At 38.3% G+C, this 72089-nt stretch overlaps 1 protein-coding gene across 1 annotated transcript; it reads right to left on the bottom strand.

The window, feature by feature from the left end:
- Nucleotides 1–12127: 12127 nt before the first annotated feature.
- CHIC2 (cysteine rich hydrophobic domain 2) lies at nucleotides 12128–58157 on the bottom strand (the record flags this gene model as incomplete). Its single annotated transcript, XM_080697507.1, has 6 exons — nucleotides 58025–58157; nucleotides 37315–37369; nucleotides 36763–36918; nucleotides 15707–15763; nucleotides 15481–15540; nucleotides 12128–12178 (listed from the first exon to the last, which is right to left on the bottom strand). The coding sequence occupies exons 1-6, from the start codon at nucleotides 58141–58143 to the stop codon at nucleotides 12128–12130; spliced, it is 498 nt and encodes a 165-aa protein (XP_080553633.1). The 5' UTR covers nucleotides 58144–58157.
- Nucleotides 58158–72089: the final 13932 nt, after the last annotated feature.

Here is a 72089-nt window from a genome sequence, read left to right as displayed (position 1 = left end):
CAACATTTGGGAGGCTGAGACATGAGGATCGGGGTTCATGGCCAGCCTCAGCTACTTAGTGAGGCCCTCTGCAATTCAGTGAGACCCCGTTTCAAAATAAAGAATAAAAAATAGAGCTGGAGGTGTTGCTTGGAGATAGAATGCCCCTGGGTTCCATCCCCAGTACTGCAAAAAAATAAAAAAATAAAAGGGTAAGATGTCTTAATATAATTGAAAAATATTCATAAAATACATGCTCTCTTCTCTTTTCCAAATTATAATGGAGAGGGAAAGGAATAGACATGTGTATTTATTTATCTATTTATTTATTTACTGGTACTGAAGATGAAACCCAGGGGCATTCTACCTCCAAGCTATACCCCCAGCCCTATTTTTTATTCTTTAATTTGAAACAGGGTCTCAGAGGGCCTCACTAAGTAGCTGAGGCTGGCCCTGAACCCGGATCCTCCTGTCTCAGCCTCCCAAATGCTGGGATTATAAGCATGTGCTACCACGCCCAGCATAGACATGTGTATTTAAAAACAAAAACTTCCCAATTGGTCCTTTTCTTGTGGCCCAGTTGGTTCTAATGTATGTATCTACTAAATACCTCTGGGGTTTCCCCCAGCTCTGAGATTCCACCTTTTTAAAAAGTAAATGGGGGCTATGGTTAAAAGACCCAAGCAGAAGTCAAGAAGAAGATAACCCCCCCCTCCATACTTTCTTTGAAGTTCCTTCCTGGCCCAGCCTAATAAGTGTTGATGATTTTGAGATTTGAAACTATGTAGTGCTTTTATTTATGGATAACCTAACTTTGTTTTCCCCCTAAGTAGCATAATAGGGTTTGGATCTTAAGTGTTGCCCAAAGGGATGTGTGTTAAAGGCTCGCTCCTCGGTATGGTGCTGTTGGGAGGTGGTGGGCCATTTAAGAGGTTAGGGTTGGTTGGAGTTAGGTCACTGTTGGTGTGTCACTGAAGAGGACTGTGGGACTTGGCCTTTTCCCTTCTCTCTTCTTAGCTTTCCAACCATGAAGCGGGAAGCTTTACTTTACCGTATGTACCCACGGTGATGTGATTTTCCCCACAGGCCCAAAGCAACAGGAGTAAATGACCATGGTCTGAAACATCCACAACTGTACCCACAATGAACTTTTCCTCTCTAGAGGGTGTTTGTTATGGGGACACAAAGCCAACACACAGCATACAGAGAAAACCGTTCTCAGTCAGAGCAGCTGGTTCCTTATTCTGATCTTACATCCTCACAAAATCACCATCCAGCATATGTGGGGCCCTGGGTGGCTCCTCTCCCCACCAACACACACACAACCTACCATACAGCATTACCAACACATAAAAGCTCTGCGTAGCCCACAGTCTTAGGATATCTCTGGTAAATTCTACCTAAGTCTGGGAAATAATTTAATGAGGTTTTTGTTATATATTTGATGCTTAGAAATCAGGCTCTCCCGCCGGGCGTGGTGGCGCACGCTTGTAATCCCCGCGCTTGGGAGGCAGAGACAGGAGGATCGCGCAGGTTCGAAGCCAGCCGCGCGCGCTGGCTTAGGAGACCCTGTTTCCAAATATAAAATGTAAAAGAGGTCTGGGAGTGTAGCCCGGAGGTAGAAGGGCTTCCAGGAACCCCAGTACCACCAAAAAAAAAAAAAAAAAAAAAAGAAATCAGGCTCTCCCAAGCATAAGAATTTTAAAGCTTAAAGTAATTTAAGTCAGTTTCAATTCATTAATTCCAACTTAAAATTGTCTTACCCTATATAATATCTTCTCATTACCTATAATTAATTAATTCTTAGCTCTTTTCCATTCTTAGAATTCTTAACTTTGGCATTTGCAATAGATTGATACCAATATAGTAGTTCTGACAGCTAGAACTACCAAACCGAAAACATAAATTCTTCCCTGCACTGTTCAACTTTAGTGTTTAGGCTGGAGTTAATTAATTTTAAAAGCTTTAAAAATACTACATGAAAAAAACCCAGAAGAATAAGTAAATTAAGATTTTGTGATAGATAGAAGACAAAAATTGTTACATTTTATCTGGATATTGAGAGTCTATTAGTTTGAAGCACAGTAGCTGACAGTTATCTTTGGAGGAAAAATCTGCTAAATAAAAAGATTTTAAATACAGAAAACTAAGGGTTTTCTTTTTCAGTGTTTTTAATAATTTCTCATTTCCCAGTGGTAGCAGAATATTTCTAATTTATTCATCTCACCAAGATCATTTAACATTGATAGTTTGCATTATTTTGCTAAAACAATTCAAATTGTTTCTATATAGTTAATTTTCACCTACAAATAATACAGTAAACACTTGAGATGCTCGTGATCACTTTTTAATTTCCTCAGACTTCTGCAGCAACTTTACATGTTTTTTTTTTTTTGTTGTTGTTTTGTGGTACTTCAGGATGGAACCCAGGGGCATTCTACCTCCAAGCTACACCCCATCCCTATTTTTTATTCTTTATTTTGAAACAGGGTCTAAGTTGCAAAGGGACTCACTAAGTAGCCGAGGCTGTCTGTGAACCCGGATCCTCCTGTCTCAGCCTCCCAAATGGTGGGATTACAAGCATGTGTCAGCAACACCCGGCTGTATTATTTTTGACATTTTTCATTTAATATATCTAAAAGTTATTTTGATAGGTTCACTATCTGTGCTTTGATTTTAAAAACCATGTTCATACTATGCTCTCTGAACAATGTGGGCCACTAAAGGGGCCTGAGTGTGCCACAGTAGGCTTGAGCACCTTCGTGTGCTGCATTGGTTAAAGACAGCTCACCTTCGTGTGCTGCATTGGTTAAAGACAGCTGGTCTCCCTACTCACACACCATCTGGGTTTTATAGTAAGGAGTCTCTGGCATCTAGAATGCGATACAAAGTCAGTGAGAATATGTATCACTAAAATTAATGTGATTTAGTTAACATCTATGAAATGTGTCAGTTCTCAAAACCCAAAATGGTTCATTTATAGGACTTCTTTGAAAGACAATTTAAGGTCAGAAGGTTTTTAGGAAGTCTGACTTAAGTCATGATCTAAGAAAGACTCAAAAAGAGTGAAAAAAGCAAAAACCATCTCTTACCTCCTCGGAAGGGTGTCTCACTTCTTACATGGCCTATAGTAGTCAGTGAGGTAATCTATGTGCCAGCCTTGGTTTCAAGAGTGGGTGGTCTCTGTAGAGGGAGGTGCTCATCACTCTACCTCTGGCCAGAGCCAGTTCCTGCAGCTGGACGGAGGGCAGCCCACAGACTGCACTAGGCACATTTCTTCATTTCTCACTTGAGTGCCCTTCTTTAGTTCCCTTTCAACTGCCCACTTTATATCGGCTTCATTACACCACCGCTCCATTTGTAATGTAAATTGGGAAACTCGGGGAAGTTTTTCTTTTGGCCTTGTCTACGGAAGAATACCAAGAGGTATTCAAAACGTATTAACACAAATCAATGGCACCAATAAAAGCAAAATCTCCTTAGCAACATAATCTTGATTGCAAAAGGAGAACTGAGAGCATTTAGCAGAACAGTGGCCCACATGGAATACGCATTTGTCTGGAAGAATCCAGCACAAAGCCTAAAAGAGAGATTTTGAAAAAATCCAAAATTAACTCACAGGGAACAGTTACTCTTTTTTTCAAAAGTACACAATTGGCTACATTAAATCCATCGTGTGCTTTTGGCTCAGCAACATTGTATCACACAGCTTTGCAAACTGAAATTACAACACCCTGCATGCTTCACATGAGTTACAGGGTGTTTTTTGTTTGTTTTGTTTTTTGAGGGTTTTTTCTTGGTTGATTTCTTTAGTAAAGCAAACAAAAAAGTCTCAAGAAATATTCATCTCACACACAATACAAAGAAAATTGAATGGCTATCTAACAATGTATAAGACTATAGGTACAAAGGGTTGGGCTATCTTTTACACTTTCTGTGATGGATTCTAAGACAGTCTGTAAGCAGTAATGGCATTTTTCCTGAAGTCTCCATTTGTGAAAAAAGAAACAATACATTTCTGAGAATGGTCACATTTTTGCTAGAGTAAAAAATGTGAATAAAAGAATGAAAATTCAAAAAATAAGGAATAAATTCTTTAAAACTACAATATTGAGATGGTCCAATATAAAAATTAACCAAATACAGTTTTCTTAGTTTTTAAATCTCATACAGAATCAATCATTTGAATTTTAACTAAATACATTACCTGTATTTAAAGCAATACAGGTAATGAAGGTAATGTCTTCATGAGCTGAGTCACAGTTCATTTACCTTAGAATTACATCTCTAAATATGTTTAAGATATGTATATGGAACTATTTTATAAAAACTTATACTGGAATCTGGATCAATCAAATAAAAGATTGTATGACAGTCACTTGATACAATGCAATACACAAACTTTAGTAAATATTGCTAACGTATATTTACAGGGATAATGCTTAGGATTATTTGTCTTCACCTGAAAGCTTAAAAACCTAAACAGGATAATTGATAATCCTATCTAAGTACTCCATTTTAAAATTTAGAGACAAGTAAAATAAAATTTTTGAAGAAAATGGGATAATACATAAGCTGTGCTTTTTCTCCTATTCTTTTGGCTTGATCTTTATTAATAATGAAAGAAAAATACAACACATACCTTTGAGATTCATTTTTTTTTTTTTAGTTGTATGTGTGCGTGTTACTTAAGATTGAAACCAGGGGTATTCAACCTCTGAGCTACATATCTCCATCCAGCCCTTGTATTTATTTTTATTTTGAAATAGGGTCTCATTAAGTTATAGAGGGCCTCACTAAGTTCCAGAGACTGGCTATTAACCTGCAATCCTCCTGTCTCAGCATCCCAAGCACTGGGATTACAGGCCTGTGTGTTACTGGACTTACCCAAATGTTATTAGAATTACCTGAAAGCATACCTAAAAGGACCCTGGCTCTAGGTTTTACATAACTGGTTACCTATCAGAAATTTCTGATTATAAAACAGGTGTGGTGGCGCATGCTTAGAATCCCATTACTTGGGAGGCTGAAACAGGATTGTAGGTTCATGACCAGCTTCAGCAAGTTAGTGAGGCCCTCCGCAACTTAGTGAGACCCTGTTTCAAAGTAAGAAGTAAAATACGGATGGGGGTATAGCTCGGAGGTAATAATGTTACTGGATTCAACCACTAGCACGCGTGCGCGCGCACACACACATACACACACACACACAAATTCTGATATTATTTTATATTATTTGAAACTATTTCATACTTATTTACATACATAGGAACAAATTCCTATAATCTTTTATTTAGTAGTTTTTTCTAAAAATTGACACATTTGAATTATAAAACACTTTTTCTTTAAGGTATCCTCTTCTCAAAGGACATGACAGTAGAGGAAAACTATCTAAAACATTATTTTTCACTAAAAATAATTTCCCTTGTAATTATGTATAAGAATGTATAAAAGAAAGCATAACAGTGTATGGTGATTCATGACCACTGCCTAATTATCACCTTGATAAGCCAGGACAGACAGGATAACAATGGAGTTATTTCTCCCAATCAGTAGGTTTAAACATCTTGCCTTCCAAAGATGTGTAACTTGCTTCTACTGTCATGACTAAGTTTCAAAGTACTAAACTCTTCTAAAAGGGAACAATGCTAGTAGCTTCAACAAATACAAATTTAAAAGGGCTTTGATAACTAGAGAACTTAAAAGGGCTTTGATAGCCGGGCGTGGTGGCGCACGCTTGGGAGGCTGAGGCAGGAGGATCACACAGGTTCAAAGCCAGCCTCAGCTACTTAGTGAGGTTCTCAGCAACTTAGTGAGACCCTGTTTCCAAATAAAAAGTATAAAATAGGTCTGGGAGGATAGCTTGGAGGTAGAAAAGGCCCTGGGTTCTACCTCCAGTACCACCAAAAAATAAAAATAAATAAATAAATAAATAAATAAATAAATAAAAGGGCTTTGATAACCTGAGTGAAGACAAACTCCTGTTCATGAAGACTTTATAACAATGTAATAAAATTGTCTAAGTGGGCAATAAATTTCTTGAGGGAATAGAAGACTTTTCTTCTAGATCTTAAGTGTATAAAGTAGCAGGGCTTAGTGGTACATGCCTGTAATCCTAGTACTTGGGAGGCTGAGACAGGAGGATCATAGGTTCATGGCCAGTGTCAGCAATTTGTGAGGCTCTCCCCAACTTTAGTGAGACTCTGTTTCAAAATAAAGAATGAAATAGGATGCAGTTTTGAGGTAGAATGTCCCTAGGTTCCATCCCCAGTACCATAAATAAAAAAAAAAATAAGTAAATAAAATGTACAAAGTATTCATGTCAAGAGAACTGGAACTAGTTTTACAAAATTAAGAACCAGTAGGAGATGTAATGGGGAAGAAACTTAAGTTGAGGACACACTGTGTCTCAAAATAGGAGCATATAAAACACTGACCTATTCACCTATCTTTTCTTGAAAGATGATTGGTACTATGTTTTTTTAAAAAACATGAAATAATAAAGCAATAGCTAAGTTTATTTGCCCCCAAATTAAGAATGCCTGCTGTGGTCAGTTCACTGAAATATTTCTGAGAGAAAAAGCTAGAAAAGCAATATACTATCTATTTTTCATAAAAAAGTGGTTAACTCTCAAAAGCACCATATTTATGAAATAGAGAGGATATACTTTTTAAAAATCTTAACTTAAAAAATTATTGGAAAGAAACTTTCCTCAAGTATTATAGTGTTTTTCTGATTTTAAAATGCACAAGGCATTATAAGTACATATAGGGATTACCTAGCCTCTCTAATTTTAAATGCAAAATTTTCCGGGCATGATGGCGCATGTTTGTAAACTCAGTACTTAGGAGGCTGAGACAGGAGGATCACAGTTTGCATCCAGCCTCAGCTACTTAAATGCAAAATTTGACAATAACTCAAATATATACTGAAATGAAATAAGTCAAAGAAGCTACTCAATCATTACTATTAAACATCTAGGTGCTTATTTTCATATAGGACTTAACAGAAAACAAATGATTAAAATTACTGTTTAATAAGGTAATACCATGAGGTCGTCATCACATTTTCCTGTGTCAGAAATGAAAATAAATGCAAGGAGGCCAAGTAATTTCATGATCGTATAGAATATAAGAAATAATTCAAAATCAGGGTCAGCATCATAAATGTTTTCGGTATCATCTACTAAGATAATACTGACTACTTTGTTGGTCCAATTTGGCTTGTTATTGAATTATGGCTAGATATATAAATAATATTTAATTTCTCTGAAACTATCTAAAAATTTTTGGAAATGTGCAGAACAAGGTAACTCAAAAAGATATCCTTCAAATTTCTTTATTTTTTGTTTTGTTTTGTGATACTTGGGATTGAATCAAGGAACATTCTACCTCTGAGCTACAACCCCAGCTCTATTTTACTTTTTTATTTGAAATAGTGTTTCACTGTATTGCTGAGGGCCTCACTAAGTTGCTGAGGCTGACCATTAACCTGTGAGCCTCCTGTCTCAACCCAAAGTACTGGGATTACAAGCATGTACCACCATACTGGCTTTAAATTTCAACCTCTATAAAAGTACATTACCCAACAATATAAAGGTGGCTATTATATCAATGAAAAATAAAAGTTAATGTCTTTTAATCCTTTTAAAAGAGTTAAATACAAACTACTGTGTAATAATTGGTATTATTCTTCCCTACCAAAAATTAGATATAAATCAGTTTCCTTCAGAAACTGGTTTGAGAATCAACAGCCCTAGGTCCAATCATCCTATTATTCTCTATCTTTCTCTGGAAATTCTAGACAGATATGATCTGCAGAGAAGGAAAACACCAATTGCACCAATTAAAACACTTCATATTAAAAAAAAATGCAAGTACCACCTTTGTAGGATTAAGGGTGTCGGCCATTCATCACTTACTGTGACTCACTTTAATTTGTCTTTTAAATAGTTAAGAATACAAATGAATTAACATTCTCACTGGGAGCTTTGAGAAAGATAAAAAGGCAATTTTTAAATTTTTTTATTTTTGTGGTATTGGTGATTGAAATCAAGGGGTATTATGCCTCTGAGCAACAACCCCTAGTCCTATTTATTTTTATTTTGAAACAGGATCTCACTAGGTTGATGAGAATATCACTACTTGCTGAGGCTATTCTCAAACCTGAGATCCTCCTGTCTCAGCCTCCCAAATACTGGGATTACAGACATGTGCCACCACACCTGGCTTAAAAAGGCAATTTCTGAGCTCTATTCAGGTCTGGATGAAAATTCTGGACCCTTAAGAGGACAGCACAACAATCTATGGTGTGTCTGAAGGATAGAAGGAAAGAGGGTCCAGGACCAGATGCTGGAGTTTGATCAGAGTTTTAAATAGTTGTACTTTTTTTTTTTTTTTTTTTGCAGTACTGGGGATGGGCATTCTACCTCCAAGCTACACCCCCAGCCCTATTTTTTTTTTAATTATTCTTTATTTTTAAACAGGGTCTCACTGAGTTGCAAAGGGCCTTACTAAGTAGCTAAGGCTGGCCGTGAACCACAGTTCCCCTGTCTCAGGCTCCCAAATGCTGGAATTACAAGTGCGCTCCACCATGCCGGCTCACGTTGTACTTTTGATTTAGTACACTTGGCCAACAGCAAGCCATCGCAGCAAATATTCAAACATCAGGTACACAGCTAAAGGGTATAACTGTGAAGCCAAATACAGGAAAGTTTAAACAGTCTGACTATACACATGGTATATAAAACTAGTTTGAACTCATGCATCTGTAGACCAACTGTACATATTACTATTTAATACTATTAAGCAACCAATGATTAAAATGAAATGTTGTTTCAGATGGCTGGTTAATAGAAACTTAAAGGTAAAACAGAAAACACAAATGAAGAAATTATTCTTCCTCATTTAAAATGATTCAACTAGAAACTAATTTATCTAGTAAGGAAAATATTGTTACCACTTAAGGTTTGGTCAATTTATCTTGTGTGTTTTAGGCTAAATTACAGGTTTGTAATTACTAAAATCTACACACTAGAGCCTAAGCATCTGATGATCACTACAGAAAGACAAGGCGACCGCTTAGAAGGGGCAATGTCCACCTCAGAAGTGAAATGCACCGCTTCAGTTTTACTAGTCATTAGGCTATGGAGTGTCTATTTTAACCCATATATCCAGTCATGTATTAAAATGCAATAAGGTTTGCAAAGTGTATATAAAAAGAATGTCCTATACAGGAAAGGTGACCACCTGTAAAAGTGCCAGTAATGGATTTAAAAAGAGCCTAAGTCAGGCATGATGGCGCACGCTTGTAATCCCAGTATTCAGGAGGCTGAGACCAGAGGATCGTGGTTCGCAGACAGCCTCAGCTATACTTAGCGAGGCCCTCTGCAACTCAGTGAGACCCTGTTTCAAAAATAAAAAGACTAAAAAATAGGGCTGAGGGGTGTAGCTCGGAGGTACAATGCCCCTGGGTTCCATCCCCAGTACTGCAAAGAAGAAAAAAAGAGCCTAAGTTATTCATTTAATCTATATAAAATCTATACATAGGATTTCCTGGCATTATCATTTTTTCTTGCTCTGTTTAAAAAGTACGTATGAAGCTGGGTGTGGTGGCGCATGCTTGTAATCCCCGCGCTTGGGAGGCGGAGACAGGATTGCGCAGGTCCGAAGCCAGCCGCGCTGGCGTAAGAGACCCTGTTTCAAAAATATAAAACAGGTCTGGGAGTGTAGCCCGGAGGTAGAAGGGCTTCCAGGAACCCCAGTACCACAAAAATAAAAAATAAAAAAATAAAAAATAAATAAAAATAAAAAGTACGTATGATTTGAATTCTATACACTTTAAATCAGAAAACATGAACTGAAGAGCAATCATCACTTTAAATATTTTCTTGGAGTGGTGTTCACATAACATGGGTATCTTGCACATAGCGAATTTCCAGTAACACGGGCACTAAAAATTAATGATTCAAGACAGGGTAATACACTGAAGGCTACTAATGAAAACCTAAGCGTGAAATTCTAACTGCTCAAGGCATACGTGGCTTATGGTAATGCCACATACTAAGCATTCATGGTTCTTTTCTATATACATTGAAAGTTTAAGTGCACATTTCTAGGGAATCTTTTAAAAGCAAATGACATATCTCTTAATAAAATTAGAAAATCTTTAAAAAATTCTATACCTAACCCATCAACTATGAAAATTATGTTACAAAATTATTCTTACAGGGATATAATTTTTATAAGACTAATAGGAGAAAAATTATTTGTAAATAGGTATGCTACTTTTATAAGTTGATTCCTACCATGCTATAGATTTATGTAATTTTACACAGATCATACTGCGCTGCATAGTCTACATAGTCATATTTTTCTGCTCTTTCTGAATCCTTAGGCAGAGTTAGCATTATATGGAGATACAGTATTTTATACACTAAAACCAGAGGAATGCTGGAGTTTGTGAATAGTATTATTTTTAATTGCACTACTTTTAGATGGTAGGACACACTTTATACACAAGTTAAATAAACGAAGTATTTTAATTCTTTGTACTTTAAGCTCTTCACAGAAATAGTGTTCTAAAAATTCAAGTTATTTGGGGGAGAACGGAAACAAATAATTCTCAGGCAAATTGTTTTTTAAAATCCTAGTTTTTAAAATAGTTCCTAATGTCCAATATAGGATATAGGATGTAAGATACTGGCATTTAACTATTCAGATTTATAGAGAAGTACAGTACTTTTGAGAAGTACAAAGAAATACTTTTTGAAAAATACAGGTATATAAATTAATGAAACTGGTATTTAAAAATTTAATACAAGAAAAAAGGTCTAGTGGTACCAATTCTTAATACAAGTCATTAAGCACAGTTTATATAATTTCAAAAGTTATTCACATTATTGCTTGATACCACAGTTGTATGGAACAAGTTCTTGACGCACATTAAGATTTGTATAACTTCAGGCTATTATAAAAACAAAAATTTACACATAGGGTATTCAAAAATCTAAAGTTTTTAAATGCATGGAGAAATGTACAACCAAGAGGACAAAAACATATATGTATGCATATATGTATGTACTTAAAAGTAAGAAGATAATCTGATTCAAACTTACATGTCACAATCATGTAACTGAACTGAAAGTGAATGGTTGATAGAAACAGTACTAAGTATGTCCTCAATTTCTTAGTAATTACCTCTTCTATATATCGATACAGTATTAAACAGCAGCTTACTTTTAGTTTTTAAAACTTCTGATTTTGTTCCCAAATTCTTCAGAAACATATATACATTCTAGGCTTATACTAAATTGGGAGAAATGCTTTTTCTTAGATATTGTTAAAAGGAGTACTGCTATACTTTTGAACATAAGATATGGTAAACAATTAAAAAATCCAAGTAAGGCCATTATTAATATCATCTTGATAAAAAAGATTCATAGATTGTGATGCTACTATGTCCTGTGATCCTGAGCTCTAGTAACCATTAGATACATGTATACCATTTGTTGATTGGGCTTTTCTAATAAAAATAACTTAATCTTGCTTTACTACCTTTGAAGACAGAAATATTTTCAAAACTTTCTGATAGTTCTCCATAATGCTAACAGATATACCACTTGTAAAAAGAAAATAAGCAATTGTTGGGGAAAGAGCATATTAGATTCGAAAAGGCTATTAAAATGTACTATTTTAAAATAATTACTATGTTAAACTTGAAAAGGAAGAAAAATAATACAGCGTGTGCATTCTAGAATAGATAAGTAGTCCCTTACAGATGTGTTTTTCTATGTCAAGGAGTTTATAAAAGATTGTGTATACCTTGATGATAAAACAAAAAAGGCTGGCCACATTTTATGCTAAGTTCAAATGTATTTTTTTTGAGAATACAAAAAAGTAATCCTTGAAAACCAGAATACATAACAGAAGAGAGCACAATAACTTAAGTATTAAACATCTATATGAAATAACTTGCAAAGTCTGACAAATATGCACACATAGAACATGCGGTTATTTAAAAAACAACAACAACAAAAAAACCACACGATTCTGTAGAACCAATGCTACGTCACCACCAGGAGAGCACCAAGCAAGGCACCATTGGAAAGACAACATACTTGGAAAGTCTCTATAAGTAAAGTCATTGCTAATCTGGTCGAAAAATCGGTGTCTTTGGTAAAAATTCTATGAGGATAACCTGTAAACAAAGAAAAAAAGGTATTTAATAAAGATTTAAACAAATTTTTATTTTAAAACTTCAGTTCCATTACTTAAAATTTAAAAAAAATCTATGCACATTTCAAAAACTACAACTTTGCATTCTTAAATTGGACACTGATCTGCTATCACAAAACCTTATCATTGAGAATTTTTCTTTTTATTTCTAGACCTTTACCAAAGATGTGAAATTCCCCAGCTCTATGAAGAAGACAAGAAAGTAAAATAATCAAAGCTTCCAAGAAGGTAAAAGTGGTTGAGATGAACGGGACCCCTTAACACCCTGGAAAAGCACACACATTCATGCATGAACTAGAAGAGGGGGCTGGCAGGTACCGAGAACTCACAGCACATCAGGTGTTTTATACTGTGTGGATCTATTTAACCCCAACAATGCAGAAGGCAAGTGTTATTATCCTCACTGTACAGATGAGAAAACTGATCATCCCAGAAGTCAAATCACCATGGACTGCAGAGCCAGAACTTGAACAGACTGTCATAACTCCAGAGCCTTGCCTTTTCTACTGTACTGTGACTGTAGCTGACCCAGTATTTTTCTTCAGTCTTCATCCTCCATCTCTACTTTTTTTCATTCTGCAATGCTGGAGATGAAGGCAGAACCTTGCACATTCTAGGTGAGCACTCTACCACTGAGCTATATCCACAGCCCTGGCCTTTTCCCTTTTTTCAACCTAACTCCTCTCTAAGTTCTAGAGTTGCTCCCATTTTACCACACCCAGACACGTGAATGATAGATAGATAGATAGATAGATAGATAGATAGATAGATAGATAAGGGAGGGGCTGGCTGGGGATGGAACCTGGATCCTCCTGTTTCAGCCTCCCAAATGCTGGATTACAAGCATGCACCACCAATATCCAGCAAGAGTGTTGGTATTTTTATCTTCCTTTTTTTTTGAAGAACTTCCTTTTTAGGGTTAGTGAAATTATAATTAAAATTTGTTCCAAAAGAACTTTTATAGCGGGTGCAGTGGCACAAGCCCGTAATTCCAGCACTCAGGAGGCTGAGATAGGAGGACCACAGATTCATTGCCAGCCAGAGCAACTTAGCCAAAGCCCTCCCCAACTTAATGAGACCCTCTGTTTGTTGTTGTTGTTGTTGTTTGGGGGGGTCCTGGGAGTGGAACCCAGAGGCTTTCTACCTCTGGGCTATAGTCCCAGACCTTTTTATATATTTTTTTGGAAACAGGGTCTCACTAAGTTGCTGAGAGCCTCACTAAGTAGCTGAGGCTGGCTTCGAACCTGTGTGATTCTCCTGTCTCAGCCTCCCAAGCGCGGGGATTACAAGCGTGCGCCACCATGCCTGGCTGAGACCCTGTTTTAAAAATATAAAATAAGCTGGGTGTGGCAGTGTACACTTGATAATCCCAGTACTAGGTACACTTATTTTTTATATAAAAATTTGAGGCAAATTAAATGAAACTATAACAAAGAATATAATTCAGAATGTCTTAGGAAAATACTATTTAATTTTTAGAGAATGCTATTAAATAAAATAATAAGTATTTTTAAAAATTTATTTATTTATTTGCAGTGCTGGGAATTGAACCCAGGAGCATTCTATTTCTGAGCTATATCCTCAGCCCTATTTTTTATTCTTTGTTTTGAAACAGGGTCTCACTAAGTTGCAGATAACCTAACTAAGTAGCTAAAGCTGGCTATGAAACTGTGATCCTCCTGTCTCAGCCTCTCAAGTACTGAGATTTCAAGCATGTGCCACCATAGTTTTAAGTTCAGTGTATGGGTTTATAAATGTAGCAAATACTTTTACACAAACTCCTTTAAATCTAAGTATTTATCCCCCCCCTCAAAATACATATATCTTCTTACTATCTATGATGAAAATATAAGACTAGTATTTCACAGGTCAATCTCAAATCAAGTTACTCAAATGTGTTATGATTATAATGAAGTATCAGGTATCGTTCTCATCATCATAAATTAACATGTTTCATATAATAAAGATAAGATCTACATTATTCAGTTAACTGAATAGATCTAGTTTAAGACACACACACACACACACACACACACACACACACACACACACACACACACAAATATCTTTTAATGCCAGGCGTGGTGGCATAGGCTTGTTATCCCAGCATTTGGGAGGCTAAGACCGGAGGATCGCAGTTCAAGGACAGCCTTGGCTACTTACTGAGGACCTTTGCAACTCAGTGAGACCTTGTTTCAAAATAAAGAATAAAAAATAGGGCAGGGGTATAGCTCAGAGGTAGAATGCCCCTTTGTCCCATCCCCAGTCTACAAAAACAAAACTATATATCTTTTATGTCCAAGGCTAGAAATAGGATTTGACTGATAATGAAAGAACTGAAAAATGCTTACAAAAAATGATTTTGTGATAATTTCCAACTATTTAAATACTGTTTAATGACTCTTTTATACACATACACATGTACAATCTATGACAGCTATACTGTTTCAAAGAGCAGAAAAAATTCACCAAAAATTTTATAGCACGTACTTTCACAAAGCCTATGATTTTACTCTTCAACAACTAACTCTTACTTCGATCTTTTTAATAGAATAGCCTTTCCACATTTTAAAATAAAACACACTGAATTTCAGGGGAGAATAAATAAAAATTCATAATTTTCTATTCTGAACTTTTCAAAAGGAGAATGATTGTTCAAGTGAACCAAGGAGCCAGCAAGTTAAGTTTTAAAGTTTATTATCTATATATTTAAAACTAGGTATCTTTTAAAAGATAAACAAAGGATGATCGGCATCTCCTTACTTTTCACAAGGCAATATTCTAATAACAATTTGAAAGATTCTCTAAAGACCACTGAGGTATACGGGCAGTTAAAGTCTATAAAGGCTAAAGGTTTCTTAAGCTCCAATGGCTTGACTGAAAGGTTTTCTTCCATACTTGGAAACTTGATTAGCATTATATAAAAAAGCCATATCTGACTTGCTGCGTAACCAAAGTTGTGGTTATTCTTTATATAGCATCTAAAATTTCACACTCCATCAACACATGTTCAGGCTATTTTATCTTGGCAATTAATTTATTATTTTTCAGAACACAGTGAAGCCTTGTTTTCAAGTCATTCATAACTTTATAAATCAGTCTTGCACATGAAACCCATGCATCTGTGAAGCGTAGAAAATCCTTGCACTCAGGAGATTAAGCTCCTGACACCTTTGCTGATTAATAATCATGGAAAGAATAAGATCAGAAGCAAAATAAATGATCATTTAATAGAGAAACTCACAAAACAGCCCTTTAACTTACATATTCCATCATGTTATTCGTTTCACATTTCCTTTTGCTCAGTCTCCAGTGCAAGCACAGCTAGACAAGTGGGAGAGTAAAAGAAGAAAAATGAGCTCCATTTTATTGCAGCACACAGACTAACCCATTTGTCCACCTTTCATATTTTTAGTTCAACAAAAGCATCTGTTTCCATACTGTGCAATTCAGACCCCAACAGTACGAAGCTGCTCCCTGTGGTACTCACCTTGTGGTATAACCTATTGTTTTCCCATTCTAATAACTTCTCAATCGATCTTCGTGTCTAGAAGACAAATGAGGAAAAAGTTTACTCTTGACTGGTTTTAGAAAAACTTTGTTTTGCAGCTGCTTTTTTGTGTGAAAAGGGGAGAACTATAAGAAAGTGACTGAGTATGCGGTGGTCTGGATCTGTATCAATGTTTTAGCACTAAATAGTAACCTGAACAAAAATAGTATTCTCTTTAATAAGCATATGGCTTGGTTTTTATGCATATGTATCTTTTAACTGTTTCAAATATCTAGCCTCTGATTTAAAATGATCAAAGTAGGCTGATGGCAGCCACCAAATGATATAATTTAAGTCCCTACTTCTTTCAATAATTCTTTTTCAATATTAAATAGTAATGAAAGCTCTTTAATAAGTATCTTTAAACAGTAACTTAAATATTAGTTAACAAATGCAAACGCTCTTTTGGATCAACCCCAAAACAAGTGAACATTAATAAAGAAAAAACTCCCATGTACTATGAAGATCAAAAATATTTTAAAATCCATACGTAAATACAATGCCCACATTTAAGAGTCAATTCATCGATTATTTTCATAAAAGTGGTGCCTGATAGACAAATCAAATTCTTAGTCCAAAAGTACTGTTATAGGAATCAACTGAGAAATTTACTTCACTTGACTGTTGCAATATATACTAGACATCATGAAGTGCTTCTTGGTTGGGAGGATGAATAAGGAGAGGATAATTCATAGTGCCAGGTGTTAGGATGAGACTGATACAGCTGCAGGTGCACAAGTGACAGTGCTGCCACAAGATCAACTGCAACTTGGTACAGCTGCAGCTTTCTTGAGAGGGGAGTAAAAAGCATCTACTGCTATTAATGTGACACAACTGTACGAAGTATAATAATCGGATATGAAAATCTTAATGCCAAGCAAGGACATGCTAGGTGAAAAGCTGTTTTGGTCTTAAGTTTAATGTTACATAATAAAACAGTATTTATTTAAAGTATCTACTGTAACCTATAGTTCTAATATTGCCTCTTAGCATACTGACCATACTAAAGACACACCAAAGTCACATAGTGCCGATTATAACTCATAGCTGCCAACAGATTACCACCACTAGCTTAAATTTTCCAAACTTATACCATAAAAATCAGAAAATCAACTACCTCTCTTGGTAATAATATGCCAATGACTAATTTATTACATTACTTTTTCTGAGCAGCCTTTTTGGCAAGAATTTTAAAGGAAAAAAAAGTGCCCTTGTTAACAATGATCAGCAGACCTCACTTGTTTCTTTGTAAAGATAGCCTTTTAGAGGCAGCTCTCCTTTTAAATGAAAATAGGGCAGCAGTTATGGTCACACTTTTTGTTAATTTAGTTGCCAGTCAGCCCCAAATCAAAAGAAAATAAGGCTGCAGAGTGTAATTAACATTCAGTTCAGTCGTTTTGTCCCTTGTCTAGCCCCCAAGCTTTGTTAAAATTGCCATCTGAATGCTGAAGGCTGTAGGGAAATCGATTTGATTCTAATCGCACCATGAAAAGAACATGATCTAACTGCTTTCAGCCCTCCGTAAATCTGTACTAGGTCTTTAGCACAATGCAACTTCCAATTTAAAAAGCACTGAATGTCTCGTCAATGACTTTGTGAAGAAAAAAGAACAAGGAGCAGACATAAAAATTCCAATAGTTGTTTAAGCATTAAAGTTCATTTGCATCACAGCGAACCTGAAAAGGGCTGACCTCTCAAACCGCCTCTCAGGTCTATGAAGTTGTAGCCTTGACAAGCTCACATTGACAGAGCTCATTGACTCTGAAAGGCTACTCTATCAATGGTGAAAAATGGCAATAGGTTCTACTATGAGCAGGCATCTGCCTGCCCACCCGCTGCTAAACCAATGGTAAAACTGATTCAAAACCTGAATCTACCTTGTAATCTTCCTTTCTAGGACCTTTTAATAATAGATTAAGATTACTATACAATTTGAGGTTTTACTTTTACTGATGGTTTAAAGGGGAGAGGGGATAAAAGAACTAGGGTAGGGAGACCCAGCTTTCCAAGTCCACTGTTTTATATTAATAAGTTAAAACAGAACTCAAAAGCTTAACACTACATTTTGCAAATATTTATTACTCCAAAAACTAATGTTGCTACCACCATCATCATTTCATCTGAATTTTAAACCCATGCTACATTATAATGAATGGCTCATTATGATATAGACACGCATGCAAACACAATGAACTAAAAAACTTAAAAAATTTAAATACCTTAAATCAACTACAAGTATCTGAATAAAATATAGTGACAAAGCATAAACCTAAAACTTTCAAAATATACTTATGGTGGCATTCTGAGTTTATTCTTTGCCTCTAATTGGGAGTTTAATGATAGAGTTTGGTTGAATAATTGTATCTTACAATATTTAAGAATTCTAAGCCAAACAAACCCTGCTATGCTACATTCTGAATAAGCATCTAAATATACAATATTTCTACACACTTGACAGTCTGAAGTAACTGAAGTAAAAGCGGTGAATTAGCACCATCTAATCTTACTATACGACATCTTTCCTGCTTGACAGGTGAAAAAAAAAAGGCACTTGCACGTGCAGCTTAATTAATCATTGCACTTGACATCTCAATGATTTACAGTGAGGAGCAGGTGAGAACATACAAAACCAGAAAGGAACCCTTGGTTTGAGTGGAACATTTCTAGCACACTAAGGTGACAAGTATATAGATTCTAGCAAGTGATTTAAAAAGGGGGGGGGGCTGTGCCACAAATTATTTGTTAGTAGCAACAAAAGCTCAGATTAAATGGAAAACAAAAAGCTGTAACTACTGAGAATGTTTAATATTCTGCAGTTATTTTTAGTTAACAAAATCAATATATATTTTCAAGATTAAATACAATAACAATTTGGCAGATCATAAAAAAGGTATGACACTTCAGCATTTACAAAAGCAATTCCAAAGCTTTTAAACTTCAATGAAAAGAAAGCACATTATAACTGCTGTCACCTAGAAATAAAAGTTAAGAGTCTATGTCCACAGAGCTATCAGTATGTCTAATGAAATATAAGGTTCACCATTGCCAAACACTGCACTTACTAACTGGACAAGCAAACCTAATCATATAAAAACCTGTCCGGGAATTTTAATTATTTATATTGGCCTTCAAAATCAAAATAAGTTGAGGCAAATTAATATGCATCCAAAAATATGTATAAGATTTGCCAACACAAAACACAAATAAAACATTTTCCTAGATCAGCTTTTAAAAATAAGTCATCTTGATTTTCTTAAAAGAATTTAGTGCTTGTGAAAAGCACTGGATTGACAATCATGGGAACTAAAAATCTTCTATTTAGCTGAAAGAACGGGAAAGGGCAGTGTGGGCTTCAGCACAAGCTTCCCTACAGAGGGCCTTAATCCTTTTCAGTGCTCACACCCTGGGGTGAGAGGACAGGTTAGTGGTTTTTTGCCAATGAATCCTAAATCTTTTTGCCTAAGATGGTCAACAAGAAATCTAATTTTATCACAGATTCCTTAATTAAAAGGACCAAAACCAATTTACATCATGTAAGCAAAACAATTTTTTGTGAGAATGATGTCATCACTAACTGGTTTGAAAAAGGACAGTACCAAGAAACTGGACTCCCACCACCTACCTCCCTTGAGAGTTTACTCTGAATGATTTGTTTTAAAAATGCATTTCTTCATTTCAACACCTTGGTGGTTATATTTTCACTGGAGAACTAATTCTAATAGTCTCTTAAAATGAAAAGAGATTCAGAAACATCTTTTCAATTACTAAGTAAATATTAAATAATTCTAAGTTAAGCAATAAGTAGTAGTAACATAAGAACAGACATAGTGGCTTCTATTTTAATTGTGCTTGGTTCTTTTGAAATTTTAGGTGGAACTGTGGAAATAAGCCAAAACATAAAAACTCCAAAAGAAGTAAAAGGATCTGATTAATTCATAAATGGCTAATTCAATGATTAACCAGCAACAAATACCAGATATAATATACTCCTATGACTTCCAAAGAAGAATCTAAAGTAAACTTACAATAATAAAATATATGTAAAACACCACAAAAAGCTAAATTACTGAAATGGAAAATGGCGATTTCCTAAAAATTCAAATGTGATTACAAAGTATTTTTGTAATTTTTCCTAAGTACCCTAATTTCCGAAGGAATAAATTACTACTCCCTATAGATAAATTAGGTGCTTAAAGACATAAATAAGTCTTTCAAGGCAGCCAGGACCCATTTAGAAATCTGAAATGCATTACTTTCCTATTGCCACTATTACTTAATAGTACATATTCATTACCAATTGTTAATTTATCCACAATTAGTTAAAAACAGTGTTTCAAACTTTTATAACCATTTAGAAAATTTCATCTAATCTACGACTAAAATTTATTTCAATTTGATTTATTCACAACATCATAGAATGTCAAAACAAAATTTCATGTTCACTTTCTTATTTTAAAAAAATTGAATTTTAATCCCCTAAATTATAATGCAGTAATTATGCTTTAACTAGAATAATACTTTGAATATATTCATAATCTCATTTCAAGTATCTTTCAAAAAATTATACATATATTTAGATACTTATGCAAACTGAAATTGTTAAATAAGTGAAAAATATTTTAGTTATAAGTTATTAGAAGGAAACCACATATCATTTAGAATGAATTATTTTAATTTAGGAGAAAAAGGGAAATTATTTTATTTGCTTCTGTTTGTTCTGTATGCATGTTAAATCTTAATTCCAATGATGTGCAGAAAATTAAATGGCATATCTTAATATTATATGAAAAATCTGAATTACTAACAAGATAAAACTAGAATATGAATGGATTCCTCCAAGGAATTTTTAACCAAATTTTCTTCTTCTCTGTAAGTTTCTTTTAAAATTTGTATGTCAACATTACCTTTCAAATAATCTAAATATACTATTACGGTTGAGTAAAGTATCATTAGAACAAGGATTTAGTAACGTTTGTTAAAAAGTGCTATTGGTGGGTCGGGAACATAGCTCGAGCACTGGCTATACGTAGCACGTGGTAATATCTGTGAGACCCTGGTTACACCCCAGTGCTGCCAAAAGAAGAAGGGGAAAAAGTCCTGTTGTTAGAGATATGCTAAACAAATGCTAACATCCTTTGCTTCGTGCACCAAAATTATTCTTTTGCCTGGGCAAGGTAATCTTGTAAACCCAGTACTTGAGAGTCTGAGACAGGAAGAACACAGGTTCTCAGTCAGCATGCAATAATTTAGTAAGATTATCTTTCCGTTTCAAAATAAAAAATAAAATAGGCCTGGGAGTATAGCTCAGAGGTAGAACATCCCTGGGTTCAATAACCACTAACACACACATTCATTCATTCATTTTCTCTCTTTCTCCTCTCCTCTCCTCTCCTCTCCTCTCTTCTCTTCTCTTCTCTTCTCTCTCTCTCTCTCTCTCCACACACACCCCCCCCAATGCAGATCTTAACTGATCTCCTCTCCTCTCCTCTCCTCTCCTCTCCTCTCCTCTCCTCTCCTCTCCTCTCCTCTCCTCTCCTCTCCTCTCCTCTCTCTCTCTCTCTCTCTCTCTCTCTCTCTCTCTCTCTCTCTCTCTCTCTCTCTCTCTCTCTCTCTCTCCACACACACACCCCCCCCAATGCAGATCTTAACTGATTTTAGGTGCTGATCTTAAGGAACCTATGACCAACAGATGATTCAAGAGCTCTGAGCTGGGCTAGCAAGTAGCTCTTAACTCTTCCAAGGTTACACTGACTACTTTGTGTATGATGAAAATTACATTCTTTCTCCAGAAAAAAATGTCATGCCACATATGCACTGTCATGAAACATTGCACACTAAGGAAGTTACCTACTCAACTCATATAACACTTGAGAAAATACTGATAACATGTCAGAGAGCTAAAATTGAGTTTTCATTGACATAAATTTTTAAAAAAACTATTCATAAGACAAAGTTCAGTAAAATAAAAAATACTATTATCAGTTTTTTTTTGCAAAACTATAGTTATAAAAGAATCAGTGCTTATGATTAGCAGGTAGAAATGGAGTTTTTAACAAAATCATACCTGATGGATTATAATAGAGAAACAAGCCAGGTGTGGTAGTGCACACTTGTAATCCCAGTACTTGGGAGGCTGAGACAGGAGAATCGCAGGTTCGAGGACAGTCTCAGCAAGCAGTGAGACTCACCAACCTAGTGAGATCCTGCTTCCAAATAATAAAAAGTTGGGCTGAGGGTGTAGTTCAAAGGTAGAATGCCCCTGTGTTCAACCCCCAGCATCACAAGAAAAAAACAATAGACAAGAATATATAAGGAATTAGCATTGGTGGATCCTGACTTTGGGTCTGACCCCATCCAACAGATTTCTTCCTTTTCTTAACCTATTTAACCTCCATAACAAAGCCGATAAAGCAGCTTATATTACTTTCTTTTTACATATAAAAGCCAAACCTTACAGAGAGATCAAGAAACTTGAAGCTACATCAGGAAAAGTGAAGCTAGGATTTGACTTAAGAGTTGTATGGCCTTTAAGCTCATGTTCTGTTCATCACACTACAGTGCAATGAATTTTGTAAAGAAGAATTTATCTATTTGAAAAGATTATCCTTAAACAAATGACTTGCCTATGACATGAAAATTATCTAAGCCACCAAACAAATTATAAACCAACTTGCTCTAAAACTATGATCAATATATTCAAGAAAACAGGAGGCAAAAGTGAATCAAAAGAGATAATTTCAAAAGGGAATTGAAATCTATAAAAACATGAAATGGACATGCTAGAATTGGAAAATATATTCGATAATAAAAACTCACTGGGTGGTTAACAGCAGACCAGACAACTATTTCTACAAACGACTACATCAACAATACTATGTTCTACACCTTCAGAGAGGACTGTATGTCATCCAGCTCTGGGCAACACACATTTTCTAAGAATTTTAATACATCTTTAAAGTCTCACTGCCACCTCTGCACATTTAAGGCTCAAAATGTATACTTTTATTAGTATTCTTTTTATGACAAGAATTTAGTAATGTGTTTTAATTAAAAAGTCAGTGCCATTCACATTAATGCCTCAATTTATATAAGAACCAGTTTTCTAGACTTTAAGGCCAAAACATTCTTTAAAATGAAATAGTAGCACCGGGTGTGGTGGTGCACGCTTGTAATCCCCGCACTTGAGAGACTGAGACAGGAGGATGGCATAGGTTCGAAGCCAGCCTCAGCTACTTAGTGAGGCTCTCAGCAACTTAGTGAGACTCTGTTTCCAAATAAAATATAAAATAGGTCTGGGAACATGACCCGGAGGTAGAAAGCCTCTGGGTTCCACTCCCAGTACCACCAATCAATCAATCAATCAGTCAGTCAATGAAATAGTAGCAAATGGATCCCTCCAAATATGAGAAATTGTATATATGAAAACCCTTTGCAAAGTGACTGAAATAAGATTTCAAAAAGGTTAAGCCTATTTTTTATCCTGCAGGTTATAAGGGAAGAGAGTGAAGAAGAGGCAAAGAAACCAAACTGAACACCTCGATGAAGAAACCCAATTCTTTCTAGTTTCATAAGTCTGCATTAACTTGTTACATGGCATTATCAATCATTCTACAAGTAATACACAAGTTTCAAAAAAGAATGTAATATTAGGGGGAAAAGAACAACTTAATAAGACCCTGTTTCCAAATAAAATATGAAATAGGTTTGGGGGTGGAGCCTGGAAGTAGGAGGCCCCTGGGTTCCATCTCCAATACCACATGCATGTACACACACACACACACACACACACACACACACACACACACACACACTAATGTTTGTTGTGAGAAAAGGTTTAACTAAGCTGCTGAGGCTGGCTACAAACCTGCGATCCTGTCTCAGTCCTGGGATTACAAGCTTCCGCCACCATGCCCGATTTACAAAGATTAGGTGTCTGAGAAACTTCCTTAATAGCATGTGAAAGTCAACAAAAGAAAGGTAATGAAGATTAGGATCATTGGATTAAATGAAAGCCGTTATAAATATGTTATCTTTACTGAAATAAAGCAAATTGGACAGCAGGTATTGTGCTTTTCTTTGTTCCATTCCCTGCAGTATGCTAGAAGCATTTTTCTTTACCTAATTCTTCATCAAAGTTCAAGGCCTCTCTTGTTTATGATTCAGTTACTTATCACAAAGGCTCAAATCCCAAACACAGAGTTCTCGATAACTCTAAGTCAGTGTAACTGTCTACATTTCAAATGCCTCCTATACACAAATACACTTAACTTTCTGCTTGCTTTTAAGGCTGCATGCCACCTGCCCCCACCCCCTAAAAAAATCACTACTTATCTTTCCCATTTAATTGTTTAATTCTTTTTCTTTCACTTACTTTTTTATTGTATTTTTACTCCTGGGGCTCAGGATCAAACTCCATGTTTTCCAGCCTACCTCTCCATTTAGATTCTCAACACCTACAATACACTAACCAGAGTAACTCACAATTATTGGGTAACTACATTTGAGGTTGAGGAAGAAAAGAAATGTTCAGAATTAAACCTAAGTATATTAGAACTTCAAATACAAGAAATACAGTTAAACTGGATTACTATTAATTTCTACATATATAAAACACCTCTTTTTTTTTTTTTTAGTACTGGAGTACTGGGGATTAAAGCAGAGGCAGTCTATCTTGAAGTCACATTCCTAGCCTTTTTAATTTTTATTTTGCTCAGGGTTTCACTAAGTTGCTAAGTCTGGTCTCAAACCCGTGATCTTCCTGTCTTAGCTTCTCAAAGTACTGGAATTACAGACGTGGGCCACCTAGACCCCGCTGCACTCAAAACACTTTAAAAGTAAAAATACAAGTGGGGTTTGGTAGTGCTTGCCTATAACCCCAGTTAAACAAGAGGATCACAGGTTTAAGACCAACCTCAGCAACCAAGCAAGATTCTATTTCAAAAAAATAAAAAGGAAGCCAGGTGTGGTGGCACAGCTTGTAAGTCCAGTACTTAGGAGGCAGAGACAGGAGGATATCATAGGTTCAAAGCCAGTCTCAGCTACTTACTAAGGCTCTCAGCAACTCAGTGAGACCCTATTTTCAATTGAAGAATTAAAAATAGGGCTGGGGGTGTATCTCGGAGGTAGAATGCCCCTGGGTTCCATCCCCAGTACTGCAAATAACAATAATGATAATAATAATAATAAGAAGAAGAAGAAGAAGAAGAAGAGGAGGAGGAAGAGGAGGAGGAGGAGGAGGAGGAGGAGGAGGAGGAGGAGGAGGAGGAGGAGGAGGAAGAAGAAGAAGAAGAAGAAGAAGAAGAAGAAGAAGACGACGACGACGACGACGACGACGACGACGACGACGACGACGAAGAAGAAGAAGAAGAAGAAGAAGAAGAAGAAGAAATTTTTTAAAAAAAGGAGACAGGAGGAGAATCACAGTTCACAGCCAGCCCCAGCTACTCAATGAGGTTCACGGCCAGCCCCAGTTACTTAGTTCTCCACAACTTAGTGAGACCCTGTTTCAGAATGAAGGATAAAAATAGGGCTGAGGTGTAGCTCAGAGGTAGAATGACTCCGAGTTCTATCCCCAGTACCACAAAAAATAAAAAATAAAATATAAATAAATAAATAGGGCTGGGTATGTAGTTAAAAGGTAGAACACACAGGTCCTTTTTAGTCAGTGTTTTAAGAACTAAAATTTCACAAAAGAAAAAACCCTATATAAAAATATGCACTGAAGTGTTCATTCTTTAGATTTCAAATAAAAATCAATACTGAAAACTTTTTTTCATTTGTTTTTGGTAGTGGGGTTTGAACCCAGGGGCAATTCTATCTCTGAGCTACCCTTCCAGACTTTATTTATTTATTTATTTATTTATTTATTTATGGTTTCACCAAGTTGCTGAAGTTGACCTCAAACCTGCATTTCTCTTGTCTCAGCCTCCCAAGTATGAGGATTACAGGTACATGCCACCATGCTTGGCTGAGAACTTCTTTTAGTAGCTTGGAAATAGGGATGGTTTGTAAATCTATACAGCTCAATTTTAAAACGGGGAGAATCTCTCCTCAGACTAAGTAGTTTTAAGTAACTCTCTCAACGTCACCAAGCTTCAAACACTGGCTTACTGCCTTTTATATTTTACCAGTTCTCCAACAGAAAAATGTCTACTTATTCTAAAAGGTAAGCTGCTCTTATTTACCAAGAAATCTTTTTTGACTAATCAAGGACTATATTTTCTAAAATCTTACCTTTTTTTTTTTTTCTTTTGCGGTACTGGGGTTCCTGAAAGCCCTTCTATCTCCGGGCTATACTCCCCGACCTATTTTATATTTTTTTATTTGGAAACAGCATCTCTTAAGCCAGCGAGGCTGGCTCCGAACCATCGCGATCCTCGGGTCTCCACCTCCCAAGCGCAGGGATTACAAGCGTGTGCCACCACGCCAAGCAAAAAAATCTTACCATTTTATTAACTAAAATTTTTAGAAGTCAGAAGAATACATTCATTTAGCAGATATTTATTATCTGTTAAACACCAAGTAGATGCCAGGTTCTGTGAGAGATAATGGGGATGTGTAGTTAATAAGACACTGGGAAGAATAATAATGATAATAAGAGTAACTCCCATTAATAAAGTACTTAATATGCACGAAGCTCACCATATGAAGTATTCTACATGAACTTGCTCTAATTCTTAAACAATACAAGGAAGGAATTATCTAAGGTAACAGCTAAGGTGTAAAGGGAGTAGCTTAGGCCATGAACAGTGGTGCACACCTGCAATTCCCGCTACCCAGGATACTGAAGCGAGATGATCGAGTTAAGTTTGAGGCCAGCCTGGGCACCGCAGCAAGATCCTGTCTCAAAATAAAAAATTGTAAAAGGGCTAGGAAGTAGTTCAGGAGTAAAGACCCGAGTTCAATCCCCAGTGTGGGGTGGAAGGGGGGTGGGGTGGCTTCTCAATGTCACATTCCAAACCATTAGGTTCTAGCACTAAAGTGCAAATCCTGGCTGCTGTGTGCTGCAGGCCACTTCCCTATTCAGAGGTGAATGATTCCTTAGTACAGAAATAAACTTAAATAACAGCACAAAAGGCAAAGAAATACAATATTTACCACAAACCCATATAAAGAGCAGTATTAGAAAGTCACACAATTCTGGTCATCACATGTAAGAAGAATAAAATATTTATATTTTGGTAATACTGGGGATGGAATACAGGGGCATTATATCTCTGAGCAATACCTCTAGTCCTATTTTACTCTTTTATTTGGAAATAGGGTCTCTCTAACCTGTGATTCTCCTGTCTCAGCCTCTCAAGTACTGGGATTACAAGTATGCACCACCATGCCTGGCATAAAACACTTTTTAGAAGAAAAAAAGACAACAAAAGTTAAGTTGGTTTATAAATAGCCTAAAACTTTCAGTTTTTTATTTAGAAAGAATAAGGGTTAAGAGCATATATAAACAGTCTAGAAAGTCAGGACATGATAAATAACTTAGGAAACCGAGTTACCTAGAATGGAAAATACACTAAAACAACAAAAACACTACAACAAACAATAAAATTATGAAAATAGCTTCTTATAAAAAGTGAGCCAACTGGGTGCTATGGCCTACATCTATAATCCCAGTACTTGGGAGGCTAAGACAGGAAGATTGCAGATTTGAGGACAGCCTCAGCAAGTAGTGAATCTCATCATCCTAATAAGACCCTGATTCAAATTAACAATAAAATAAGGCTGGGGGCATAACTCAGAGGCAGAATATCCCTGGTTTCAATCCCAAGTACCACACACACACACACACACAAAGCGAGCCAGGTAGAAAGCACATACAGATCTACATAGATGTTCTAAGATATAATACTGTAAATCAGGCACAGTGAAGAAGCAAAGTATAATTTAAAAAAAAAAAAAAGCTATTGTGTGTGTGTGGGGAGGGGGGAGTTTGGCCACAGCTTGTAATCCCAGTATTTGGTAGGTGGAGACAGGAGGATCACAGTCTGATGACAGTCTTAGCTACTTAGTGAGGCCCTTTGCAATTCAGTGAGACCCTTTCAAAACAAAAAATATAAAAAGCCAGGTATGGTGGTGCACGGTTGTAATCCTAGCATTCGGGAGGCAGAGACTAGAGGATCAAGGTTCACAGACTGCCTCAGCTACTTATTGAGGCACTTCGCAACTCAGTGAGACCCAAAAATAAAAAAGACTAAAAAAAAAAAAAAAAAAAAAAAAGCTGTGTGAAAGAAGGTAAATGTCATAAAAATCTAATAAAGCTGAACTGAAGCATTACATTCATTTGTAAGCTCCTCAGGCTCTTACAAAGAACATGTTGAAAAGCTGAGATTCCCTGTGTTTTTTTAAATCAATTAATTTATTTATTTATTTTGGTGGTACTGGGGGTGGAACCCAGAGGCTTGCTACTTCTGGGCTATACTCCAAGACCTATTTTATATTTTATTTGGAAACAGGGTCTCACTAAGTTGCTGAGAGCCTAAGTAGCTGAGGCTGGCTTTGAACCTGTGTGATCTTCCTGTCTCAGCCTCCCAAGTGCGGGGACTACAAGCGTGCTCCACCACGTCCGACAAGAGATTCCCTGTTTTATTGTATTCTAAGCACTGAATACTATTTGAAATTATCTTGCATTTATTTTCTTGCCTTTTGTCTACCTTTTAGGTCTACAAGAACTACATAAACACAGCATAAAAAACAGTAGCAGACCCACAGTGCTTCTTCAGAAGTATTCACTCAATTAGTGAATAAATAAAATCCAAGTGGCATGGACTGTAGTTCAGTGGTAAAGTACTTGCCTAGCATGTGCAAGGCCCAGGATTCAAATCCTCAGAAAAAAAAAAAAAAAAAAAAACACCTATAGAGACTGGCATGTCCATACTGGCAGCATAAAGAAATGGCAATCAACTTACCAATTGTATAGGACAAATGCTTATTTCCTATATTATCAACCTCACTCAACAAAATTCATTTTAAATCTTCTTTTAAAACATATATATAAAGCCAGGTATGGTGGCACATGCCTATAATCCCATTACTTGAGAGGCTGAGACAGGAGAATCACAGGTTTGAGGGCAGTCTCACCATGTAGTGAGATTCTCATCAACCTAGTTAGACCCTGTTCCAAAATTTAAAAAAAAAAAAAAAAAAAATAGGGCTGGGGGTTTAGCTCAGAGACAGAATGCCATTGGGTTCAATACTCAGAAAAAAAATTAAACATAAATGTATATACTATGTAATAGAATATAATATTCAAAAGAATGTTTGAAATGTAACACAAATTTCCAGATATACTTTGTGATGTAGTTACTTCATATTTCTAGATCCCAAAGACACATATTTATTGTCCTTTGTTATTAGAGCCTCTTCATGAAAAGTAAAAAAAAGTACTACTATCTCTGCATTCACCTAACCAATTTTTTAAAATTAACTACATGCTCTTTGAGGAAAGCATCATAAGTCCTTCCAGCCCTAGCACCATAGTAGTTATAGAATACTTCTATAAAAAGATGTTCAGATTTTTGTTTTCAAAGATGCAGCACTTGAAAAATTGCCAGAAACAACAAAATAAAAAAGATACAACATATGAAATAATTTTCAAGAAAATGGCCAACATATAACAAAACAAACAAATGTGATAAAACCTTACAATTTCTCAAGCTTACTGACTTAAGAGAGCTTCCAGGCTATCGTGAATAGGAGAAAACAGGCAAAGCCCAGGGATTCTCTGAGTTAGAGAAAGAACCGAGAGTCTGCGGAGACTAGAGCAGCTGGAAGTCACAAGACAGGGTATAGTACTTCCTAGAGAATGGACTCCAGAGATCTACAACCTTTATTGAATACCAAGCTGAGTACTAACAATGCGTGTGAATAAGAACTACCAGAGGACGAGCAAAGAACTAACTAGAAAGGATTGTGGGTAACAGAGCCCAAGGCTCATAAAGACACAGCACAGTGCCTCTTTCTAGCAGTCAGACTTGAAAGCTTCCCAATTCATAGGCCACTGGGTAGAGAACCCAGAAGGGTTTTGCTTCACTTGGGAAAATAGCCTAAATCTGTTTCATTTCTCAAGAAGTGAAACAAATTACCACATCACCCCATACTACTAGGTATATCACAAAAGAACTGAAAACAGGTATTTAAACAAAATAAATGCACACCCATGGTCAAGGTAGCACTAGCCATTTATTGGGTCCAAAAGTCTAAATGTCCATTAATGTAAAGGTAGATAAACTGTGGCATTACATATAGTATACATACACACATAAATATACAATTGAATTATTGTTTAACAATAAAAACAATGAAGTACTGATATATACTACACTGTGGATGAACAATGGGGAGTTAAGTCTCAAGTACAAAAAAGGGAGGGAAGCCGGGAGTGGTGGCGCACACTTGTAATCTCAGCATTCGGGAGGCTAAGACCGGAGGATCACGGTTCACGGACAGCCTCAGCTACTTAGTGAGGCCCTCTGCCACTCAGTGAGACCCAGTTTCAAAACAAAGAATGAAAAATAGGGCAGCAGTGTAGCTTAGAAGTCGAATGCCTCTGGGTTCCATCCCTAGACCCGCAAAAAGAGGGGGGCACTAAGTTGGGGATGAGTTTCAATGGCAAGGCAGAAATTTAATCATCCCAATTAGTAACGAATGTCAGTTAAATGAAAATGCAAAACTGAAGTTAAAGGATGCTTTTGAGCTTGATCTGTATTGGAGTCTAAGACTTAAATCATAACTTTATAAATCATATATTTTAAAGTTTTAATATTTTGTTAACTATATATATTTGGGTGGAGTGCAGTCAGTATTAAATCTCTGGGCTACATCTACTGACCTTTTTATCTTGAAACAGAGACTTGCTTAGTTGCTGAAGCTAGTCTTAAATCGGCGATCCTCCTGTCTCAGCCTTCCAAGTACTAGGATTAGAATGAGTCACCATGCCCAGCTGACAACTGTTTTATATAATAGTTTTCATTTGTGATCCTATGTATTTTACCTTGTACCTTTAAAATACCTTAAATACCTGGGGTGTGGTGGTGCATGCTGGTAATCCCAGCATTTGGGAGGTTGAGACAGGAAGATCATAGTTCTCGGACAGCCTCAGCTATTTAGTGAGGCCCTTTGTAACTCAGTGAGACCCTGTTTCAAAATAAATAATAGCCAGGCATGGTGGCGCACACTTATAATCCCAGTGCTTGGGAGGCTGAGATAGGAGGATCGCACAGGTTCGAAGCCAGCCTCAGCTACTGAGTGACGCTCTCAGCAACTTAGTGAGACCCTGTTTCCAAATAAAGTATAAAATAAGTTTGGGAGTATAGCCTGGAGGTAGAAAAGCCCCTGGGTTCCACCCCCAGTACCACAAAAAATAAAATAAGACTTAAAAATAGAACTGGGGGTGTAGCTCAGAGGTAGAATGCCCCTGAGTTCCATCCCCAGTACCACAAAAAAATACCTTAAATGATTTACAGTATGCATAAAATATTATCCTGATAGTATTCATAGGCCTCCCTAGATTACCAAAGTGGTCCATGACGGCTAAAATGTTAGCAGCCCTTGCTCTAAATTACTCTGTCCTCATCTTAACAAAGCTCCTCTTTCTCTGAGGCCTCTAATACCCTTCAGACATCCATGAATTGTCACCTCCAAGAAAGGAAAATGCACACCTTTCTTTTTATGTCCATATGATAGTAAGTCCATATAAAATAAAACACATTGATGTCCCATCTAGTCAGATAGTAACCTTAAATTCAACACTATAGAGTTAAATGAAATGTACTTTCTGAAACCACAGATAGAACTAGTCCCTGCCCCCCCAAAAAAAGAATTTAAGGAAAGTTATCTCAAAAAAGATGTTAAGTTGGTAAGATGTGTTAGGAGGTACAAGATGTTTGCCTTTGTTTTCTGAATATAGTGTACATACATCGCAGCATCTTTTGTTGTTCATTTAATTACTTAATTGATTAAGTTACTAGGGGTTTAACTCAGGGGCATTCTACCACTGAGCTATACCTCCAACCTTTTTGTGTTTTTTAATATTTTAAAACAGGACCTTGTTAAGTTGCCAAGGATCTCACTAAGTTGCTGAGGCTAGCCTCAAAGCTATAATCCTCTTGTCTCAGCCCCCCAAGTACTGAGATTACTGGCATGTACTTATTTAAAAAGTAAAAACCAGAAGATCTTAAAAGCAATAAAGCTAGATCTCAGAGGTTTCTACAATAATTAAGGCCTCTGGCTGGGTTACCAAATGAGACACACAGTCATTTAAATCATAGAAACATCTATATACTAGAGGGTAGTGATAGGATCTAAACCAAAAGAGCGGCAAATTCAACTGTGAATAAAGACGACCAGAAATAAAAAAGAAAAGAAAAAGACTTTTATGATCTAGTGAGTATTTTGAAAAAAAGGAACTATTCATACAGAAAGTAAATATTGTAGAGTAAATGCCACAAAAATACTTTTAGACATTTCCTTCTCACTAATGTACTAATTTAAAAATTTTTAGCCAGGCGTGGTGGCGCACGCCTTTCCCCGCGCTTGGGAGGCAGAGACAGGAGGATTGTGTAGGTTCGAAGCCAGCCTCTCTGGCTTTAGAGACCCTGTTTCCAAATAAAAATATAAAAATAGGTCTGGGAGTGTAGCCGGAAGTAGAAGGGCTTCCAGGAACCCCAGTACCACACACACACACACACACACACACACACACACACACACACACAAATTAGAACTGTATTTTATAACAGAAATCAAGAGACAAATAGAATTTCTTCACACACACACACACACACACACACACACACACACACACACACACACACTTTTGTCTTGTAGTACTGGGGATTGGATCCAGAGGTGCTCACATACCACTTAGCTATACCTCCAATTCTTTTAATTTTTTGAGACTCTCTAAATTGCCCAGCCTGGCCTCAAACTTGTGATCCTCCTGCTTCAGCCACCCAAGGTTCTGGGATTATGTGTGCACCATTGCCCCCAGCAGCCTTTCCATTCTTCCTTACCACTATCTGATATCCAAATGAAATGCTGCAGTATGGAATGATTCAATTTCAACTCTACAATATTTCATTTATATCATTTTATCATATATACTTATATATATATTTGCCATATATATATCATTTTAAAAACATAGAGTGCATTCAAGCCATAATAATTTGGCATACCTTGACCAACATCTTGGGAACTTTTCATTAAAAGCAGTCAAAATTAAAACGCTACCAATTATTTTTCTGATTGCAAAGTTACTATGTACTCAGTATAAAAAAAACTGGTACATGGAAGACTTCCGGGAAGATGGCGACCGAGGAAAGCGGGGCTTAAGAGCCCCGCTAACAACCGATCTCCATTACCACAAAATCAGCACATTTCATAGCCAGAAAACACCATCACCAGAGAAACAAAAAAAATCACCAGGCTCCAGAGAGAAAGCAGACTGAGAACAGAGCTCAGAGCCACAAAGGAGATACACCGGCCTCACGCCCGAGGACGCAGCAGCAGCGCCATACTGCCGGCAGCAGCGGCGAGTTCACCGGACGGCTATAGCAAGCCAAGGTGAGCCGCTGCGGAACAGCCAGGCAGGATCTTTCGGCGCAGGGAGCATCTAAAGCTTCCAGTGGCTGAGCTCAGCACACGCTGCAGGGACTCAGAGTGGAACTCAAAACCAAGAAGAAATACGCCAGCTTCACGGCCGAGGGCATATCAGCGGCGCCATATTGCCACCGGCGGCAGCAGCAGCGAATTCACCAAGTCCAGTACAGCTACATCTGCATACTCAAGAACAGTGAGTCAAATTGCGGGCCACAGAGGAGAAATCCCAGTACTGTACTCCCTGGGACTTGACCCAGTGGGGGAGTGGCAGTGGCAGAGATATCACACCATAGGAGAACGTACAACCTGGCACCCCCCACAGTCTAAAGCAGCCTCTATCGACTCTCTGGGTCGGAGACTCTGTGATACAACCCAGTAAAGGAGTAGTGGGGTCAGAGATACTACTAACTCGAGATCCAGAACACCCTACATGAAGTCATAGTGACCCAAGGGAAGAACCCAGAGAAGGCACAAACTTCCGAAATCATGGGAAAGAGGAATAATACTGGAGCAATGAATGCCCACAACCCCACAACATCAGAACCTCATAAAACAGAAAATCAGAGATTTCTAGAAGATCAAATCAGGAAAATAACTGTAGAAATAATAGAGGTGCTTCGAAAAGAACTCAGAGAGAGCCAAAAAGAGATAAAGGATGCAATTAATGAAGTAAAGGCCTCAATTCAAAGCACAAACAACCGATTAGACCACATGGAGAACAGAATCTCGCTCTTAGAAGATGATCATTCCAAAAATGAACGCATAGTTTCTAATCTAGGAAAAAAATATCCGACAGCAGGAATCTGATACTGAAGAAATATGGGCCCATTTTAAGAAAGCTAACCTAAGAATAATTGGAATAGAGGAGGGAAAAGAAAGTGAAACCAAAGGGATCAACAATCTCTTCAAGGAAGTAATAGCAGAAAATTTTCCAAACATAGAGCAAGAGGTCGATACACAGGTCCAGGAAACTTATAGAACTCCTGTTAGAGAGGATCAGAGAAGAGGATCCCCATGCCACATAATTGTCAAAATGACCAATGTGGAAGCCAAGCAGAGAATCTTAAAGGCAACAAAAGCAAAGGGCCAAGTGACATTCAGAGGCAAACCAATTAGAATCACTCCAGACTTCCCAAACCAAGTCATGAGAACCAGAAGGGCTTGGAGTAACATATTCCAAACTCTGAAAGAAAACAACTTCCAGCCAAAAATTTCCTACCCAGCAAAACTTTCTATCAAATTAGATGGAGAAATAAGAAGCTTCCACAACAAACAGAAACTGAAGGAATGTATATCTTCAAAACCAGCACTAGAGAAAATACTCAAAGAGATTAACTACAAAGAATAAATAGGTAACACACACCAGAACCAGAGAAACAAGATTTTCCATCCAACAGACAACTAAGATCGGTTATCTGTGGAGATTCATTATTTATGTTAGTTTTTACCTATCTCTAAATGGTACTGTTTGCCTTTATTGTTGTTAATTTTTAGGATTTCTAGTTGGAATATTAATATACCTTCAGATATAGCATTTGGAAATATTTTATCCCATTCTATCAGTAACTTTTAACTCTCTTTACATTGTCTTTGGATATACAATATTTTTTTTTATTTTTTAGGGAGTTTGTATACTCTTCTGTTGCCTGTGCCATTGAAATCATATCCAAGAAATCACTGCCAATTTCAATGTTGTGAGGTTTTATGACCCAGATTTTCTCCTAAAAGTTTATAGTATTAAGATTTATATTTAAGTCTTTTATCTACTTTGAGTTAATATTTGTATATGGGAGTAGGTAAGGGTCCAATTTTATTCTTTTCCATGTAATTATTATTTTTCAACAATATTTAGTTAAAAGATGATTATTTCCACCACCAAATGTTCATGGAAACCTTGTCAAAAATAACTTGACAATATAGGGAAGAATTTAGCTTTAGGCTTTTATTTAACTCCAATGGTTTATATATCTGCCTTTAGAATAGTACTACACTGTTTCAATTATTGTAGCTTTATATGGTTTGAAATCAGAAAATATATATCTTCTAGCTTTGTTCTTTTTCAAGATCATTTTGGGTATCTAGAGTTCATATTCCATATTAGGATAGATTTTTTTTTCTGAAAAATAAATATATAAATATATGATAGTTTCACCTAAAAAAAAATAGAAAAAAATATTCTCTGGTAAGAAAGAAAGTAAAAAGAAATATTGAAATGTTATCTTTAAATCATCAAAAACTTGGTATCAGACAAATGAAACTGTTATGTGAGATTATCATTTTTAATTTTGGATAAATTGCTATAATACTAGATGTCAACCACTAAGCTAAGCATGGGAGGGAGGGATGGGGAGAGAATGGGGTGGGGATCGGGTGGGGGCTGACTGGGCGATGTGTGCATGTATGTCTACAAAAGTTTGTATCCCACTATGATGTTTGAATACAGTGCACCAATAAAAAAAAAAACTGGTAAAATACAAAAAAATCCTATATTCTTACCAACGTAAATATTCATTTTATTTCTTTTACAGATACTATCTTACTTATTAATAAAAATATTATTTATCAAGACTTATTAACCATATCTTTTGAGCTATTCCGCTAAGAGTTTTACAAATACTATTTCATTTTATCTTTACAACAATCTTATTCAGGTAACAGGCAAATATTACCATCTTGCAGCTGTATTAACTGGGGTTTAAAAAGGCTAAAAATCAAGCCTACGGTCACAGAGATAAGTAACAGAAGCTAAACCCAACATCCTTGATCACTATACTATTCCACCACTAATTGTATATATACACATGCTATGCTATAGTCTTCTCCCTGTTCCCATGTAATCTTCTATATCACACAATTATATGCCAGGTGGGACGGTGCACGCTTATAATACTAGCACTTGGGAAGCTAGACAGGAGAATCACAGGTTCGTGGCAAGCCTCAGCAACTTGTGAGGCCCTCTACAACTTAGTGAGAACCTGTTTCAAAATAAAGAATAAAAAATAGAGATGGGGGTATAGCTCGAAGGTAGAATGCCCCTGGGTTCAATCCCCAGTATCAATAAAATAAAATAAAATTATAAACATAATTTTATATAACTAATTAATAGAATGTTGCTATATAATAATTTACTTATTACTCCTTTCTCAGATCAGAGATAAGATTGTTCTATATCTATATATAATTACAGAATAATCTATAGATCAGACTATTCAGAACAGTCTAGTTTATTCATATAGAAAACAAAAAACCTAGAGCTGGGGTTATAGCTCAGTGGTAGAGCACTTTCCTAGCAAGCACAAGGCCTTCAGTTCAATCCTCAGCACTATAAAAAATCTAGGCACATGCAATTGTTTGATTACTTCTAAATTTAAATTAAAACACATAATTCAACTTACTCTTTTACTGAGGCAAATAACTGGCCACATACTGCAACCTAATGTGCAGCAGCAACAAAGGCAGCCACAAAGTAGCCAACGTACATTAACAGGAAGATTCTTCTTAAGACAACTGTTAACTCTGTTGATGCTGGCTTTAAATTCTTCAGGAGCTACCTAAAGAAAATTTTCAAGAAATAATATCAGACAATGTAGACACTTGTTTTATTACCTCTATTCCTATTACCTAAAAGACCATCGAACATTAACATTAATGTCAATAAACATGTCTCATTAGCATATTTAAATTGAGATACCAGCTGGGCTTGGTGGCACACGCTTGTAATCCCACCATTCAGGAAGCTTAGACCAGAGGATCCTGGTTCTCGGACAGCCTTGGCTACTTAGTGAGGCCCTACGCAATTTAGTGAGATCTTCTTTCAAAATAAAGAATGAAACATGGGGCAAGGGCTGTAGCTCAGAGGTCGAATCCCCTTGGGTTCCATCCCCAGACCCACAATAAATAAACAAACAAACAAACAAACAAACAAATAAATAAACAAACAAACTCACTTTTCCAGTTAATGATGAAGGGAATTCTGATTCAAATTTGTTGCTCAGACCAAATCTATTACAAAACAATAAGAAAAAAAGTGTTATTATATATTGTTATTAAAAAATTCAAGCATTTAACTTAATCAAAGGTCAAGTAAATGATACGTAGATTTATATACAGATAAGGCTGAGATAATAAAAGTTACCCAAAATTATTATAATTAACAATTTATACAATGGAATAAACAAGTTAGCCATTGAACCAAAAGTGACTGAATGTTAATAAAAGGTATAGAAACAAAAGAACAGATGGTTCATTATGCTTGAGCTGCCACCTATACTTAAAAAATTTCAAAATGAGCTGAGTGCGGTGGCACACACCTATAATCCGAGAACCTGGGAGACTAAGACAAGAGGACCAACAGGTTTGAAACTAAACTCAGCAACTTGCTGTGAGCAACTTGGTGAAATCCTGTCTCAAAATAAAAAATAAAATACGGCTGGGGGTATATAACTTAGAGGTAGAATGTTCCTGGGTTCAATATTCAGTACCACATTTTTTTTCAAAATATCATCTTAATAAAAGAGATAAACAAATTTTCTAGTTTTGAATATTATTGGTAGAGATAAACAATGGTTATGAATTTTTGTAGGTGTCCTTAGCAGACAAAAGTAGTGAGAAGAGAGAAGTAGGGAAGAAAAAGTAGAAGGAAAAAAAAAGAAAAATATAAACAAAAATAAAGTGGGATTGACAAAATGCTACCAAGAGCTCTCTTAGGTGACATTCACTACCTATTTTCATGCTATATTTAATACAAAGAGCATGAAAGATAATGTAAACATTTGTATATTACCTTTATTCCTATTATCTAAAAGACCTTTTCTTGAGAAAAAATACCACTGAACATAAATTGCTTTACTTTCCCTCACTTTTACTTTTTGATTTAGTTATATGTCTTCAGATTGGGAGAGTTGTTTTGTTTGGTTTTTTTTTTTGTACTGGGGATTGAATCCAGGGGCACTTTACCAATAAGCTACTTCTTTTGCTGTTTACTTTTATACCCAGCCCATTTTTTTTAGACCCATGTATATAATGACTATTTTTTGACTCATGTTTTGTTTTATGCTATTATTGGTACAGTATAGTCTCACATCAGAATGTAAATCATGTTGACAATAACATACATACATGCACAGTACTTGGTGCCCCCTCTTCCCCATTACCCTTCCTCTCAATACCAAGTACCCGGATTCACAATGGTATGTTCACATGTATACAGATAGTGATGGTAATATTTCCATTAATTAACCTCAATTCTTCCTCTTCCCCTACCTTTCCTCTCTGACTCCATTGAGGATCTCCTGCATTATCTGCAGTCCCTCGGGTATCCCTAATACTCCCTAGCTCACGCATATTAGAGAAAACATGTCCCTTCTCTTTCTGTGATTGGCTCATCTCACATAACAATGTTCTCTAGGTCCTTCCATCTTCTTGCAAATAACATACTTTTGTTCTTCTTTATAGCTGAGTAGAATTCCACTGTATGTGTTTCACATAATTTTGTAATTCATTCATCTGTTGATGGATACCTAAGTTGGTTCCATATTTTGGATATCGTGAACTGTGCTGCTATGAACATGGGTATGCATATATTACTGTAGTTCTCTGATTTCAACTTCTTTGGAAAGATACCCAGTAATGACATAGCCAGATCCCATGGTGGGACCATTCCCAGTTTTCTAAGGAATATCCAAACTAATCTCCAGAGCAGCTGAACTAGTTTGCACTCCCACCAACAGCGTAGAAGAGTTCCTATTTCTCCACATCCTCACCTAAATCTGTTGCTATTTCACTTCTTTAGGATTGCCATTCTGATTTACCCCAGCCCTTTAACTTTGAGACAAAGTCTCACCAAGTTGTCTAAGTGGCCAGTCTTCTATATTTCTACCTATTTACAGTTTTATTGACTTATTAGTCTTAGATCATAATGTAGTTCACAGTTCTATATATTTACCATATTTCTCAGTGCATAAGTCTACATGGCCTAAATGTTTTATATGTATTTTTCTTCTTCTTCAGTATATGACAGCACTGTCCTCTTTTCCTTCCTCAATGTCTGATAAGAGTTCTTTATATTCATTATATTTACTTTGGCTCCCATTCATTCTGAAAACTACTACAAAACAGGCTTTTAACTATATTTTTACTGATGAACCTGCTCTCATGTGAGCAGCTGAACAGCTCTTCAGCAAGTCTTTCACACAGCATGCCTTCTTCCAGCAAAGAGCTTGAACATCAGAATGTCTTGTTTGGCAAAGGTACAGCAAATATCTCATTTGCTACATCTTTCCTCTTTACCACAGCTTTTTTTTTTTTTTTAAATCTAGGTCAAGGAAAGCAACACACTACCAAATAGAATTTTAGTGAGATCATCATATTTTTTATTTTTTTTTATTTTTATTTTTGGTGGTACTGGGGTTCCTGGAAGCCCTTCTACCTCCAGGCTACACTCCCAGACCTATTTTATTTTTGGAAACAAGGTATCTTAAGCCATCGTGGCTGACTTCGAACCTCCTGTCTCTGCCTCCCAAGCGCGGGGATTACAAGCGTGCGCCACCACGCCCAGCATCATATTTTATTAAATAAAGAAAAACTTAACCAAGCATGGTGGTACAAACCTGTAATACAAGTATGTTAGAGGCTGAGATAGGAGGTTCACAGGTTCAAAGCCTGTCTTAGCAATTCAGCGAGGCTCAAATAAAATTAGCGAGAACCTGCTTCCAAATAAAAAATAATAGGGCTTGGAATGTAGCTCATAAGTGGAAGACCCTTGGGTTCAATCTCCAGCACCAATAAAAAATTTTTAAAAAACCACATGTTTGATAGAACTACAAAATACCACATTTACTGTTTTTTTTTGTTTTTTTTTTTTTTGGGTAGTACTGGGGGTAGAACCCAGAGGCTTTCTACCTCCAGGCTATACTCCCAGACCTTATTTTTTTTTAATATTTTTTTATCTGGAAACAGGGTCTCACTAGGTTACTGAGAGCCTCACTAAGTAGCTGAGGCTGGCTTCAAACAGGTGGGATCTTCCTGTCTCAGCCTCCCAAGTGCTGGGATTACAAGCATGTGCCCCCCCCCCCTTTACTGGTTTTAACTTGATACAAATTACTTAGTTTGGGAGCAGTGAGAGGTTGTTACAATCAAAATGGGATGTATATTTCACTTTTAATTGACAGCACTGTAAATTACTCCTTAAGCATAGTAAAAATAACTTTATACAAGGATCAAGTATAATTGGCCTGGAAGAGTATTGGAAAAGCAAATTTAATACAATAAATTGATAACTTGAAATGTCTGGATGAAATGCAATGATTCTCACGTTGTATAAGAAGTTGAACTCCCCTAATATTCTAATACTCTAGCATTCTATTAACTTAAAAAACTGGAATTACACTTAAAAAAGGATATGACTCAAGGTGGTCAGTGTCATAATTCAGTTATCTATAAAAATGAATAAAAATTCAAAAAATATTTTTGTTGGAAAACAAGTCTTTGGTAGAAAACACCACATATTGTCACTGAAACTATAAATGGTTACCACCATTCCAGAAATTTATCTGACACTAAAAGTACTTATATGTTTACCAGTGAATTCTTTTAGAAATTGATTCTAAATAAATAACCCAAAATATGGATACATATACCTATTTATTCACAAAAATATTTATTCATATTATAGGAATGGAGAAGTAAATTATAATATCTCAATAACAGAATATTAGGCAACCACTAACAGAATGTTAGGCAACCACTAAAAATGAAAGTATAATCTGATAGTATATAAAAAAGATTTTTAAAAATTTTTACCCTTTAGCCTAGTAATAACAGTTGTTATTATTAGTAATGCTGAGAATCAAACCCAGGTCCTTGCTTATGTTAGGCAAGTACTCTACCACTGAACTACATCTTCCAGCCAGCTGAGTCAGTAATTCTACTTCTAAAACTGTATCAAAAGAAAACATAAAGTAGCAAAGTAGTATAGTCTACATTGTTATTTTGTGGGGGTATTAAAGATATTTTGTTTAATCTATTGTTTCATGTTGTTTTTTAAATACTTTTTTTTAGTAACAGATAACTTGCTAAATAAATATTTTAAATGCATTTTTTCTTTTTGTGGTGTTAGGAATTGAATCTAGGGGCATTCTACCTCCAGGCTACACTCCCAGGCTTATTTTATTTTTTATTTTGAAACAAGGTCTTGCTAAGTTGCTGAGAGCCTCACTGCCTGACTAAGTTACTAAGGCTGGCTTTGAACCTGTGATCCTCCTGTCTCAGCTTCCCAAGTACTGGGATTACAGGCATGTACCACCATGCCTGGCTTAAATGCATTTTTTAATAGGCAATATGATTTACAATTTTTTTCTATGTGAATCTTTTATTTGGTACTAACTTGGTTTATATTAATCTGTATCTGAATATAAAACTTTATCATAAATATATAGGATGGTTACAATTCACTAATCAAATTTTTAAAATGTAATTCAATCCTTTAATTCAAATTCATATAAACCCTAGTCCTTCTTACTTCAATTTTTAACTTATATTTTCCTTGCATCTCCTCATATTATATCTTTAACTGCAGTGTAATTCCAAATTGATATGTTTTGAATGCATGAACAATTTTATCCCAAATACAGAACTGCAAAGAATCTGTTCTTTTTTTACCCTTAGCTAAAAGTATTTGTTCAGTGCTTATTTTCTTTGCTTCTGAGCTACAATGCTACATTTAGCAATAACATTTTTTAAATGACAGAGCTTTCAATTATATTACTTTAACACATCAACCTGAAAAGACAGTACAGCTCAAAACTAGGTATACTACAGAGATTCTCAAAACTAGGTATACTACAGAGATCCTCTGAAGCCTAACTAGGAGCTCCCTATATTCTAGCTAGTTAGAACACAAATGAACATTTGCCTTAGGAACAGCCAACCCTGGGCTGGAGAGCAGCACACAGGATATAGCAGGGCCTGACTGGGCTGCCCCGCTGAGACAACTTTAACTGACTCAGTAAGATTTTCTCTCTTGAGGTATCTGAATATAAAATAGTTAATAACACATATAAAAGCTGAAACACAGAGAACTGACTTAAAGTGAAGCCAAGGTACAGTAAACCCATGAATAACTGAAAGTCAAAAATAAATGGAAGGCAATGGTAAGCAGAAACTAAGAAGTGCAGGAAAAGAGTGATCTGCCAGTTCACACTGCAACAGCAGAAGCTGGAACTGAAAGTAGGTGAATCACTGTGCCAGAGCACTAGACAAGGAAACAGGGACCATGGTACTGGGGGAAAACGACACACCAGAACAGCACTGTATCTGCAACAGTAATTCTCCAGCCTCCTGAAGCTCACTGTACAATAGCAAAGCTTCCCATGCATTCATACAACAGTCTTCTACTGCTCAAGGCCACTTGGGTGATTCTATCTTTTGAAATGTGTGGTGGCACACGCTTGTAATCCCCACGCTTGGGAGGTAGAAACAGGAGGATCGCACAGGTTCGAAGCCAGCCTCGCTGGCTTAGGAGACCCTGTTTCCAAATAAAAAAATATAAAAAATAGAGAGGTAGAAGGGCTTCCAGGAACCCCACCGAGTACCACCAAAAAAAAAAAAAAAAAAAAGAAAGAAAAAACTGAAATCAGAGTGATAGTTCATACTTTTTAAGAACCTATAATGATTGTGGCAAATAATGCCAATATCAAGTTGAATGAAAAATATAAAAAAAAATACTTTATTAGTATGTCTCAACTTTTAATAAAAATATTTATATACAAACAGAAAATGAAGATTTAATCTATCAAAATATTAGTAATGGTTGATTAAACCTAAATAATGAGATTATGGAGAACATTTTGTGTTTTGTATTTTCATGTTTCCCACAATTTCTCTAATTTTTTTTTTTTTTTTTTTTTTTTTTTTGGTGGTACTGGGGTTCCTGGAAACCCTTCTACCTCCAGGCTACACTCCCAAACCTATTTTATATTTTTCATTGGAAACAGGGTCTCTTTAGCCAGCGCGGGGATTACAAGCGTGCGCCACCATGCACGGCTCTATGTTTAAATTTAAACAAAGATCTCTAGAAGAAATAAAATTATGATGACTAGGAATAAATACATCAAAACATTATAAGACCTTTGCCTTATGATGATTTCATTATGTTTCATTGTCTGTTTCACTGGGAAAAACAACTTCTCTTTTTTTTTTTTTTTTTGGTGGTACTAGGGCTGGAACCCAGGGGCCTTCTACCTCCAGGCTACACTTCTAGACCTATTTTGCATTTTATTTGGAAACAGAGTCTCACTAAGTTGGTGAGAGCCTCACTAAGTATCTGAGGCTGGCTTCGAACCTGTGCAATCATCCTGTCTCAGCGTCCCAAGCGCAGGGATTACAAGTGTGCGCCATCATGCCAAGGCTCAATTTTTAAATAATCCGTATATTTTTATTTTTCTTTCTTTTTTCTTCCTCCATGCTGGAGATTGAACCGAGGGCTTCACATACAACAGAGCAAGCACTCTATCACTGAGCCATCCCCAGCCCTTTTTATTATTTTGAGAGGTTTCAGTATATTGCCCAGGCTGGTCTGAACTAGCAACCTTTCTACCTCAGCCTCCGGAGCAGCTGGAACTACAGGCCAATTCCACTATGTTCTGTGATTTTATGTTTTACTTCACAATTAGAAAAATGATTGGTTTTTGTGTGTGGCAGTTTTAAGTTACTGGTTTTTAAAATCAGTACTTTTTAATGAAAACACTAACCAAAAATCTGTCACAGAATTTTGAGACCCATTAAAACAAAAGTTTAATAAGGAAAAAAATGATTAAAATCTGATGAAAAACAGATAACTAAAGAGGTTCTTTTTTTAAAGCTTTATTTATTTATTTATTTATTTATTTATTTATTTTGTGGTACTGGGGGTGAAACCTAGGGGCTTTTCTACCTCCCGGCTATACTCCCAGACCTATTTTATACTTTATTTGGAAACAGGGTCTCACTGAGTTGCCGAGGGCCTCACTAAGTAGTTGAGGCTGGCTTCGAACCTGTGCGACCCCCGCCCCCCCGCCCTGTCTCAGCCTCCCAAAGCGCTGGGATTACAAGCGTGCAACACCACACCCGGCTGAGGTTTTGTTTTTAAGTCAGAATAAGGAAATATATGTACCCAACTTGCTGAGATTTAGAGATAATTCTATTCATTTTAAAGTATAAAGTATTTTTAAAGGACATTTTAAAGAATACTTAAGTATATATTGGATATATTATAAAGAACCTAAAAATTAAAGGAAAAAATATTAATCCATAATTCCACAAAAGAAGACTCTCCTATTTGTGAGCTAGCAAAGACCACAACTATCATTTAGTACAAATACTTTAATTCACAGATGAAGAAATTGATGCATAAGAGGCAAGTAACTTAAGAGTCTCATGGCTAATCAGCATATAGGATCTAGGCTAGGGTCTTACTCTTAAAGTTAATATTTCTCTGTAAGAATGAAAAGTGTTTATGTACCTGAAATAAGACATTCTAAATTAAATTATGGGAATGGGGAGATAACTTTTTCTCAATAGAACTTAAAAAATTAAAGCTAGTACATATGAAATGCTAAAGTTCTCATAGAATCTAGGAAGAAAATCTGTTTTTGAGCTATTCATGCTTGTACCTAAATTCCAAAATATGCACGAGTTTATTACAGTGTTTGTGTTAACGAGTAATACAGAGAACACAAAACTTTGTTGCTTTGGTCCAATGAAATAAAAGAAGTAATTAAGCAAACAGACTGGAGACAGACTTCCCACGCTAAAATCCTGACACTGCCATGTATTTATTAGACGTGTTATTTTGAGCAATGTGGTTGCCTTCTCTGACCCTCAGTTTCCCTACTCATATGCCAGGGAGAATAGTTCATATACATAAAGCACCAACAATACATGGCATTAAGCTTGTGTAAACCTTAGCTGCTTTTAGTATTAGAAAATGTTTTTATCATCCTTCGAGTAAAGTGGGTATATTATAATTTAATAACCACTATAGATAAGCTGATAATCTAGAAGATGTTCAGATCTTACTGACTTTATAAATACCATCAAAAGGCTTGCCAAATAAAATAGTCAATGATCAAACTGACTACTGCTAACTGAAAAGATTTTCCAGATTTTTACCAACTAAGCTCAGGGTGTAGTACAGAGAAAATAAAACAAAAAAAGATTCTGACTTCAAGAAAGAGATGTAATACTAAAGGGTTTATAGCTAATAGGGGCAAGCATTTGGCCAGGAATCCAGGCAGATAAGACAAAAATGGAAAAGCACAAAAAGTCACTGTGGTAAAGATGGAAGAATAACAATACAGAAAGAGAATGCCTGAATTCTAAGGTCCTGGTCTAGATAGTAGCTAGAAATATTCTTTTAGAAAAGCTATACTACCAAAAGCAACGTACAGGTTCAATGTAGTCCTGTCAAAATACCAATGTTATTATTCAGTGCCTAAAATAACAGTTCTAAAATTCATATGGAAAAACAAGAAATCCAGAGTAGCCAAAGCAATTCTGATCAATAAGAACAATGCTGGAGGTACCATAATAACTGATCTCATACTACAGAGCCAAGTAATTAAAAACAGCATGGTTTTGGCACAAAAATAGACACACAGACCAAAGGAGTAGAATAGAAGATACAGAAACAAATCCTCACCTCATAGCCAATTGATTTTTGAAAAAGGAACCAAAAACATATGCTGAAGAAAAGACAGCTTTTTCAACAAGTGGTACTGGTAAAACTGGATATCCATATGTAGTAGAATGAAATTAGACCCCAACTGATTAGAATCAGTTCAAGAAGGTTCAAAAACCTAGAAATTAGACCAGAAAGTTTGCAATTACTAGAAGTGGGTTAGAACTGACTCTCCAATATATAGGAACTTGTAGAGACTTCCTCAATAAGATCCTCAAAGGTCAAGAAATAAAACTGAGAATCAGTAAATTGGATGGCATAAGGTTGAAAAGTTTCTGTACAACAAAGGAAATAAGAGTCTGAAGAGATCTTGGAGAGAAAGTTTTTACCTGTGCCTATGTGTTGCAGTGTTGGACCTATGTCCTTTTCAAAGAGCCTCAAGGTCTCTGGTCTGATTTCCAAGTCTTTGATCCATCTTGAATTTTCAGACTCTTGTGCAGTGTGAGACCCCCAAAGGCACAAGAAACTAAAAGGTGAATCAATACTTGAGATTGCATTAAATTGAAGAGCTTCTTTACAGCAAAGGAAACTATCAAAAACCTCAACCAAGAGCCAAAAGAATGGGAGATTTTTGCTACCTACTTCTCTGATAGAGAACTAATATCAAGAATATACAGAAAACTCAAGAAATTCAGCACTAAGAAAACAGATAAATCAAAAATGGGCAAGTGAACTAAACAGACACTTCACAAAAGAAATTCAAATGGCCAATAAATGCATGAAAAAATCCACAACATCATTAGCAATCAGAGAGATGCAAATTAAAACCCTGAGATTCCACCTAACCCCAAGTAGAAGGCAATCATCAAAACAGAACAAATGCTGGTGAGAATTTGGAGAAGTGGGAACTCTGAGTACTGGGATTACAGGTATATACCACCATGTCAGTTTTTGATTCAGTGTTAAATGTAAGGTCTTTTCCTCCAAACCTAATGAACAAACAGCTGCCAAACTCCATAAACGTTATAACTAAAGAATATCACTTTAGGAAGGTTTTCACTTCCCAGTCTATGATGATATGGAGCTCCTCTCTGCTTAGAAAAAAGTACAGGAATGTCATCGAGGCAGTACCCGGTCAACTTAGTAAGGACAGTCCCAGTTCTTTTGCTTCACCTTACACAATGCCAAAAACAACAAAATGAAGCACATACACCAACAACTGGGGAACCAGATGACAAAAGTAGCCATTACTATGTTTTTGCACACCGTGAAATCTGATGGTTTCTACCTAGAACAATAATATCTAACACAGACTACTATCATATCTCATCTAGATCATTACAAAAAAATCTTCTAAAATTCACTCTAAACCCTTTACAAACCTCTATGGCCACTACTGAACTCTCCAATCTCATGTCAAGGAACTCTCTCCTTTGTTTATTCCATTCTAGTTATAACACAAGCATATCCTTTCAGCTCCTTAGGCAAGCCAAGCTTATTTTGGCTTAAAGACTTGGCACCTGCTATTCTCCAGTCCTGACATGCTCTTCACAGGACTCTTTCATCTTCCTAAATGTTATTTTCCCCAAGCACATTATTTTCAGTCACAACATCCTGTTGGTTTCCTTCACAGAAATTTTTCACACATAATTTATTAGCTGTAACTTCCATGAGGAAAAAACTAGGCTATAAACTCCATGAGGGCAGTCACTGTGTGTGTTCCGTTCACAACTATATACCCAAAGCCTCATATAATACCTGGCTTAAACTAGAAAATTAATAAATACCACGAGCCGGGCGTGGTGGGGCACACTTGTAATCCCTGTGCTTAGGAGGCTGAAACAGGAGGATCTCACAAGATCTAAGCCAGCCTCAGCTACTTAGTGAGGCTCTCAGCAAATTAGTGAGATCCTGTTTCCAAATAAAGTGTAAAATAGGTCTGGGAGTATAGCCCAGAGGTACAAAGTCCCTCGGTTCTACCCCCAGTACCACAAAAAAAATTATTATCTGTTAAGTTATTTACCAGGAAATTTCAAAACAAGAGCTGATAATCAAGAACTAAGCAAAAATATTCTGTGCCAGCCGGGCGTGGTGGCGTACGCTTGTAATCCCTGTGCTTGGGAGGCTGAGACAGGAGGATCGTGCAGGTTCAAAGCCAGCCTCAGCTACTTAGTGAGGCTCTCAGCAACTGAGACCCTGTTTCCAAATAAAATATAAAATAAGTCTGGGAGTGCAGATGGGAGGTAGAAAGCCTCTGAGTTCCATCCCCAGTACCACAAGGGAAAAAAAAAATTCTGTGCAAACGGAACATCTTAAAACACAAGTACTAATAAGTACCTAACTTCAGCATTCAGAATAACTTCTCACTTTATACATTAGTTCTAAGGCTGGTTGTTTCATTTCCAAGTACAGCAAATCAATTAGACAGAAGAAGGTAAACACAAAGCAACAGCCCACACATATGAAAGTGCCATTTAGAAAATGTTCTCAAACCAACATACCTCAAGGCCTCTAAGACATCGCTCTGTACCCACCAGATAATATCTGCTTTTGATTTTTAATTTCTTTAGTCAATCTGATAGTTCTGATTTATGCTCAGAATCTTATTTTAAATCAGGAAAGCGTATGTCACATGTTAGATTAATTTCCAATAAAACAGTAAAGATTAACCAAAAAATATGCACATCAAGATGAACATCAAAATACGTTATAACAGCTGGGCGTGATGGCACATGCTTGTGATCCCAGCATTTACGAGGCTGAGATAGGAGGATCGCAGTTCGCAGACAGCCTCAGCTATTTAGTGAGGCTTGCTTCAAACTGAAGAATAAAAAATAGGGCTGGAAAACACAGAAAGAGAAGAGACATATGTTTCCTCTAATATGCCCGAACTAGGGAGCATTGGGGATACCAGAGGGACTCCAGATAATGGAAGGAAACTCTAAGCAAAGTTTGAATGGAAAGCTAGAAGAGGAAGGAGGCTGAACTTGATTAATGAGGGGCTACTTCCAAATATGTATAAAAGTATGAGTAAAGAATGGTTACCCTGGGCATTTATTGTTGGGAAGGGAGGAAGGGAAAACGGGGGGCGGGGGGGGGGGGTGAGAGGGCACCAAGCACAGTTTAAACGTTTACCATTTACTTTCAAAAAGAAAAAAAAATTTTTAAAAACAGGGCTGGAGGTGTTGCTCAAAGGGAATGCCCCTGGGTTCCATCCCCAGTAACGTTAAAAAAAAAAAAGTTATACTTTGCTGAATGCTATTATGGGTCCAAGTCATTAGGTAAATTACTTCTGACTCACACCTAATCTCCCAAGTAGATATCTTTTTGCTTAAGAGAAATTCAGAAAGTTTAATGTACATATGGTTATAGTTAAGAATTGAAACCAATATGCCTAATATCAAAAATACTTCCCAAATGTGTCCAATATGAGAATCACTTCAAGTCTTATTAAAATTAAAAATTTCTAGAGCCGGGCGTGGTGGCGCACCCTTGTAATCCCCGCGCTTGGGAGGTGGAGACAGGAGGATCCTGCAGGTTCAAAGCCAGCCGCGCTGGCTTAAGAGACCCTGTTTCCAAATAAAAATATAAAAATAGGTCTGGGAGTGTAGCCTGGAGGTAGAAGGGCTTCCAGGAACCCCAGTACCACCAAAAATAAATACATAAATAATAAATTAATAAATAAATATTTCTAGAGTTCAATGTAGTACCTACCACATACCCACAGTCCCAGTTATTCATGAAGTTGAGATGAGAGATCACTTGACCCCAAGAGTCTGATACCAGCCTGGGCAACATAGCAAGATCCTGTCTCTAAACAAAATAAAAATCCTAGACTCTTCCCCTAAAGATTCTGGTTGGGTAAAAAATCACCAAAAAATCAGAGACACTAGAACCGGGTGTGGTGGCACACACTTGTAATCCCAGCATTCAGGAGGCTGAGACAGGAGGATCATGGTTCACGGACAGCCTCAACTATTTAGTGAGACCCTCTGCAACTCAGTGAGACCCTGTTTCACTGAGAATAAATGTCGGGTGTGGTGGCACGCACGTGTAATCCCTGCACTTGGGAGGCTGAGACAGGAGGATCACACAGGTTCGAAGCCAGCTTCAGCTACTGAGGCTCTCAGCAACTTAGTGAGACTCTGTTTCCAAATAAAATATAAAATAAGTCTGGAAGCCAGGAGTGGTGGCGCACGCTTGTAATCCCAGCATTTGGGAGGCTGAAACCATAGAATCGTGGTTCGCAGACAGCCTCAGCTACTTAGTGAGGCCCTCTACAACTCAGTGAGACCCGGTTTCAAAATAAAAAATAGGGCAGGGGGTGTAGCTTGGAGGTCAAATGCTCCTGGGTTCCATCCCTAGACCCGCAAATAAATAAATAAATAAATAAATAAATAAATAAATAAAATAGGTCTGGGAGTATAACCCGGAGGTAGAAGCCCTCTGGGTTCCACCCCCAATACCAAAAATAAATAAATAAATGAATGAATGAATAAATAAGAATAAAAAATAGGGCTGGGAGTGTAGCTCAGAGGTTAGAATACCCCTGGTTCCATTCCTGGTACTACAAAAAAAAAAAAAAAAAGACACTAGTATAAGGATACTTAAGAGCATCTACAGTTTCAAATTACATTTAAAGTTTAGCCTTATTGAAAATAAAACTTCAAATAGCTATATAGCAGATTAGAACCTGTAGCCAGCATATACACTAATAGAACACTATTAAAACATTCCTTTCTGAGTGCATAGCTGATCTATGTCCTGAACCTTTAACCCGTTAACAGTATAAATTCAAGTTGGAATTCAAGAGGAGCTCTCCAATTAAAAGTATATTCTTTAGAGTAATATTATTCAAAGTAATAGTTGTTAAGTTGGGTCCTGCACTCATGTGACTTTGTGTCACATGACCTCTGCAGGGCAAGGGAGGGGCTGAAACCTCCGCGAGAATTGGGCATTCCCACGAGTAAACCCTCATCTCGCGAGATGCATACCTTGAAAAGGAGAGCCCGCGTCCTCTAGCTTCGGACAGGCGCGCAGGCCCCGGGGATCAGGGCGAGGCACCATGGGGCCCGCGCGCCTGTCCGAAGCTAGAGGACGCGGGCTCTCCTTTTAAAGGCATGCATCTCGCGAGATGGGGGTTTTACTCGTGGGAACGCCCAATTCTCGCGGGGGTTTCAGCCCCTCCCTTGCCCTGCAGAGGTCATGTGACACAAAGTCACATGAGTGCAGGACCCAACTTAACAATAGTTTTTAGAATTGTAGTATTTCATTATTTATTTACCATAATAAATAATTACATATCATTTACTTTTTACTAGTCTTTATGTTCCAGTTAGCTAGTCATATATAATGTTAAATAATAGTTAACTTCACATCTTGGTTTTTACTATTTATTGTGTGTGTGCGCACAAGCTTTTATTGGTGCATTACAGTCGACATACAAGCACACAGCACTAGGTGCACCCCCACCTCCCCATTTCCCTCCCTCCCAATACAGAGTACACAGACTTACACTGGTATTCTCACATGTCAATGGTAGTACTTCCATTAATGAACCTCAGTCTTCCTCCTCCCCATCCAGATCCCCTCCCTGGCTCCACTGAGATTTCTCCTCCATTATCTGGATTCTCTTTTTTATCACAATTAGTACCTATCCTGCACATATCAGAGAAAACACATGACCCTACACCTTCTGTGATTGGCTAATCTCATTTAACATAATGTTCTCCAGGTCCTTCTGTTTTCTTGCAGATGATGTCATTTTGTTCTTCTTTATGGCTGAGTAGAACTCCATTGTGTGTATTTCCCATATTTTTGTAATCCATTCATCTGTTGATGGATACTATTGGTTCCATAGTATGGATATCATGAATTATGCTACTATGAACATGGGTATGCATATATTACTGTAGTTCTCTGGTTTCAACCCCTTTGGAAAGACACCCAGTAATGACAATCGGATCACATGATGGGTCCATTCTCAGTTTTCTATGGAATCTCCACACTGATCTCCAGAGCAGCTGAACTAGTTTACACTCCCACAAACAGTTTATAAGAGTTCCTATTTCCCCACATCCTCTACATTTATTGTTATTTCACATCTCTCTTTTTTTGTTGTTTTTTTTTTTTTTTTTTTTTTTTTTTTAGTTTAGTTTTGTGGGGTGGGGGTACCAGGGATGGAATCCAGGGACTTTCTACCTCCGGGCTCCACTCCCAGACCTATCTTCTATTTTATTTGCAAACAGGCTCTCACTAAATTGCTGAGAGCCTAAGTAGCAGAGGCTGGCTTTGAACCTGCACAATCCTCCCAAGTACTGGAATTACAAGCATGCATCACCACACCCAGCTGTTCACATCTCTAGATAAGCAGAAATCCTATACCAAAATCTTTTGAACTGAAACCCCATGTAAATTTTCAAATTCAAATAGAGTAAAGCTTTGAAATTTCAGCTCAATACCATATTTCTCATTTCTTTAAAAAAGTTTACCCACTAAGAAGTTTTATTGATTGGTCCAATTAAAATGTGTACCTTTTTCCCCTTCATATTACCAAAGTTATATTCACAGAATACTTAAGATGAAGATAAGCAAACAGGGTATCCCACAGCCATTCATAAAAACTGCTGCTGTAGGATGAGGAATTATATGCAGAAAAGGTAAGAAGTTGATTATACTTCAGAAGAGAGTACATGAAGACATGATAATTTGGTGAAATGATTAGAAACAAACCTCAGCAAAATAAGTTATCTGTATGACGTGGATTAAGTTAAAACTCAAAGAGCATGCATACAGCCAGGCCTGGCGGGTATGGTGGCGCACACTTGTAATCCCAGTACTTGAGAGGCTGGGACAGGAGGTTCGCAGGCTCAAAGCCAGCCTCAGCTACTCAGCGAGGTTCTCAGCAACCTAGTGAAACCCTGTTTCCAAATTAGAAATAAAATTAGGCTGGGGGTGTAACTTGGAGATAGAATGCCTCTGAGTTCAATCTCCAGTATGGAAGAAACAAAAAAAAAAAAAAAAGAGTATGCATACTCCAGGAAGTTCTAAATTTGATTTTGAGATAGGGAAGGTATGGCCTCAAATTACTTTGAAAATTCTAACTTTTAGATTAACACATTCCTTAGAGTTAGATCCCTATGAAAAATTAGTCTTCAATAAATGCACAATACATTTATACAAATGTATCTGAGAAATAAAAATTCCATAACCTAAAAATACTAATATAGTCAATATTACCTACTAGATTTTTAGACTCCTTTCCATTACATAAGAAGTCTCAAAAAGGAAGAAAATCTACTTATAATTGAATTGTCAGCTCAAGTCTTTTAAATAAATTATGCAGCAATAGTAATTTATATTTCTTTCTCTTTCTTCCAGTATCACTTTTCCTCAAAATATGCCACTATACAACTTCTCTGTTTCACTACACACTATAAAGAACTAACTATGAAGAAAAATATCACACTCAGGCAGAAGTATGTCAAGAAATAATACTGGTCAAGACAGAATAATAAAGTAGATGTCTGATTTGGGGACAGTATAAAAATATCTATAGTAAAAATTACTTTAAAGCAGACTTTGTTTAGACAAATTTGACACTTTGCATCCTATGTCCCTAATATCTGATTATATTCCGAAACTATAATCTAAGCTACACATGCCTATGTTGTAGAAAAAAGTAACTTAATTTTTCACATCACCACAATATGTCAATCATGTTATATGAGAATAAAATCATTTATAAAATAAAATAAAGGTAATACTGGGATATATTAAAGTAAAAAGGAGAAATATTCAACTGCAAAGGCATAATCAGAAGTTAGCTCTATGAGAAAGAGATCTATATCTTTCCAGATTGACCTAGATTACAAATTACTCTTTTGTACTATCTACTTTCAAAAAGTTAAGAAAAGACTGCTCTGATCAGTTTCTTAAAGGAGGACATAGAGAAAGGAGGGGGTAAGCCTATAGTTTATAGCTATTTTAATTGTTCTTCCTATTTACATTAAAATGCAAGAAAAATTAAACATGCTCAACAGTACAGTACACATAAGCACCAATTTAAAAAATATTTACAGGTGCTAACTGTGTTACCCAATCTAAGATGCCTGAGATTTGGCCTGGCAGAATCACGTTAAAAAGTTTTATATTACTGTTACTACACACCACAAAACAGGCTTAAGTTTTTAGTGCAAAAAGATTCTATTCTCATTGAAATACTTCACACAGTAATTTAAGGTCATACAGGTTGTTTAGCAATGAAAATATTAGGCAAGAGTGAACACTCTGAGGTTTGAAAATAGCAGGTTTAATGTCTTAATACTATATTTTTGCCTATGTTTCTCAGAATGGAAAACTATATTTGAGGATAATAAAGCTTAGTATTTATCGAGCATAGTATTACACACACTGTAATTAATTCTTTGCATGTATTATCTCATTTAGTCCTTAGTCTTAAAAGATAGGGAATATCTTTCCCCATGTGAACTGAAAAAATATAGATAATTTACCAAAGAAGTATAGGTAGGATTGATAGAGCTTAGAACCAAGGAACTACGAGAAGAGAGAAACAACCTATGAAGATCACAAAAATATTAACTCACAAAGTAGAGAGATAAATTTTTACAGGTGGTAAACAGTCTCTCGCTATAGCCTGGAATAATGGTTTTCAGTCCTGGATATACATTAAAAATCTCCTGTGGAACTTCTTTTCCCTGAACTACTCATGCATAGGATACTGGCTCAAATAATCTGGCCTGCAATTGGCCTGGGGAGGTACAAAGGAAGGAGTATATTTTTTAAAGCTCCCCATGTGACTCTAATAAGCAATAAAACTGAAAATCACTAATAATTCAACTGGGCATGGTGGCCCACACCTACAATCCACTACTTGGGAGACTGAGACAGGAGAGGATTGCAGATTGCGGGCCAGCTTCAGCAATTTAGCAAGACCTTCAGCAACTTGGTGAGACTTTGTTTCAAAATAGAAAATAAAATAGGGCCAGGGGTATATGTCAAACATAGAACACCAGTAAGTTCACTCTCTAATACTATAAAGACAAAAAAATAATAATAATAAAACCAAACATAATATTATCCATCCTCTGTAAGTAGCCAACTACAACCAAATCTACTGAACACCTATTTGGTTCTAAGAACTCTCCCTATTATATTTCCCATTAATCTAACAAAGTGCTTAGCTTTTCTTCTTACATAGAGGAAGCATTATTACAGTATTTACACCTTTTTAATTTTTGCAGTGCTTGGGATCCATTCTAGGGCCTCGCCCATGCTAGGCAAGAGCTCTATCACTGAGCTACATCCCCAGGTTTAGTTGAACTTTTTAAATTAATTTATTTATTAATTTATTTATTTTTGTGGTACTGGGGATGGAACCCAGGGGCATTCTACTTCGAAGATACACCCCCAGCCTTATTTTTATTCTTTATTTTGAAACAGGATCTGAGTTGCAAAGGGCCTCACTAAATCGCTGATGATGTTTGCAAGCCACAATACTCCTGTCTCAGCCTCCTGAATGCTGGGATTACAAACATGCGCCACCACACCCGGCTCTGAACTTTTTTAAATAAAAACTTGACATCACAGAAAGGTAGGAGAAAGGACAAACATGTAACAAAATTTGGAAGGTAGCTAGGCGTAGTGGTGCATGCCTATAATGCCAGTACTTGGGAGGTTGAGACAGGAGGATCAAAGGTTGGAAGACAGCCTCAGCAACTTAGCAAGACCCTGCAGACTTTCCAAATAAAAAATAAAATAGGGTAGGGAGTATAGCTCAGAGGTAGAAAGCCCCTAGATTACACACACACACACACACACATACACACACACACACACACACACAGTTTGAAAGAAGTAGGTGCATCCCTACAATCGAGTACTTGGGAGACTTAAGACAGGAGGATTGAAGGTTGAAGGACACCCTAAGTAAGTAGTAAGACTCTCATCAACCTAGTGAGCCCTGTTTCAAAAATAAAAATTAAATTAAAATCGGGCTGGAAGTGTAGCTTGGAGGTAGAATGCCCCTGGGCTCAATCCCCCAGTACCATGGGAAAATAAAAAAAGTTTGAAAACCCCCTTTTTAAGCATCCACTTACTCCTTAGGTTTAAGACAAGGCAAAAAAAAAAAAAAAAAAAAAAAAAAAAGTTCTAGGAGTCAAACTAAAAATTAAATATATATTTAAAATGTAATAATATCTAAGCTGAGCATGGTGGCACATATTATTACATTTTAAAAATATATTATTTAAGCTGGGCATGGTGGCACACCCTTATAATCCCAGTACTTGGGAGGCTGAGACAGGAGGATCACAGGTCAGCCTCAGCTAGTTAGTGAGGTCTTCTGCACCTTAACAAGACCCTGTTTCAAAATAAAGAATAAAAAATAGGGCTGGAGGTGTAGCTCAGAGGTAGAATGCCTCTGGGCTCAATCCCCAATACCGCAAAATAAATAAATAAATAAATAAATAAATAAATAAAATGTAATATCTATGATATTTGGTTATATTTTGTAATTGAGCTGGTGATGACAGTCTAAAACAGTAACTGTTATTGTGCTGATAAATTTCATTATTTTGTCAGGGTGCTATGGTAGTGTTTATATAGTGTTTTTACCCTGCTAAGTCACCTCACCTTAAACTAACAGGTGCTAAAAAAAAAAAAAAAAAAAAAATCAAAGCATTGCATAAGCATACCCAAACAACAATATGGCTGGTCACAGCATGTATTGGGAAATAGAAGGATCCTGCTGACAATCCCGTATAAGTAGTCTTACTGTTTTACTAAGTTATTCACAACACATCCCACGCACCCTATACCAAAATATAATGAAAACTATACCAGACATTCTCAGACTTGCTCATCTATTTACTTATTTTTGGTACTGGAGATTGAACCAAGGGGCATTCTACCTCCCAGCTACACCCCCAGCCCTTATTATTTGAAACAGAGTCTTAATAGGTTGCTGAGGCTGACCTCCAACCTGTGATCTTCCTGTCTCTGCCTTCCATGTACAGGGATTACAGGTGTTCAACACTGTGCTCCGCTTTGCCGACTCCTTTATATTAATGAAAAAGTAAAATACAAAGGTATGCAAGAGACCTAAAATGGAAACGAGTATCAGTACTTGAAGCTGTACAAAACTCTGGACTTCTCGGAGAAAACATTACAAAACTTCCTGCTTCCGGACAGCTCAGGATCTGATTCAAGTCTTCACATTCCTTTATTAGTCGTGATCTTTTAGAAAGTTTTCATTCCTTGTGTTTTGAATAATATTAGACTTTTGATGCTGCTAGTAAGACTTACAGGAACCCTTATCAAAGGAAGAAGCCAACAGAGACTTCATGCTCCAAGGAAAGACTTAATATTACAGAGAACCCTCAGTAACCTGAGCAGACAGTAACTTTAAAAAAAAAAAATCGTTATAAAAACACGTCTTTCTGCATAGTTTGGATTTATGTTCCTCTATGTACTTTTATCACACACAATTACAGGAACCCGCATTAATTCCACAAACATTAACTCTACTGAGAAACTGGGAAGACCCGTGAGTCTGTGTGCAATATACACACACCGGGCAGTGAACCTTATTACCTATTGTCACTGGGGTCTTACAGGGCCCAGATCTGAGCCATATGTCACTAGGCTCAAAGGCACAGCGAACGATGAAACCAGGGGCAGCGGCTCATAAAGAAGTATACTTGCACCACGAGCTGAAGGGACGGCCCGAGAGGCAGACCCTAAAGGAAAACCTTCCGTCTCGGGATCCGGCCCCCCGCCCGGGCCCACGGGGCCTGCTGCCTGGGGGAGGGGGAGGCAGGGCATGCCCGCCCCTTCCCCCGAGACCTCAACAAATGAAAACAGCGCAAGTTCTCACTTCCTGGTGGCCTGCCCTGGCCCTGGGCCCCGCCACCAGACGCGCCGGGGCGGGGGTCCCAGGCGCGGCCCAGCCCCCGCCCGGCCCTCGCCCTCCTCCGCCTTACACGGTGACGTGCCCCGAGCCGCGGACCACCACCGGGTCCGGCGAGTACTTGAGCAGCTGCTCCTCCAGGGCGCGCTCCTCGTCCTCCTCCTCCTCGTAGATCTCGTCGAAATCCGCCATCCTGCGCCTCCGAGCCCTGCCCGGGGGTCGGCGCCGGGGCTGGCGGGGGTCGGGCGGCCGAGGCTCGGGGATCGCGCCGCGGGCTCAGAGGCCGCGGAGTCCGCTCCTGGCTGCCTCGGCTCGGGCTACAGAGGACAGGGGGTCCGGCCCGCCGCCGCCGCCGCCGCCATTACCCTCGGCAACAACAACCACACGATGTCAACATCCGCCCCGGGGCCGACACCTCCTGCAGCACCGCCGCCGCCGCAGCAGCAACTCAGGCAACCACAGCAACAGCCCGAGCCACCCGCAGCGGGAGCAGCCGGCTACGGCATCGCGAGACTTCCCGGGAGTGCGCGGGAGCGGGCGCGCGGGCTGCCGGGCGCGTGCGCGAGCGGGCGGGCGCGCTCCCGGGCCGTCCCCGGCTCCCACCCACGGCGCGGCGGCGCGCGCTCCCGCCGGCGCGGCCCCGCCCGCAGCTCCGGGTCGCCGGCGGGGACGGCGGCGTCCGAGAAGCCTGGAGCCTGTGACCCCGACTCCGAGAGCCCACCGAGCTCCGAGTGTCCAACCCAAACAGATAACCGAAAACAAAAGCCAGGGTTGGGATGGAGAATGTAGGATGGCCGGTGGTTGCCAGTTTATCTAATAATCTAATCTCGATTTTTGTCAGTCTAGGATGAGAACCAGACTCTGTACTTTCCCAGCTTGAAACCAACAAGACACGCTGAAAACATTCTTATCCATTATACTACAGGATTTTCCAAAACATCTCCCAGTTCAAACATCCTGTGCCTTTTTGGTCCCTTAAATATACCCAATTTTTGAGGCCAGTGGTGCTGGTCTTTTCTTTTTCTTACAAAAATACTCACCTGTCATGCTGATCAATTCTCCTTTCAGATTAGAAGATGCAGTTTCCTGCCCTGACTCCTCCGCCAAATACAACCTATTTTCCTCTGTTTAAATCTTACAGAATCACCTTTTCCTTCTTACCAGGAACTTACACGCAAAAAGAAATGGAAAGGCCCAGCATGGTGGCTCATGCTTGCAATCCTAGGGCTTGGGAGACTGAGGCAGTAGGATTGCAGGTTCAAAGCCAGCCTCAGCAATTTAGCTGTTAGCAACTTAGGGAGACCCTGTTTCAAATTTAAAAAAAAATAAGGCTGGGAATGTAGCTCAGAGGTAGAAGGTCCATCCATGGGTTCTATCCCCAGTATCTACCCCCCCCCAAAAAAAAAGAAAGAAAGAAAGAAAGGAAGGTGAGGGAGGAAGGAAGAAAGGAAAGACGAATGGACAGTTGGCTTAATAAATTCTACTTATCTGTCTAGTAAAGTTCTAAAGGTCACATTGGTATTTGGTTTCATAGTTAAGATCCTGCTTGAAAAATAAACAGTACTGGGGCTGGAGAGGGCTCCGGAGGAGAGAGTCCTGCACACTGTGGTCTACAGTAGCGGGAGGATATACTCCAGGAACCGAGATCAGAGTGTCCAGTGGGACATGCAGTTCCCCACAGTATCTCTAACTTGTCAGACTGTGATCCACACACAGTGTTTACATCCTCAAAGTTCATTTTACGTGGATTGCTGTCCAAGTAGAAAAAGTGCAAAGGAAGTCAGCGAGGACAATGAGAAACGCCACATGACCTCCTGTTGTAGATGGTTGGAGAAAATGAAAATAACCAAGAAAAGATGAAGAGAAAACATAGTAGAGATGTCAGACATGTTGTATACCACCCTGGAGGTTTTATTCACTCAATAAGTATTTACTGAGCTCCAATTATGTGACAGGCTCTGTGTGAGTGTGTATACATGTGTGTGTGTGAAAGCCAGATATGGTAGAATAAGCCTCTGATCCCAGCTACTTTCCAGGAGGATCACAAGTTTGAGGCCAGCTGGGACAACTTGGTGAGACTCTCTCTCAAAATTTAAAAATACAAGCCAGGCGCCGTGGCACACGCTTGGGAGGCTGAGAGAGGAGAATCACGGTTCACGAACAGCCTCAACTACTTGGTCCCTCTGCAACTCAGTGAGACCCTGTTTCAAAATTAAAGAATAGAGCCAGGCATGGTGGCTCACGCTTGTAATCCCCCCTGTTTCAAAAGTAAAGAATAGAGCCAGGCATGGTGATTCACGCTTGTAATCCCAGCATTTGGGAGGCTGAGACGGGAGGATGGCGGTTCACGGCCAGCCTCAGCTACTTAGTAAGGCCATCTGCAAGTTAGTGAGACCCTGTTTCAAAATAAAGAATAAAAAAATAGGGCAGGGGGTGTAGCTTGGAAGTCAAATGCCCCTGGGTTCCATCCCCATACCCACAAAAATAAAATAAAATAAAATAAAATATAAATAAATAAAGAATAAAATATAGGGCTGGGGTGCAGCTCAGAGGCAGCATTCCCCTGGGTTCCATCTCCAGGACCACACACACAAAAAAAAATAATAATAATGAAAATAAAATACAAAAAGGGACTGGGATTGTAGTTCAGTGCTAGAGTGCCCCTGGGTTTAATTTCCAGTACCACACACAAAAAAATTTAAAAATAAATAAATAAATAAGTACCCCATCCAGTTCATCGAGAATCACCACGATTTCTTGGCATCACATCGTGTTTTGCTGTTTATGAAGCACATACATGTTTATTATTCTCCCACTAGCCCTGTAATGTAAACAGGAGGGCGCAATTAATTTCCCAGTTACATAGATGCCATATGACTAGCTCATGGCCACAGGACTATTGCGTGGTCTGGCTCAGGACTTCAACTCCAACACACTGCACAGACCAAGCTCCTGAACTTCCTTCTTGGCAGGAACCAATGGCTGCACTCAGCCAGAGGAGTGCCTGCAAAGAGGAGGATAGGAAAGGAAGCAAGAGGCAGGAAGGCCGGCCTGTTCCCAGCTCGGCCCACGGCCACCCTTGCGCTGTGGCTGAGCATTCACCTTGCTGTAGAAACAGCCGCCAGGATAGGGACTGGCTGGTGCCACCTCTCTTTAAATCTCCAGCACCTTCCGCAGTCCCCGTTTCACAGGAGGCAAAGGAACGGCCACAAATGTTATCTGAATTGTGATATATCCTTACTGGTGGTGTTTCCAGAACCTTGCGAGTTAACTAGGCTTTGAAAGATGACTGTGAGAACCTCACCCTTATCTTCACACTGCTTCTATGTGGGAGAAATGTTCTTGCTCTACGATCTATTCAACAGAGAGATCTTTGTAAATCCCACGCATGGCTTGGGTGTAGGGGGGATGCTTTTTTTTTTTTTTTTTTTTTTGGCTCTTCTTTTTCCTCTTCTGAAAAACATGTCAGTGCCAGAAAAAGGGCGTGGGACCTGGGAACAAGGCCAAAAGGGTGAGGGAAGATGAGTCAAACATTTCCCTCTGGTAGTTGACATCATAGTTCCATACTCCACCCCAACACTTTTAAGGTCCAGTTTCCTCCTCTCATACTCCTTTCCCCAATTTCTTCCTGGGGGAATGAACCTCACTTTTCAGTCTTTTTCCTCCATGTTCAGAAGCCCTGGTGCACCCTGCTGAGGGCACTGTCTATACTCTCCATTGGAGTTCCCCTTCACACTCCTGCCTCCCTCAAACACTTTTTTTTTTTTTTTTTTGGCAGTACTGGGGATAAAACCCAGAGGCGTTCTACCTCTGAGCTACACCCCAGCCCTATTTTTTATTCTTTATCTTGAAACAGGGTCTCACTGAGTTGCAAAGGGCCTCACTAAGTAGCTGAGGCTGTCCTTGAACTGTGATCCTCCTGTTTCAGCCTTCCCAAGGCTGAGATTACAAGTGTGTGCCACCATGCCTGGCTTCCTTACACCCTTGTACATCCACCTTTAGACCGAATGGCTCAAAACTAACTGGAGAGCAGCGAATTCACCGAGTCCACGACAGTTCCATCTGCGCACTCAACAGTGAGTCAAATTGGGGCCCCTAGAGGAGAAATCCCAGTACTGTACTCCCAGGGACTTGACCCAGTGGGGGGAGTGGCAGTGGCAGAGATATTACACCATAGGAGAATGCCCAACCTGGCACCCCCCATGATCTAAAGCAGCCTCAATTGACTCCCAGGGTCTGAGACTCTGCGATACAACCCAGTAAAGGAGTAGTGGTGACTGAGATACCATAGACTCGAGATCCACAGCACCTTAAGTGAAGTCATAGTGACCCAGGGAAGAACCCAGAGAAGGCACAAACTTCCGAAATTATGGGAAAGAGGAATAACAATGGAGCAATGAATGCCCACAACCCCACAACATCAGAACCCGATAAAACAGAAATTCAGAGATTTTTAGAAGATCAAATCAGGAAAATAACTGTAGAAATAATAGAGGTGTTTCGAAAAGAATTCAGAGAGAGCCCAAGAGAGATAAAGGATGCAATTAATGAAGTAAAGGCCTTAATTCAAAGTACAAACAACCGATTAGACCACATGGAGAATAGAATCTCACTCCTAGAAGATGATCATTCAAAAAATGAACGCATAGTTTCTAATTTAGAAAAAAAATCCGACAGCAGGAATCTGACATTGAAGAAATATGGGCCCATTTTAAGAGAGCTAACCTAAGAATAATTGGAATAGAGGAGAGAAAAGAAGGTGAATCCAAAGGGATAAACAATCTTTTCAAGGAAATAATAGCAGAAAATTTTCCAAACGTAGAGCAAGAGGTCGATACACAGGTCCAGGAAACTTAAAGAACTCCTGTTAGAGAGGATCAGAGAAGAGGATCCCCATGCCACATAATTGTCAAAATGACCAATGTGGAAGCCAAGCAGAGAATCTTAAAGGCAACAAAAACAAAGGGCCAAGTGACATTCAGAGGCAAACCAATTAGAATCACTCCAGACTTCCCAAACCAAGTCATGAGAACCAGAAGGGCTTGGAGTAACATATTCCCAATTTTGAAAGAAAACAACTTCCAGCCAAAAATTTCCTACCCAGCAAAACTTTCTATCAAATTAGATGGAGAAATAAGAAGCTTCCACGACAAACAGAAACTGAAGGAATGTATATCTTCAAAACCAGCGCTAGAGAAAATACTCAAAGAGATTAACTACAAAGAAGAAATAGGTAACACACACCAGATCCAGAGAAACAAGATTTTCCATCCAACAGACAACTAAGATCGGTTATCTGTGGAGATTCATTATTTATGTTAGTCTTTTACCTATCTCTAAATTGTATTGTTTGCTTTTATTGTTGCTAATTTTTAGGATTTCTAGTTGGAATATTAATATACCTTCAGATATAGCATTTGGAAATATTTTATCCCATTCTATCAGTAACTTTTAACTCTCTTTACATTGTCTTTGGATATACAATATTTTTTTATTTTTTAGGGAGTTTGTATACTCTTCTGTTGCCTGTGCCATTGAAATCATATCCAAGAAATCACTGCCAATTTCAATGTTGTGAGGTTTTATGACCCAGATTTTCTTCTAAAAGTTTATAGTCTTAAGATTTATATTTAAGTCTTTTATCTATTTTGAGTTAATATTTGTATATGTGTTAGGTAAGGGTCCAATTTTATTCTTTTTATGTAATTATTATTTTTCAACAATATTTAGTTAAAAGATTATTATTTCCTCCACCAAATGTTTGTGGAAACCTTGTCAAAAATAACTTGACAATATATGGAAGAATTTATCTCTAGGCTTTTATTTAACTCCAATGGTTTATATATCTGCCTTTAGAACAGTACTACACTGTTTCAATTATTGTAGCTTTATATGGTTTGAAATCAGAAAATATACATCTTCTAGCTTTGTTCTTTGAGATTGTTTTGGGCATCTAGAGTCCATATTCCATATCAGGATAGATTTTTTTCTGAAAAATAAATAAATAAATGTATGATAGTTTCACTTAAAAAAAAGAAAAAAAATATTCTCTGGTAAGAAAGAAAGCAAAAAGAAATATTGAACTGTTATCTTTAAGTCATCAAAAGCTTGGTATCAGACAAATGAAACTGTTTTGTGAGATTATCATTGTTAATATTGGATAAATTGTTATAAAACTAGATGTTAACCACTAAGCCAAGCATGGGAAGGAGGGATGGGGAGGGAACAGAGTGGGGATCGGGTAGGGGCTAACTGGGCGATGTGTGCATGTATGTCTACAAAAGTATTTTCTTTATACCAATATGATGTATGAATACATTGCACCAATAAAAAAAAAAAAAAACTAACTGGATCACACCTCACCGGCCTCAGGAGGCAGCATGTCTTTGATTGCTTTTAAGGCAATTATTCTTACATTTGAAACCCTCCAAGTTCTATTGCTACCTAGCTGAGTAGCCTTAGGAAGATTCACCTATCCAAGCTTCTTTTGCTTCATCTTAAAATAGAACCTATGTCAGTCGGGCATGGTGGTGAAACGGGGGTTTCTTCTGAGCCCCCAAGATGAAGGAGGGGGTTCCTGAGAAGAAACCTGGTATTTCATCAAAGATGAAACGGAGTTTCTTGAGAAGAAACTCGGCATTTCCTTACAGGGTTCTTGTCTACGGTGAGCAAAGAATGACACCCGCAGACCTCAGGAAGGGGAGTAAAAGGTTTATTGGAAGCAGCAGGTAATGGGGAAAGGTGGCTGAACACCCCAAAGGGGCTGGAACTCTGGGGTCCAGCAGCTGCTTTCAGGACAATACTTGAGAGTAGCCCAAGCCGATTTGCCTTCAGTTGCAGGCTGCTTTCTTCCAGAGTCCATGCGATCTGCCAGAAGGGAATAGGGAAAGTGGCAGAACACCACTCTGGCTGTCGGGTCTCTGGCGTCCAGTAGCTGCCTTTAGGTCACTACCCGAGTGTTGCCTGAGCCAAGTGCCATCAGTTGCAAGCTACTTTTTCCCAGAGTCCACACGATCTGCCAGGAAAGAGGTGCAGGTCACCCCTAGGGGCCCTGGTCAGCCTTGATGTCCAGCAGAGGCCTTCAGGTCACTACCCAAGAGTAGCCTGAGCCTCATGCCCTCAATTGTACTCTGCCTTCTCTCAAGGCTAACGCGACCTGTGAGAGAGAGAAAAGCTACGCAAAAGGGGAGGGGGTCCCGAGAGGGAAAAACCCCAATTTGGTGGCCAGCTAGGGCCTTTGCCCGACGTTTGCATGTCCTCTTTTGGGTTGTGGTGAGTTTGGAATCCCAGGAATTCTGGGAAGCAGCTCTCAGAATTTGCATAGAGTATTTGCAAGTCCTTTGAAGAATCTCCTTTCAGAAGTGTCAGACTTGCTTGGTGATGGCTCCTGGGTTTGTTGTGAAGCTTTGATCCTTCTTATCTCTGAGCCTTTGGAATTTCAGTTATTTGTTGCCCCACAGGAGACTCAGGAAATTAACTTTTTCTACCAAGGCCTTTTCCCTATCTGCCTATTTCCTTTCTGTCTCCTCAGTGGCGCACACTTGTAATCCCAGCATTTGGGAAGCTGAGACAGGAGCCTCATGGTTCGCAGATTGCATCAGCTAGTTAGTGAGGCCCTTTGCAACTCAGTGAGAACTTGTTTCAAAAATAAAGAAGAAAGAGCCAGGCGTGGTGGCGCACGCTTGTAATCTCCATGCTTGGGAGGCTGAGACAGGAGGATTGAACAGGTTCAAAGCCAGCCTCAGCTACTTAGTGAGGCTTTCAGTAACTTAGTGAGACCCTGTTTCCAAATAAAATATAAAAACGGTCTGGGAGTATAGCCCGGAGGTAGAAAGCCTCTGGGTTCCACCCCCAATACCACCAAAAAAAAAAAAAAAAAATTAAAAATTAAATTAAATTAAATTAAATTAAAATAAAGAAGAAAAAAATAGGGCTGGGGGTGTCACTCAGAAGTAGAATGTCCCTGGGTCCCATCCTCAGTACTGCAAAAAAAAAAAAAAAAAAAAAAAAAAAATAGAACCTGTCATGGGTTTATCATGAGATTCAAATAAGATAATGCATTGCAATAGATTGAATTTTATCCTCCCCACCCCCACCCTCAATGTGTGTGTTGAGGCCCTATCCCTTACTGGGACAGTATTTGGAGATGGGCCTTGGGGAGCTAATGAGGTTTAGATGAGATCCTGACAGTATAGTCAGTCTCCTCACAATGAGATTAATACTCTTATAGGAAGAGACAGCAGAGAGCTTGCTCTTTCCCTCCCTCCAATGGAGGATGCAGGAAGAAAATGGCTGACTGCACGCCAGGAAAAGAGGCCTCCCCCAGAACCAGGTAGGCTAGCGTGCAGATATTTGACTTGCTAGTCCCCAGAACTGTGAGAAATAAACATCAGTTGTTTAAGCCACACCATCTACAAGCCAGGCATGGTGGCGCACCCTTGTAATCCCAGTATTCAGGAGGCTGAGACAGGAAGATCTGGGTTCAAGGACAGCCTCAGCTACTTAGTGAGGCCCTCTGCAACTCACTGAAATCCTGTTTCAAAATAAAGACTAAAAAAATAGGGCTGAGGGTGTATCTCCGAGGTAGAATGCCCCAGGGTTCCATCCCCAGTACAGAAAGAAAGAAAGAAAGAAAGGGAGGGAGGGAAGGAGGGAGGGAGGGAGGGAGGGAGGGAGGGAGGGAGGGAGGAAGAAAGGAAGGAGATGCTCTTAGGAGATGGGGATTTGGGGGTGTGATGAGATCATGAGAACAAAACCCTCATGAATGGAATTAATGCACTTAAAATGAGTCCCCAGAGAGTTCGTAGGCCCTTCTGCCATGTGAGGATACAGGAAGACAGCCATCTGCGAATACAGAAGTAGTCCTGTATGCTGCTCAGTCTGTCAGTCCTTTGATGATAGACTTCAGTCTCCAGCGCTGTTAAATGTTTGTTGTTTATAACATTCTGTTAGAGCAGCCTAACCAGACTAAGACCCAATCCATGTTATTTCATTACCGCAGCCCAAGCTGACTACTAAGACACATATAAACCTTTATTTGTCCTTAAACAAATATGCATTGAATGATTCCCATGTGCTACATACTGTGCCAGGAACTAGGGATTTCGCAGTCAGGCCGTAAATACTGCAGTCTCTGCCTTCACGGAGCTTGAAGTCCACTGGAAGTTCTGAAAGATATAAGTAACTACTAGAAGGGGAGTCAATCCCGTGGAGAAGTACAAGGGTCATGAGAGTAATTGATGGACCCAGTTCACTCTGAGACTTCGGAATTTATTCTCCAGGAAACAGACATTTAAGCAGAAGAGCTAAGCAAAGATAGGGGTATGGGGAAGAAGAGAGGGAAAATGTCCAGGCAATGGGAATCAAATGTTTAAAGACCCTGGGACAGAAAAGAAAATGGCCCAAATGGGGTACAAACCAGAGCCTGTGTGGCTGGGTCATTGTGGGGAAGGCAGAGCTGGATTTGAGATGGGGTCAGAGAGGTTGGTGGAAACTCCACAGCCTCTGTAAGAAGTGTGAAATTCATCCTAAGAATAAAGACAATGAGGAAGGGGAGCTAGGCAGTGACACTATTCCATGTATGTTTTAAAATCTCCAAATGGGAACTCATTAGTCCAGTCTGCCCTACGTGTACCAGCCTCCCCAGCTCTTCAAACAGCAATGGATAACTTCTTCAGCTTCCATACAGCTATGTCGACTAAAGGGAGGGAAGGAAGATGTTCTCAATAAACTGGGAGCTTCCTGAGGTTGGAAACTATTTTGTTTTGAAAAAAAATAATTGCATACATAGCACATACATGCATCCCAGGCACTGTTCTAAGAAGTGTGTGTGTATGTGTGTTTATTTTTATTTTTACCTCTGAGTTATACACCAGCCTTTTTTATTTTTTATTTTTATCTGAAACAGGGTCTCGCTACACTGCTGAAGCTGGCCTTAAACTTGCAAACCTCTTGTGAGCCTCTCAAGTACTGGGATTACAGGTGTGTATCACCATACCTGGTTCTGGCATTTCATTGGTGATTAATAAATTTTAAATATGTGGTCACATGCATGAAATCATTATGCTTTCACTTTTTTTCTAGTTTAAAGTATGCCCCCAATACATTTTATAATAAATTGATTATGGATTCTCTTAGATTCCCCTTGAATAATATAAAATCTAAGTAATGTTGAAATCAATATTGTAAACATAAAATATAAATTATGCTGGGTTCTTCTTACTACCATCTTTGAAGTTCTTAAGGAGCTGTAGGTTGCTCCTAGAATCAGGCTCATAAAACAAGAATGGAGCTGGGCATGTCTATAATCCCAGTGCATGGGAGGCCAAGACAGGAGGATCACAGATCCAAGTCCAGCCTCAGGAACTTAGGAAAACCTGTTTTAAAATAAAATTTAAAAAAAGGCTGGAGGTATAGTTTAGTGGTAGAGTGTCCCTGGATTCAATCCCCAGTACCACCAAAACAAATGAAGAAGAACAGAATCCAGAAGTCATCTGGTCCACACTGGCCTTTGGAACCATGCATGACTATAAATTATACGATGCTTTCTTCTCTAAATTAAATATCTATAGGCCGGACAAGGCGGAGACAGGAGGAGCACACAGGTTCGAAGCCAGCCTCGCTGGTTTAAGAGACCCTGTTTCCAAATAAAAAAAATATAAAATAGGTCTAGGAGTGTATCCCGGAGGTAGAAGGGTTTCCAGGAACCCCAGTACCACCAAAACAAAAAAATTAATTATCTATAGCAATTGAGCATATGCAAAAATACTTTGTGTTCTTCCACATAAAAGGTTGGATTCTTTAAGGTCTAGGTCAATGTCTTGACTTTTTCCAAGTCCTTGAATATTGCCTGTAAGCCAGGAGTCATTCAATACATCTTCATTTTTCAGTTCTCATTCCTGTCTCTCTGTCTCTCTGTCTGTCTGTCTCTCTCTCTCTCTCTCTCTCTCTCTCTCTCTCTCTCTCTCTCTCTATTATTTTTGCAATACCGGGGAAGGAACCCAGAGGCAGAGGCATTGTACCTCCGAGCTACACCCCCAATCATATTTTTTTACTCTTTTTTTTATTTTTGAGACAAGGTTTCACTGAGTCGCTAAGGCTATCTGTGAACTGCAATCCTCTGGTCTCCGTCTCCCATATGCTGGGATTACACGACCAGCTTTTTTTTTTTTTTTTTTTTTTGTACTAAGGATTGAACCCAGGAACATTCTACCTCTGGGTCACAGTCCCCAATCCCCAACTTTTTATTCTTGATTTTGAAACAGGGTCTCACTAAGTTGCAGAGGACCTCACTGACTAACTGAGACTGACCACAAATCTATGCTCCTCCTATCTCAGCTTCCCAAATACTGGGATTATTAGTGTGCTCCATCAAATCTGGCTCATTCCAATTTCTGAGACACGAAATTAATCTTTTCCTATGTGACAGACCCCCAACCATGAAAAGATGCCCCCATCCCAAATATGTATTGTTTGAGCTAAATATGCCCATTTACTTCAACCACGGTTCCCCCAAGAAGGTAGTTTCCAGTGTCTGGTTCTTTGCAGAAACATTACGGACTCCAATTAGGGTTTCTTGCTGATAGCTTTCTTAACATTTGGGACTCAGGATCAGTTATCATGTGACTTACATGAGCATTAGAGCCAGGCTCTAATATGGTCTCTAATGAGACTCATCATCTGCCATTCACACCTTTCTGTCATCCCCTCCCACACTGCATAGAGCTATCTTCCCTGACCAATAGGATTGTGGAAAGGGACAATTTGTGACTTTTTCTTTTCTTTTCTTTTTTTTTTTTTTTTTTTTTTTTGGTGGTACTGGGGTTCCTGGAAGCTCTTCTACCTCCGGGATACACTCCCAGACCTATTTTTTTACCTTTTTATGTGGAAACAGGGTCTCTTAAGCCAGCAAGGCTGGCTCCAAACCAGCACGATCCTTCTGTCTCTGCCTCCCAAGAGCGGGGATCACAAGTGTGCACCACCACGCCCGGCCAATTTGTGACTTTTGATGCTAGGTTATAAAAGACATAAATTACACAATGGGCTTTCTTCTCTAATTGAATGCCGACTAGCTTCTGGTGACTGGACATCTTCCTCCTCCTCCTCCTCCTCCTCCTCCTCCTCCTTTTTCTTCCTCTCTCTCTCTCTCTCTCTCTCTCTCTCTCTCTCTCTCTCTCTCTCTCTCTGTACTGGGGATTGAACCCAGGCATTTTACCTCTGAGCTATAACCCCAGCCCTATTTTTTATCCTTTTTTTTTTTTTTTTTTTTTTTTTTTTTTTGGTGGTACTGGGGGTGGAACCCAGAGGCTTTCTACCTCCGGCCTATACTCCCAGACCTTTTTTATATTTTATTTGGAAACAGGGTCTCACTAAGTTGCTGAGAGCCTCACTAAGTAGCTGAGGCTGGCTTCGAACCTGTGCGATCCTCCTGTCTCAGCCTCCCAAGCACGGGGATTACAAGCATGTGCCACCACGCCCGGCTCCTATTTTTTATTCTTTATTTTGAAACAGGGTCTCACAATTGCAAAGAACCTCACTAAGTAGCTGAGGCTGTCTGCAAACCTTGATCCTCCTATCTCAGCCTCCCAAATGCTGGCATTACAAGTCTGCGCCACCATGCCTGTCTCTGGTTGATCTTAAATCTCTTAGTCTTGGAGAAGTTAGCCCCATATCATGAAGACATCTCAAAGAGCCCTTTGGAGAGCCACAGGAAGAGAAACTGAGGCCTCCCACCATTCACATGAGTAAGTCATTCCTAACCTCCACTCCAAGCCTTTGGAGATTTAGCCTGAGATAACATCTTGACTGCAATTTCATGAGGGGCTCTGTGCCAGACCATCTGGCTAAGCTGCCCACCAGCTCCTAACCTGCAGAAACCTGCAGACATAGCAAATGATTATGGCTAAAGGGGTAGCTCAGCAAAGGCATGGGAGTGAAGAAGAGGTGAGGGCTTGCCTAGCATGCATGAAGCCTTGGGTTTAATTCCAAGCACAATATTTGTTTTGTTTTGAGATAGACTCTTGCTATATCCCTCAGGCTAGTCTCAAATTCTTAAACTTGTGGACTCACGTGATCCTCCCACCTCAGCCTCCCAAATAGCTGGGACTGCAGATACGTGCCACCATGCACCATGCCCAGCCTAATATTGTTTTTTATTTTTATTTATCTATTTTTATTTGTATGTATGTGTGCGTGCGTGCGTGCGTGCGTGTGTGTGTATGTCTGAGGATTAAACCTAGGGGTGCTCTATCTCTGACCTACATCCCCAGCCCTATTTTATTTTATATTATAAAACAGGGTCTCAAGCCGGGCGTGGTGGCGTACGGTTGTAATCCCCGCGCTTGGGAGGCGGAGACAGGAGGATCGCGCTGGTTCGAAGCCAGCCCCGCTGGCTTAAGAGACCCTGTTTCAAAAAATAAAAAAGTATAAAATAGGTCTGGGAGTGTAGCCCAGAGGTAGAAGGGCTTTCAGGACCCCCAGTACCACCACCAACAAATAAAATAAAATAATAAAACAGGCTCTCGCTAAGTTGCTGAGGGCCTCGATGGGTTGCCCAGGCTGGTCTTAAACCTGTGATTCTCCTGTCTCAGCCTCCCAAGTACTGGCATTAGAGGCATGCACCACTGCAACTGGCTGCTTCTTCTTCTTCTTCTTCTTCTTCTTCTTCTTCTTCTTCTTCTTCTTCTTCTTCTTCTTCTTCTTTCTTCTTCTTCTTCTTCTTCTTCTTCTTATTATTATTATTATTATTATTATTATTATTATTATGTGTGTGGTACTAGGAATGAAACCCAGGGGCATTCTACCTCCAAACTACACTTCCAGCCCTATTTTTTAGTCTTTTTTACTTATTTATTTATTTTTTTTGGTACTGGGATGGAACCCAGGGACATTCTACCCCTGAGATACACCCTCGGCTGTTTTTTATTCTTTATTTTGAAATAGGGTCTCACTAAGCTGCAAAGGGCCTCACTGAGTTGCTGAGGCTGTCTACAAACCATGATCCTTCTGTCTCAGCCTCACAAATTCTGAGATTACAAGCGTGTGCCACCACACCTGGCTCTAGTCTTTTTAAATTTTTAAGCAGGGTCTCACTGAGTTGTGAAGGGCCTCACTAAGTAGCTGAGGCTGGCCACAAACAG

The sequence above is a fragment of the Muscardinus avellanarius genome, assembly GCF_963383645.1.
Source record: "Muscardinus avellanarius genome assembly, chromosome: 6".
Taxonomy (NCBI): Eukaryota; Metazoa; Chordata; class Mammalia; order Rodentia; family Gliridae; genus Muscardinus; species Muscardinus avellanarius.
The sequence above is the reverse complement of the archived record's forward strand: the minus strand, read 5'-3'. Positions and strand labels throughout refer to the sequence as shown.